At 36.4% G+C, this 51,550-nt stretch overlaps 1 protein-coding gene across 2 annotated transcripts; it reads left to right on the top strand.

Annotated features, from left to right (window-relative positions):
* Positions 1 to 244: 244 nt before the first annotated feature.
* On the top strand, positions 245 to 49,670 carry TMEM156 (transmembrane protein 156; the record flags this gene model as incomplete). 2 transcript variants are annotated; one of them, XM_082838846.1, is made up of 6 exons in its annotated part: positions 245 to 332; positions 23,360 to 23,629; positions 24,589 to 24,849; positions 28,055 to 28,174; positions 30,438 to 30,521; positions 49,564 to 49,670. In XM_082838846.1, the coding sequence occupies 6 exons, from the start codon at positions 245 to 247 to the stop codon at positions 49,668 to 49,670; spliced, it is 930 nt and encodes a 309-aa protein (XP_082694972.1). The 2 variants fall into 2 exon arrangements, with proteins under 2 accessions (XP_082694972.1, XP_082694971.1); XM_082838845.1 differs by having other exon boundaries at positions 49,561 to 49,670.
* Between the last annotated feature and the right edge of the window lie 1,880 nt (positions 49,671 to 51,550).

The raw sequence follows: 51,550 nt of genomic DNA, 5'->3' as shown, positions 1-51,550 counted from the left end.
TCCTGAGATCATTTCTTTATTCTTTCTTGTTTAGAAGATAGTTTGAAAGTGCTTGTTAGAAGATAGTTTTCTTAGTGGAAAGTGACTCAAAAATGAAGTCTCAGTTCAAGGCCTCCTTTTTATAAAAAAGGAAGTGAGTATGAGGTAAGCTGTATAAACAAAGTACCGCAGAGATGAAACTTAAACCAGGAAGAAACATGCCATCAATGTACTTGATGAGAACACATGTGTCATGTGAAGAGACATGACAAATACAGCCCTCCTTAAATTACTTTTGGCCATGGTAATCACGTTCATTTTAATTTTGCCAGAATATTTCAAGACACCAAACAGTGAGTATTTAATTACAATCTATTTTTTCTTTTTTAATTTTTAAAACTTATGTCAGCTAATGGTTACAGGAAAGGCCTTTGTTTTTGAGTACATGTTGTGTGGGCTGAAGTTCTATGCCTGAAAAGCTAATAAAATGAGATTGCAATTTTAGTTGACTGTTATATAGTACAGTATAGTACAGTACTTAAGTATTGTAGCATACAACAATGAAATGAAAAAATGAAAAGAAATACTTGAAATCTGTAGTCTAGCTTTCAAACATTGAGTTTACAATAATCTCATAATATGATTTTGCTCTTTGAAAGTTTCCTTCAAAACAGTTTTAATTATGCTTTTACATTCTGGAATTATTTTATAAAGAAAGTAACATTTACTATGTTAAAAATGCTTGAATTCCCTCTATCACAACTATTTCACACACATCACTTACTGTCACTTTATGGAAATGTATTTAGATTTTTTTCAAAATAAGATGGGTGTAAATTTAAGCACGTGTATGCCTGTGCATATTTGCAACTAGAGAAAAATGGAACAAAATTAGCTTTGTGTGTATTTCAGAAAATTGTGATATTGCTGAAACCTAGGGTAGGAAAATAAATAGATGTAAATTTAAACTATGTTTATGTGTCAGTAAAAGATTTGAAAATATATTAGTGTGATTGTTTGAATGGTAATTGTGCTCCCTAGCATTTTATAAGAAGAAAAAGTAAAAAGAAAATGTTGTGTTCTATCATTAAAAAGTTATCATATGAATTTGATTAAAATCAGAGAAAAGCTTATATTTCATGACTTTTTGCAATGATTATTTATTATTGCATATACATAATACTAAGTGGCCAGATGAAAATACTTTTGCTAATAACATTTGGTGACATATTGCAATGATTATTTAATATTGTATATACATGATGTAGAGTAGCAGATAAAATTTTTTTGATAAATAAACACTATGAATGTCCATTTTGTGAATAATTGAAGTTTTTAAATTACTCTTGGTTTTCTGGCATTATGTTGCTTAGATTAAGCAATCATAGCATATATTTTAATTCTTGATTTCACTGAGTGAAAATATAAAAGGAATAGTTAGAATTGGAATGGAGATAACCTATTTCAATTTTTAAGCTATTGTGGGCTGAGGGGTAGCTCATTTAATAGCTGTCTAAGGTAGATCAGATAGATGTATCTAGCACCTCTAAAGAAAATCAGGTTGGATCTAATGAAAACCAGGTAATCAGTCTAAAAGATTTAATGATCTATTTGCTAAGTATTGGTTAGTGTTTTGTGAGAACTGGTGACTACAAGAGCATGTTAAAAGTTTTTCTTTTGGGGGCAGATGTCTCGACAATAATCAACCATCATTGATAATGATTTTGTACTCTTAGTTTCTTAACTGATTACAATAGCTTCCAATACTACCTTTACTGCCTCCTAAAATTTAAAATACCCATTTCTCTTTTCCTTGTCCGAGAGCAACGTAGATATTTCCTCCAACTCTTTTTAGAGTGATGGATTTATCTGAGAATTTTGTTTCAAAGGAACTCTCCTTGGAACCAACAAACAAAACTGTTTGAAAAGCACAATTTTGTCCTAATATCATTTTGTGGTAGAAGGAATTTTGCACAGAGCTGCCATAAATGAAAAGTTGATTCTTAGGCAAAATATTTTACACATGCAATAGTGTAATAATAATGCTTTATATTTTATAATGGTTTATGGATCACCAGGAGCAAGTTTATGTATCTTCATTTTATACAGTTCTATATTGATTAAACTAAGGGCACATAATTGTTTTGTCTTTTTAAAAAATAATATTTTTTTTTTCTTTTTTTTGCGGTATGTGGGCCTCTCACTGTAGTGGCCTCTCCCGTTGTGGAGCACAGGCTCCGGACGCACAGGTTCAGTGGCCATGGCTCACGGGCCCAGCCGCTTCACGGCATGTGGGATCTTCCCAGACCGGGGCACGAACCCGTGTCCCCTGCATCAGCAGGCGGACTCTCAACCACTGCACTAGCAGAGAAGGCCTAAAATAATTTTTAATCACAATAAGTTGCCTATGAAATGAGTTGACTTGTTAACTGATGTATTTCATAAAATAAAATATCTAGTAAGATTATTTAGATGATAAGATAAAAGAGTTCCAGAAGTGCTAAAATTAACCTTGAGAGTTTCCCATGTAGTCTTACCCTTCCTATCAGTTACTTGTGTCTTTTTTCCATTCTTATATTCTATTCACTTTAATTTCTAAGATAAATATTATAAAATGATTTTTACTTGCAAATTATTTATTGATACACTGTCTTTAACATGTCGAATGAATTCAAAAGGAATCTTAATGAGGAATAATGTATTCACCAGGTTTAATAGATTTGATTTCAAAATAATAAATCCTCTGAAGGCCTAAGTTAAAAATAGAACACTGTGTTTGATCATTTTTCATCAAGAATGTATCTGAATAATCATTACACAGAATATTCAATTATTATAATTACATAGTATAAGCTATTTAGTCTAACTTTAGCAAAGATGGGGAACTTCTTTAATGGTGTTTGGGACTTCTAATGACTTTACAATGGTTTGCACTGGCAAGATAGCTTATTCTAGTTTTCAGTTTATTGGAAAGGCAGCTTATACTAAGACACAGTAGTTAATATAACGGTTTCATACTCTTATATTGCATTAGATAATAGAGATATAAAAGGGTATGGATATATTTTTATTCAGAGTTCTTGAAATTAAGGGAGCTGGGTTGTTCCAAATAAAAGATGTTTTACCAACCTGCTTTAGGTGGACTTACAGTGTTTAAGAGAGAGAGAGAGACCTGGTTAACTCATATAAATCTCAGTGATCTTTATTTATTCTTTCACTTATGAATAGTGTCTAACTGTACGAGGAACCCAAGGCTACAAAAATGAAGGCAATTCTTCCTTCAAAAAGTTTTCAGTCAAGGGGAGGACTGACTGGTAAATAATTAAATACAATACTGTAATCATGAAAATAGCAACGTTAAAAAGATGCAATGGGAACATAAAAGTTGCTTCCAGTCCTGTCTGGGGGAGGATGTTTCTTCCATTTTCATTCACAAAGAGAAATAATTGTCAGAGTTCTAATGATCACCCAATATTTCTCCTTCGCTACTTGCAGGAGCACTTTCTAAAAGAAGCAATTGTTATTGATTTTCAAATAAAATATATTCGTATTTATATCTCAGAAATTCTTGAAGCCAGAAATTTTAGTGAGTTATGTGAGTATATCCCTGACTGTGGTGACGAGGACCAGGAATAGCACAGATGAAAACACCTCATACCTAATTTCATCTAGCTGTTTTGACTTCCTCTCTTACTTTTTTTTTTTTTTTGCGGTACGCGGGCCTTTCACTGCTGTGGCCTCTCCCGTTGCGGAGCACAGGCTCCGGACGCACAGGCTCAGCGGCCATGGCTCACGGGTCCAGCCGCTCCACAGCATGTGGGATCCTCCCGGACCGGGGCACGAAGCCGTGTCCCCCGCATCGGCAGGCGGACTCCCAACCACTGCGCCACCAGGGAAGCCCGCCTCTCTTACTTTTAAGAGCCAAACTGACATACACTATGTTTACCAGCTTTCATTTCCCTTCCACTTCACACTTTCTGATGGAAATGGCTGTATAGTGAGCAGTGAAATGGAAGAAGACAAAGGATAAAGGAACCTCAAACACTTACAAACTATAGGCTAAACCCTGAAGTATATGAGCGTATGTACATATTACTTATGTCTATATTATAAAGACCAGTGTAATCAGGGTAACTGCAATTAATTTGAGAAATTCTCATCTTAGTTCTCAAAAAATGGGCACTTTATTTTCTTATTGGCTGATGCATTAATAATTTAATCAGTAATCCCCAATCAGGTCTGGGATATAGTCATGACTATTAAAAAAAGTTTTTTAAAAATTTAACAAATATTTATACATACATCTGCAGGTATTATACACCAAGTACTTTTACACATAATAACTCATTTTAACTCATTAAAGATTTCAACTCATTAATGGTGAAGCATCATTCTCAAGGGAGACTATTCTGAAAACCTACAGGAAGAAGGAAAAAGCCTAGATGGATAAATTTGCTTTTTTTAAAGATTTTATTTCTTACTGATTTTTCTGAATCATTATAGTTTTAAAATGGCTACTAATGGACATGGTATTTTTACATATATATCTTAGACATACGTACTGGCAAAAAAATTACTGCTGAAAATAATGCTTTTCACTGCTTTGGCAGAATTGGCCTTATTCTCTCATAGGTGAGGTTACAATACCAATAACCCTTGCTTGAGAAGCTTTCTCATTACATGTCTCATTCATCTGCATCGGTAGATAAATGTTCTCTCGGAATATCTTTTTTGTTTTTATAGAAAAAACGGCTTTCTCTAAAACATTAATATGGTAATGTATATTCCCCTTATACCGCTCTGTTTCTTTTCTCCATATTATTTACTTATTTATTGTTTATATTTTTTGTTGCCCGATTTCTCCAAATAGAACGTAAGCTCAATGAAAATGAGGGTTTTTTGTCTGTTTTGTTCACATTTCAAGCACTTAGGACGTACCCGCCACATTAGAAGGCACTCAGTTTGTGCTTAAGTGAAATTTCTGAGTCATATTGTAAAGGAAATTAAAAATATTATAAAGGAAATAAAAAAGAAAATGCTTTCTGGAAGAAAGTATTTCCCATCAGACCCTCACAACCATCTTTTAATTTAGGTAGGTCAGGCATTTTTATCCTCATCTTACATTTCTGAAACATAAAATTTCACCACAAACCTAGAACTTTTAGGTTGTGCACCCTCTGAAATTTATTTCACAGAATCTTTTACTTAAAAGATATGCATCACTTTACCCTGAATCATTTACCTACCATTTTTTTCCCCAATGGAGAATTTCACAGTGTGCATTTACTTCCCTTGTTTTGACAAATAAAACCAGTAGTCTCTTTCTTATGTCCCAAATCTGCCATTCATATACTGCGACCATAGGTTAAAAGTAATCTCAAACCTTGCCCCTTCCTCCTAGGAAATATTTTATATTGTCTTCCCCAAGTGATCTCTGAATAAATCCATATTCTCTCTAGACTGCCCTTTTCCTCATCTGGTTAACACCATGGATATATCATCCATACACAACATGATATTTTTTCACCCTTTCCCGCTCAATATTGCTAGAGAAGCTTCAACTATTGTACTCAAATGGAAATATAATTGAGTTTTTGCTATTGAAATTGATACTCTTTTGAGTCTATGCCAGTTGTTAAAGAAGCAGACCTGTGACCAAAGGAAAGCAATATATATTAACTAACGTCTCTGTAAATTAGGCAGGTAAGCCATGAACTTCTATCCTGGCAACCAATATGCATATTTTAATTCTTGTGGAATAGAAATTTATCATGGCATATCTTTTATGCAGTTTATGTGGTTAGAGACAAGAATTTTTTAATTAAAAATTTTAAATTTAAGTATAATTGACTTACCATATTCTATTAGTTTCAGGTGTACAACATAGTGATTTGATATCTTTATATATTACAAAATGATTGCCACAATAAGTCTAGTTACCATCTGTCACCATACAAAGTTTTTACAATATTATTGATTATATTCCCTATGCTGGACATTACATCCCTGAGAGTTAATCTCGCTCATCTATTTCACTCTTCCCCTCACCCCTCTCCCCTCTAACAACTACCAGTTTGCTCTGTATGAGGCTGTTTCTGTTTTGATATGTTTATTTTGTTTTTAGATTCCACATATAAGTGAAACAATACAGTATTGGTCTTTCTCTGTCTGACTGATTTTACTTACATAATACCCTCTAGGTCCATCCATGTTGTCACAACTGTCAAGATTTCGTTATTTTCTATGGCTGAGCAATATTCCATTGTATATACAATTGACCCTTAAACAACACAGTTGTTAGGGGTGCTGACCCTCCTTAAAGTAAAAAATCCATGCATAACTTATAATTGGCCCTCCAAACACGCAGTTCCTCCACACCCACCCACTGTTCTGCATCTGCAGATTCAACCAACTGTGGATCTTGTAGTACTGTAGTATTTACTATTGAAAAAAATCCATGTAAAGTTTGGACCCATGCAGTTCCAAACCTGTGTTGTTCAAGGGTCAACTGTGTATACCACATATTGTTCATCTATTCATCTGTCAATGGATACTTAGGTTGCTTCCATATCTTGGCTATTGTAAATAATGCTGCAATGAATATAGGGATGCATATATCTTTTCAAATTAGTATTTTTGTTTTCTTTGGAAAAATACCCAGAAATGGAATTGCTGGATCATATGGTAGTTCTGTTTTTATTTTTTGAGTAACCTCCATACTATTTTCCATAGTGGCTGCACCAGTTTACATTCCCACCAGTAGTGCACAAGGGTATCCTTTTCTTCACATTCTTGCCAACACTTATTTGTTGTATTTTTATAACAGCCATTCTGACAGGTGGTATCTTATTGTGGTTTTGATTTGCATTTACCTGATGATTAGTGATGTTGAGCATCTTTTCATGTGACTGTTGGCCATCTGTATGTCTTCTTTGGAAAATGTTATTTGGGTCCTTGGCCCATTTTTAATTTAGTTGTTGGATTTTTTGCTGTTGGATTGTATGAGCTCTTTGTGATATTAATCCCTTATCAGATACACTGTTTGCAAGTATCTTCTCTCATTCAGTAGGCAGCCTTTTCATTTTGCTGGTATTTTCCTTCACTGTGCAAAAGCTTTTTAGTTTGACATAGTCCTGTTTGTTTATTTTTGCTTTGGCTTCCCTTGCCTGAGGAGATAGATCCAAAAATATTAATAAGACCAATATCAAAGAACTTACTGCCTATGTTTTCTTCTGAAGATTTATGGTTTTAAGTCTTACATTGAAGTCTTTAATCCATTTTCAGTTCATTTTTGTATACGGTGTGAGAAAGTACTCCAGTTCGATTCTTTTGCATGTATCTGTCCAGTTTTTCCAACACTGTTTATTGAAGAGGCTGTCTTTTCCTCACTGCATATTCTTGCCTCCTTTGTCATAGATTAATTGACCATTTAAGTGTGGGTTTATTTCTGGGCTCTCTATTCTGTTCCATTGATCTATGTATCTGTTTTGTGCCAGTAATACTCTTTGATTACTGTAGCTTTGTAGTATAATTTGAAATCAGGGAGTGTGATACCTCAAGCTTTTCTTTTTTAAGATTTTTTTTTTTTAAACTATCCGGGGTCTTTGTGGTTCCATACAAATTTTAGAATTATTTGTTCTAGTTCTGTGAAAAATGCCATCCTTGCATCTCTGGGATAAATCCCACTTGATCATGGTGTATGATCCTTTTAATGTATTGTTGACTTTGGTTTGCTAATATTTTCAGTGATATTGGCCTATAATTTTCTTTTTGTTTTTGGTGGTGTCTTTATCTGGTTTTGGTATCAGAGTGATGCCATCCTTGTAGAATGAGTTTGGAGGCACTCCTTCCCTTTAAATTATCTGAAATAGTTTAAGTAGGATAGGTATTAACTCTTTTTAAATGTTGGGTGGACTTTACCTGCAAAGCTCTCTGGTCCTGGACTATCGTTTGTTGGGAGTTTTAAAATTATTGATTCAATTTCATTATTGCTAATCAGTCTGTTCATACTTTCTATTTCTTCCTGATTTGGTCCTGGGAGATTGAACGTTTCTAGGAATTTATCCATTTCTCTAGGTTGTCCTTTTTATTGGTATATAATTGTTTGTACTAATCTCTTATGATCCCTTTGTATTACTGTGATGTTGGTTGTAACTATTCTGATTTTATTTATTTGGGCTCTCTCTCCTTTTCTCTCTCTCTCTTTTAAAAATTTTATTTATTTATTTAATTTATGGCTGCGTTGGGTCTTCGTTGCTGTGTACAGGCTTTCTCTAGTTGCAGTGAGCAGGGGCTGCTTTTCGTTGCAGTGTGAGGGCTTCTTATTGCGGTGGCTTCTCTTGTCGCAGAGCATGGGCTCTAGGCACGCAGTCTCAGTAGTTGTGGCTCACGGGCTTAGCTGCTCTGCGGCATGTGGGATCTTCCCGGACCAGGGCTCGAACCCATGTCTCCTGCATTGGCAGATGGATTCTTAACCACTGTGCCACCAGGGAAGCCCTCCTTTTCTCTTGATAGTCTGGTGAAAGGGCCATCAATTTTATTTATCTCTTCCAAGAACCAGCTCTTAGTTTCATTGATCTTTTCTTTTCTTTTCTTTTTTTCAGTCTCAATTTCATTTATTTCTGCTCTGATCTTTATGAGTTTTTTCCTTCTGCTAACTTTGTCTTCCTTTTCTGGTTCCTTTAGGTGTAAGGTTAGATTGTTTACTCATTTTTCTTGTTTCCTGAGGTAAGCTTATATTGCTATAAACTTTCCTTTTAGAACTGCTTTTGCTGCACCCCATAGATTTTGGATTGCTGTGTTTCCATTTTCATTTGTCCAGGTATTTTTTTATTTCCTCTTTAATTTCTTCAGTGACCCATTGGTCACTTAGCGGCATATTCTTTGGCCTCCATGTGTTTGTGTTTTTTCCAGTTTTTTTCTTGTAGTTGATTTCTAGTCTCATACTGTTGTAGTCAGAAAAGGTGCTTGATAAGATTTCAATCTTCTTAAATTTACTGAGACTTGTGTTGTGGAGTAGCATGAGATCTATCTTGGAGAACATTTTATGTTCACTTGAAGAGAATGTGTATTCTGCTGCTTTTCTATGGAATGTTTTATGTATATCTATTAAGTCTGTCTGCTCTAATCTGTTGGCCAGTGTTTCCTTATTGATATTATGACTGTATGATCTGTCCATTGATGTAAGTGCGGTGTTAAAAGTCCCTCACTGTTGTTGTGTTACTGTCAATTTCTCTCTTTACATTTGTTAACATGTGCTTTATGTACTTAGGTGCTCTTATGTTGGGTGCATATATGTTTACAGTTGTCTTACCTTCTTGGATTGATCCCATTATCATTACATAATGTTCTTCCTTGGCTCTTGTTATAGTCTTTGTTTTGAAGTCTATTTTGTCTTATATAATTATTGCTACCTCAGTTTTTTTTTTCATTTGCATGGAGCATTCTTTTCCATCCCCTCACTTTCAGTCTGTGTGTGTCTGTAGATCTGAAGTCAGTTTCTTGTAGGCAGCATGTATATGTGTTTTGCTTTTGTATGCATTCAACCCTGCTATATCTTTTTTTTTTTTTTTGTGGAACGCAGGCCTCTCACTGTTGTGGCCTCTCCCGTTGTGGAGCACAGGCTCCGGACACGCAGGCCCAGTGGCCATGGCTCATGGGCCTAGCTGCTCTGCGGCATGTGGGATCTTCCCAGACCGGGGCACGAACCCGTGTCCCCTGCATCGGCAGGCAGACTCTCAACCACTGCACCACCAGGGAAGCCCATGCTATATCTTTTGATTGGAGCATTTAGTCCACTTAAATTTAAAGTAATTATTGATAGGTATGTACTTACTGACATTTTGTTGATTGTTTTGGGGTTGTTTTGCAGTCCTTATTTGTTCCTTTCCTCTTCTTTTGCTCTCTTGTGATTTGATGATTATCTTTAGTGTTATGTTTGGGTTCCTTTTCTATTTTTTGTATGAGAATCTATTATAGATTTTTGGTTAGTAGTTACCAAGAGGTATATATGACAACCTATAATATATGTAATTGTTTTAAGTTGATGATCTCTTATGTTTGCATGTATTATAATAACCCTGCATTTTTACTATCCCCCAAATGTTTAATGCCTTTGACATCATATTTTACATTTTTTTGTTTTGTGTATCCCTTAACTACTTATTGTAGATATAGATGATTTTACTGCTTTTGTTTTTTAACCATCATAATATAAGTGGTTGATCTACTGTTTGCTTTCACCAATGGGATTTTTCCCTTTGTAACTTCATATTTCTAGTTGTGGTCTTTTTTTTCCACTTAGAGAAGTCTGTTTAATATTTCTTGTAAAGCCAGTTTAGTGGTTCTGAACTCTTAGCTTCTGCTTATCTGTAAAACTCTTTATATTTCCTACAAATCTGAATGATAGCCTTGCAGGATAGAGTGTTCTTGGTTGTAGGTTTTTTTCCTTTCATCATTTTGAATATATCCCTTCTGGCCTGCAAAGTTTCTGCTGAAAAGTCAGCTGAGAGTTTTATGGGAGTTTCCTTATACGTAACTAGTTGCTTTTCCCTTGCTGATTTTAAGATGCTCTTTAACTTTAATTTTTGCCATTTTAATTAGAATGTGTCTTGGTGTGGACCACTTTGGGTTCATCTTATTTGGGACTTTCTGTACTTCTTGAACCTGGATGTTTATTTCCTTTCCCAGGTTAGGAAATTTTTTAGCTATTATGTCTTCAAATAAATTATCTGCACATTTCTCTCTTTCTCTTCTCCTGGGATCCCTATAATGCAAATATTAGTATGCTTGAAGTTGAAAAAAATTCCTTTTTCTGTTCAACTTGGATGATTTCCACTACTTTGTCTCCTAGTTTGCTAATCTTTTTCTCCGTATCATCTAATCTATTGTTGATTCCTTCTAGTGTGTTTTTTATTTCAGTTATTGTATTCTTTAGCTTTGGGGTTCTTCTTTATATTATCTCTTTGTTAAACCTCTCACTGTATTCATTTATTCTTCTGAGTTCATTGAGCATCTTTATGATCATTGCCCTGAATTCTTTATTGGGTAGATTGCTTATCTCAACTTCACTTAGTTCTTCTGGGATTTTGTCTTTTTCCTTTGTTTGGAACATATTCCTCTGTCTCCGGATTTTGCCCAGTTCTCTGTGTTTATTTATATGTATTTTTTAGGCCATTTACATTTCCCAGTCTTGGAGAAGTGGCCTTATGTAGGAGAAGTCTCATGGGGCCCAACAGAACACTCCTTCATGGTCACTGGAGCTATATGCTCTAGGGGTACTTCCTACTTGGCTGTAGGAAGTAGGGGTACTTCCTACTTGGCCCTTCCGTTGTTTTGGGGCCAACTACTGTTTGCACTCTGGTAGGTGGGGCTGGCCCCTGGCTGGTTGGCTGCCAGGCTCTGCTTGTGTGGTGGCTGCTGGCCAGCTGGTGGAGCCAGGTCCTGGTGCAGCTGGCTGTGGGGCCTGCGGGGGCCTGGTGCTAGTGGCTGGCCTGCTAGTGGGTGGGTAAGCCCCTGATGCTAATAGGCTGGAGGGAGGACTCCAAAACAGCACTTTCCAGCACCTGTGTCCTTGTGGTAGAATGAGCTCCCAAGAATGGCTGCCACCAGCATCTACGTCCACAAGCAAGAATCTCAGGTGCTTCCCACGTCGCTGGGAGGCTCTCCAGGATCAGTCTGACCCAGGCTTCTTTCAAGCCTACTTCTGTGCTGAGACTTGGGGGGTGTGAAATTTTCAGTGGAGTCCCTGTTTCCTACAGCCCTCTGACTCTCCCATATGTAAGCCTCTCTGGCCTTCAAAACCAAGTGTTCTGGGGGCTCATGTTTCTGGTGCAGAACCCCTGGGCTAGGGAGCCCAAAGTGGGGCTCAAACCCCTTGCTCCTTGGAGAGAACCTTTGCAGTTGTGATTATGCTCCCATTTGTGGGCCACCTACCTGGAGGCCTGGTCTTGACTGTGCCACGTCTCTGCTCCTCCTTCCCATCTAATTGTGCTTTCTTCTCTGTATCTTTAGTTGTGAAAAATCTTTTCTGCTAGTCTTCAGGTTGTTCTCATTGATAGTTGACCTATAAATATCTGTAATTTTCGTGTGCCCATGGAAGGATGTGAGCTCAAGATCCTCCTACTCTGCCATCTTGTCTACACCTCTGGCAGCTAATATTTTTAAATTGCTGAATTTAGCTACAGAATATCCAGTAATGATGAAAGATCTTTAGAAACAATTAGCTACGTTTTGTTTGGTTTGACTTTTTTTTTAAAGACATAATTTACATATAATAAAATGGAAAGGTCTTAAGTGTTCAGTTTCATGGATTTTCACAGTTGTATGCACCTATCTATCACCCTATACAAGGTACAGATTGTCATCACTCTCAGGAAGATTCCTTCTGCTCTTTCCGATCAACTCTCCTTCCAACCCCAAGGCAACTTTCTGGCCTAGCTCACCATAGTTTAGTTTTGTCCCTTCTTATACTTCGTATTTTTTTAAAAATATATTTATTTATTTATTTACTTGGCTGCACCAGGTCTTAGTTGCGGCATGCGGGATCTACTGCCCTGACCAGAGGATTGAACCCAGGCCCCCTACACTGGGAGCATGGAGTCTTAACCACTGGATCACCAGTGAAGTCCCTTATACTTTGTATAAATGGAATAATCACAAAGTATCTACTTTTGGTCTGGCTTCTTCAGCTTAGTATAATGTTTCTGAGATTAATCCATGTTATTGAGTGTATCAGTAGTTCCCTTCTGTTTATTGCCAAGTAGCCCATTGTCCAAATACACTACAATTGTCCTTTCAACCACTGGGTTGTTTCCAGTTTTTGGCTATTATAAAAATGCGGTTATGAACATTCTTCTACAGATCTTTGAATAAATATATATCTTCATTTCATTGGATAACCATCTAGTAGTGAAATAACTGAGTATACTTAATTTTATAAGAAATCACCAAATGCTTCTCCAGAGGAGTTGTACTCACTATAACTCATGGTAAAATTTATCTTCTCTGGTTTATATCTAATATATTGGACCAATAACACTTAGAATATATATATTGTCTGAAATAATCCATGCTTCCTTAGAGTTCCCTGACAACTGATTAACAGAGGAATAACCTAGGTATTGGGAAAATATGACATAAAGTAGTTTCTGGAGTTCCTGTTGTGGGCCAAACAATGAAGATTTTATTATAAATTATCACTTACTTTTGAAGTTCAACAGATAGATGAGACTTCTGTTCTTGCAGTCATACTTTAAAAAACACTTCTGGCACAAAATATCTAAAAATACGAGATTAAACATATTAAAAACTTTAAAAATACATAGTTGAACTGATAAGAAAATTAAAAAACTCCTTAAAGTTGGAAAATGACTAGAAATTACAAATCTAGGTGGATAAGCAAGAGTGAAGAAATTGGTCACCTCAGGAGCATCTACCAATTCCTGGTGGCTAGAGTCTCAGTTTCATTGGGCCATGCATGGGCAGGACATGTAACTCTGGGACCCAAAAGATGATATGCTCCATGAAAGAGTAATCAAGGAAAATAACCTGTTGGTTTGTAAGTAAATTTTGTAAGGAAAAAATTCCTTTGAGAGTCTGTGAACACAAGATGGTCATAATTTGGATACTGAGGGTCATTGTCTATGAGGTGTGAAAAACCCAATCCAAAAATTTAATTTAAAGTGATTTTGGATTAATGGTGTCATTAGACATCAAGTAGAGGCAAACACAATCCTCTCTGGAGGAAAATACCTTCAAACCAGATCTCAGATATTCCTGAATAAAATTCTAAGGAACATGTGCTACTATCAAAAATCGTGAAACATATTAAGACTCCAGTTGACAAGAGTCAACAGAAACAACAAATATAATCGGATCTTTAAAGAATTCAGATATCAGAATTATGAGATATAAAATATAAAATAAGTATTTAATTTGTTTCAATACATTAAAAATGGTACCAAAATGTATGATTAAGAAACAAGATTATTAAATATAACCAGGCAGATTTGAAAAAGAACCCTACTAGAAATTCTAATTATGAAAATATAATAATTTGAAGTAGAAACACAAGGAATGCAATAAATAGATTAGATGCAACTGAATAATGAATTAATGAAGTGGATTGTAGATGTAAGGAAATTACTTAGAACACATTTCAGAGAACCAAAGAAGTAGAAAATGTGAAACAGAGTTGAATTAGAAATAGCTCTCCATGGGAGAACAAAGGGAGATATTTCTAATTAAACCTATGAAAGGAGAGAAGAGACAGAATGGGGAAAATGTTTGTAGAGATGTGGCTGATAATTTTACAGAAGCAATGAAGGACTCAAATCCTCAGATTCAGGAAACCCAATAAATTCTAGACAGAATAAATAAAAAGAAATTCTGTAGAACATGAAACCTAAAGAGATCTTAAAAATAACCAGAGATAAAGGCAGATTGTCTTCAAAGGAACAATAGTTAGGCTGAGAACTCACTTCTTGAAAGCAACAATGAAAATCAGAAGGCAATGGAATAATGTCTGCTAAGTGCTGGGGAAAATTATTGTCAATCTAGAATTGGTGAGATATATATCTTCAGATGAACAAAAACAGGGAGTGTATAATCAGCAGATCCTCAGTAAAGGAACTGCTAGAGAATTAATTTCAGGAGAAAGAATATAATCACAAGAGAAAAGACAGAGATGAAAGAAGAAGTGGCAGGAAAAGAACCCTCAACAACAATTATAAACATATGAGTAAATCCAAATAAATCTTGAAAATATTACTGTATAAAACAAAATTAACTACTAATTTGTGTGTTAATGAAAAAACAAGGTAGAACTAAAATGTTGTACAAAAATAGCATTTAAGTCAGGAAGGATGTGATCAGAGTTAAAGTATTCTAAGATCCTTATATTGTTTGAAAGAGGGTAACATTATTGATTGGCTTTAGACTTGTTAAGGATGCCTGTTAAAAATTACTAAAATAATAGAAATATAGTGTCTAACCTGCAAATAACTAAAGGGAAAAACAATGAAATTTTAAAAATCATTAAATCAATAGATAGCAAGAAAGGTAATAGGGAAAGTGGTAAAAATAGAAAGCACTAAATAATATGATGGAGTTAAATCCAAACATATCAATGATCTCAGTAAATGTAAGTAGGTAAATCTATCCAGGTAAACACACAAAAAATTATCAGGTTAAATTTTAAAAATTTCAGCAATATGACATTTAAACGAGACGCATCTAAAGCATTAGAATATGAGAAAGATAAAAATAAAAGGATGAGGCTTCCCTGGTGGCGCAGTGGTTGAGAGTCCGCTTGCCGATGCAAGGGACACGGGTTCGTGCCCCAGTCCGGGAAGATCCCACATGCCGCGGAGCGACTGGGCCCGTGAGCCATGGCTGCTGAGCCTGCGCGTCTGGAGCCTGTGCTCTGCAATGGGAGAGGCCACAACAGTGAAAGGCCCATGTTTCTCAAAAAAAATAATAATAATAAAATAAAATAAAATAAAAGGATGAGAAAAATATAAGGTGCAAATAGTAACTGAAGAAAGCATGTATCACTGTCTTAATATAAGATTTTAAGATCAAAGTCATTATTAGCAATAAAGAAGATCAGTATGTATAGAAAAGAGTTCACTTCACAAAAATATCTATCAGTTCTAAATTTGTATGCACCTAATGAGATAGCTTAAAAGAGACATTTATAAATTCATTATTAGAGTGGGAGATTTTAAACATGATCCTCCAGTATAAAATATAATCAGACAGATAATAAGAATACAGATGATTCAAATAATTTATATAACTTGTTTAATCTAATGACATATTTAGAATACTTAACTCAACATCTGGAAATACATATTATTTTGGCACACTTATGAAACATTAATACAAATTCACCACATACTAGGTTATGAAAGTAAGCCTCAATAAATTTCAAACAATCTTTAATATATATCTGACTAAATGCAATTAAGCTAGAATCTAGTAACAAAAAGCAAACTAAAAACAAACACTGTATTTGGAAATGTAAAAATAAGCCATGGATGAGAACAAATCATAATGGAAATTAGAAAATGGTAAAAATTAATGATAATAAAATAACATCTATTAAAACTTGTGGGATATTATAAAAATGGCAGATATTTAGAAGAAAATTTATAGCTTTAAGTACTTATATGTAAGATGTCAGAAGAAAGACAGTGAGATAAACCCAAGGAAAGTAGAAGGCAGGAAATAATAAAGACGAAAGCAAAAGTCAATGAAATTAAAAGATACAATAGAAAGGATCAATAAAGTCAAAAGTTGGTTCTTTGGAAAGACTAATTAAATGGACACACTTCTGGAATGACTGATGTATTAGTTTCTTATGGCCACTGTACAAATGACCGCAAACAGTAGCTTCAAACAGCACAAATATATTATCTTACAGCCTGTAAGAAGTCCCACAGAGTTTTCACTGAGCTAAAATCAAGGTGTTAGTAGGGTTACATTCATTTCAGAGGCTCTAGGAAAGAATACATTTATTTTCTTGTCTTTTCCAGCTTCTGGAAGCTGCCTGCTTTCCTTGGCTTGTGGCTTCCTTCCATCTTCAAAGCCTGTTGAGTTTTTCTCCCATCTGACACATGTATGATTACATTATGCCCACCCAGATAATCCAGGATAATTTCCTTATTTTAAGAACAGTTCATTAGCAACTTGAATTCCATCTTTTGCCTTCATTCCTCTTTGCCATATAATATAACATATTCACAGGTTCTGGGAATTAGGATACGGACATCTTAGGGAGGCCATTATTCTGCCTACTAAAACTGAATAATCAAAAGAGAGAAGGCACAAGTAACAAATGTTAGGAATGAAAAAGGGACATAGAAATTTAAAATATAATGAGATTATTATGAATAACTTTAAGTCAATAAAGTTAAAATATAAAGACACATTTCTAGAAAAATATAACTTACCAAAACTTACTTGGGAAGAAATGGAAAACCCAAGAATCATACAGCAATAAAGAAAATTGAACCAGTGGTTTAATTTTCCTGAAAAAGCACTAGGTTCAGATGGTTTTATATGCAAGTTCTGTCAAACTTTCAAGAAATGGATTGAACAGATAAATGCAATTTTATTTTTATTTTATTTATTTATTTATTTTAACATCTTTATTGGAGTATAATTGCTTTACATTGTTGTGTTAGCTTTTGCTGTATAACAAAGTGAATCAGCTATACGTATACATATATCCCCACATCCCCTCCCTCTTGCATCTCCCTCCCACTGTCCCTATCCCACCCCTCTAGGTGGTCACAAAGCACCGAGCTGATCTCCCCGTGCAATGCATAAATGCAATTTTATAATAAACCTTTTTAGAAAATAGAAAAAGGGGAACATTTTCCAATTTATTTTTAAGGCTAGTATATCTTAGTATCCAAACCCAATAAAGACAAAAAGGAAAACTTTACAGGCCAATCTCATTTATAAATATAGGTAAAAAGCATTTAAACATAACATTAAGAATCTGATTGCAGCAATGTATAAAAATGATCAAATTAGATTTATTCCTGGAATGCAAGATTGAGTTAGCATTAGAAAATCTAATAATGTAATTCACTGTATTAACTGATTAAAGAAGAAAGACTATATAATCACCTCAATAGTTGTTGAAAGAGCATTCAATTACATTCAACAGCCCTTATAATTAAAAACTCTTAGCAAACTAGGAATAGAAGAGACCTTCCTTAAAGTGAAACGGGATATCTAAAAATGATTATACATCACTCTCAGCGTTGAACATCATAAGCATGCAGGAGCAAGCAAGGATGTCTGCTCTCAACACCTCTATTTATCATGGTGCTGGAAGTCCTAGTCAGTGCATTAAGACAAGCAAAAGAAATAAAAGGTATAAGAATTGAAAAGCAAGCTATAAAGGTGTCATTATCTGCAGTCAACATGCATATCTGCATAGAAAACTCAAAAGATTTATAGGAAAAATTAAAATTAATAAGGAAGTTTACAAGTGGTAAAAATAAAATTGATATCCAAGAGTCAACTGTATTTCCATGTACCAACAGAAAACATATTTCTTGAAAGATACTATTGGCAATAGCAACAAAAAATTGGCAGTAGCAACAAAAATAGCAACAAAATAGCAAAAAAAATTGGCAATAGCAACAAAAAATAAGGTAGCCAGGAGGAAATCTAACAAAAGATATATGGGACCATAATGGTGAAAATTTGGAAGATTTATTAAAAGATATCAAAGAATACCTATATAAATAGAGAGAAAAAAAGGAGTGATAGGAGAAACTCAGTAGCATATCTTTTTTCTCCAACTGATTTTGAGATTCAAGTCAGAATCACAACTGGGTTCTTCACTGAACTTAGTAAGCTGATTCTAAAATGTATTGGAAAGAGCAAAGGGTCAAGAATCGCTAAGATGTTCCTAAAGAAAATGAACAAGGTGAGGGGATTTTTCCTGTCAGATATAAGAGCTTTACAGAACAAAAGTAATTAAGTCAGTAAGATATCTTTGCCAAGATAGAAAAATGGACTGATGGAACAAAATTGAGAACCTGGAAACACAGTCATACATACATGGATACTTTGATAGATTATAGAGATGTCATTACAGATAGTGGGGACTACTTAATAATTGGTAGTACAATTGATTATCACATGTGGGAGAAATTAATCTGGTTTCCTACTTCATACTGTACACAGTATCAGAGAGATTAAGAACTTAAACATAAAAGGCAACACTTCAAAACTTTTAGAAGACCATGTGGGTGAAGATCTTTTTAAAGGAGAAGGATTCTTTTTTTTTATAAATTTATTTACTTATTTATTTTTGGCTGCGTTGGGTCTTCGTTGCTTCGCGTGGGTTTTTCTCTAGTTGTGGCGAGTGGGGGATACTCTTTGTTGTGGTGTGCAGACTTCTTACCTCAGTGGCTTCTCTAGTTGCAGAGCACGGGCTCTAGATGCGCGGGCTTCTGTAGTTGTGGCACGCAGGCTCAGTACCTGTGGCTCATGGGCTCTAGAGTGCAGGCTCAATAGTTGTGGCGCATGGGCTTAGCTCCTCTGCGGCATGTGGGATCTTCCCGGACCAGGGCTGGAACCCATCTCCCCTGCATTAGCAGGCGATTCCTAACCACTGTGCCACCAGGGAAGTCCAGGAGAAGGATTTCTTAAACAAGACACTAAGCACAAATTGTAAAGAAAATGATTGATAAATTCAATACATTCAAGTTAAGAGCTTCCTTTAACTAAAAGATCATAAAGAAAATGAATGGACAAGGTACAAACTGTGAGAAGATATCTTAATAAAAAATGTAAAGAACTTCTTAAAAGTTTTAAAAGGAAAGTTAAAAACTCCTAAACATTAATAAGAAAAAGACAAACAACCTACCAGAAAAATGGAAAAATAGAAAAAGTAGGGAAAACCAGGAAAATACACTTTTAAACCATGATGAGGTTCTATTTAACATTCACTGAATTGTCAAAACTTGAAAAGTGCTGGCCAAGATATGCGTCAATGGGAAACCTTTATACACTGCAGGTGGGAGATTAAATTGGTCCAACTGCTTTGTACAATGATCTGGCATTTTCTAGTAAAATCAAAGGTGTGCATACTGAATACCCAGCAATTTCATTCAATATGTATGCTAGAGAAACTTCTGTATTTGTGTACCAGGAGACATGTTCATGAATATTCATAGTAGCGCTATTTTAAAATAAGTTTTATTGAGATATAATTTATATATAATAAAATGCTGCCATTTTTAAGTATAAAGTTTGAGGTTTGACAAATGTTTGCAGCAATGTAACTATCAACACAATCAAGATATACAACTTTCCAATACCTCCAAAATGTCCCTCTTTCTCCTTTGCAGAAGAACCCTTCTCCCACTACCAATATAGTTTTCCATTTTCTAGAACTTCATATGAATGGAATCACATTAGTATATAGTCACTTGTGTTTGGCTTCTTTCCTTTGGGATAATGCATTTGAGATTCATCCGTGTTGTTGTTTGTATCAGCATTTTCTTCCTTTTTGTTGCTGAGTAGCATTTCATTCTATGGATATGTCAGGAATAGTTTATATATTCACTAGTTGTTGGACTTTTGGATTGTTTCCAGTTCTTAGCTATTATAAATTTTAAAGGTGCCATGAAAATTCATGTACAGGTATTTGTGTGGACATATGTTTTTATTTCTCTTTTGTAAACTCCTAGGAGTAGAATTGTTGGGTCACGTGCTAAGTATATGTTTAACTTAAAGAAAATAAAGATGTTTTCCAAAGTGGTTGTACTATTTTACATTCCTACCAACAATGTATGAGAGTTATGGTACACAGCAATATTATCCAGAACAGCAAAAATAGAAACAACCCAAATGCTCACTGTCAGAAGAATAGATACATAAATTGTAGTATATTCGTTCAAAACGTACCGCAAATAATTAACTGCAGCCATGTGTAGCAACACGACTAAAACATATTCTGCAAAAAAATCAAGTCATAGATGAATACCTACAATATAGTCCATATATATGTATACAGTATGCTAATGCAACAAAATTCAATGTGGTGCTTAACCTCTGTGAAAGAAGGAGTATGTAGGGGCAGGGAGGGATAGGGTGCTTCAGAGATGTTGCTAATATTCTATTTCTTAACCTGTGTGATAGATACATGGGTGTTCGTTTATTTTTATTATTCTTTAACTGGAACAATAAATTTTATATAGGCTTGTATATGATATATGTTTACAATAAAAGTTAAAAAAGAAAATAAAGACAGTTTAACCTTACTCTTTGCTTTTCTTTAAAAAGAAAAAATCATTGACTTGGGCATTTGTCCTATACTGTAACTTACTTTCCTAATTCTAGTTAGTATTCTATATCCTTATCTTGAAAGATTGCAGTCTTAGTACGGGAGTAATTCTGGAATGCATTTCTATCTCTGGGAGTGAGAATTTAGATGTCTGACTCTCAGCAATATTAATGGCAGTAGTTAAATTCATATATCCTTGTTTATGAAGATGAGAATACAGCCCACCTGATAACAAAAATGATTGAGTAGAATTCATTTATTTCTTAAAATTATACTGGGGAAGGATATGTCCTGTATTTCTTTCTTTCCTAATTGAATTATTTAAAACTAAGATTTAAAAACCATCATAAAATGACCTCATAGCCAAATACAACAGATAGATCTCAACAATTCTAGAAAGCCAAGTTTGTCACTTATTGGATAAGAAGACTGCAATATTGACAGTAAACATTTCTCTATGACAGTAAAAATTTCTCTATCTCCCTTCTAGGTCATAACATAAGAATATAAATTCAAGAAGTTGAAAATTTCATAAGATGAAAAATGCCAGTGAGGAAAATGGAAAGATGGCAAGAAATAATTTTTTCATGTGTTTAGTAATACAAAAAATCTACAGATTATAGATTTCTATCAAATGATACATTCCTATCTTCTCTTTGAGACATTATTATTGAAGACAATTTTTAAAAAAATAGTTTTAATTTGATTACAACTTTGTTTACAAATATATTGAGACATTGCAAAATTGTGTATTTGACTAAAATACAATCTCTACCTCCCAAAACTTTTATAGCAACTCAAGTATGAAATGTGTTTATAGCTGGAAATTACATGTGAATTATTACAGAAGCAATTTCAAATGTAGAGGGCTGGTAAATGAACCTTTAATTTGTTAAGTAATAAAAATATCATCAGTAACGAAACAATTATGAAATTACTATCAAAGTACAAATTCAACAAGTAAAAAATGTGCTTTAATATAAATCAATAGCTTGATTTTCTTTTACGTTTGAATCAAGATGTATGACTAGGAGTAGTCATTCTTAAAAATGAAGAAATTCTTTCATTGTGCTCCACATTATTTAGAAAATTTTAAAAATATATTTTGCCCCATGTGATTATGAGAAATGGTAAAGAAAGCCACATAAATGTGGAACTGAGCATGTCAGCTATTTTCTCATGCTAGTAAATGACTGTCAAATTGAGAATATCTGAAAGAGAGGTTACCTATTCCTTAGTTTATCATTACTGCTACATAGGGATTCCCAATTTTCATATAGTGAGCTTTAATTACTCATGTGGATTAAATCTTACATAATCTCATCTTAAATAAAGGATGAATTTAAAATTTTTACTTTGGAATATGGGTTTGCATTTTAATAATATACATTTGAACAATTTTCAAAAATATTTTCATATATATCACTTGATGCTACTATAACCCCACAAGGTTAGCAGGATCTTGTTATTATCTCTATTTTGCTAATGAGAAAATGAGACTTGTGGAGACAAAGTAAATTATTCAGGTATCTTGGCTAATAACAGCTTTAGCACTAAAGTCTCTGTCTTTTGCTTTGAACTCAGTCTTCCTTCTATTATGCCATTATTTCCAAATCTGATACTTGTCTTCACACCAAAATAAAAATTATGATGTTATCCTATTAAATTTCAAGTAGGTTGAATAATGGTCACCCAAATATATCAGGTGTTAATCCCTGGGAACCTATAAATGTTACCTTATAGGGAAAAAGGGTCTCTATACATGTGATTAAGTTAAGAATCTTGAGATGGGGAGATTATCCTGAGCCTTATCCCAGTGGAACCTAAATCTAATCACAAGTGTCCTTATAAGAGAGAGGCAGAGGGAGATTTGACACAGACAGAAGAGTAGAAGATGGAGATACAGAGGAGAAAGTAATGTGACCATGGAAGCAGAGATTGGAGTGATGTGGTCACAAGCCAAGGAATGCCAACAGTCCCCAAAATTTGGAAGAGGTGCAAGGTCTTCAGAGGGAGTGTGGTGTTGGGAATGCTTCGATTTCAGACCAGTAACACTGGCATTGAACTTCTGGCCTTCAGGACTGTAAAAGAATAAATTTCTCTTGTTTTAAGCCACCAAGATTGTAGCAGTTTGTTACAGCAGCCCTCAGAAACTAATACAGAGATACTGTTCAAGTTTTCCATTCCCTGTTCAACTCCATGCAATTCACTTAAACCTCTATTTGGGAACAGATGGATTCAGAGGAAACTAAGGTTTGTCCATTAAAATTTTCCTAGAAAAGAGAATGGTTACAATGCTAGGGTTTCAAAGAACTTCTCAGCAGGACTTCTCTTCTCTGAAAATTAATAGGGAATGTTGACAAATTTTTTAAAAAAATATTTAAATGGACTAGATATTGTTAATTCATGTGAAAACAAAGTCTTGTCAGTGATAAACTGAAATGTACTGAATCTGCCTAAGAAAAACTGGGAGCTTATTGTGTATTCATTTGAATGCCAAAAAGTCAAAATTTTACAGTAAAGAAAGTTGTTTTTTGTTTTGTTTTGTTTTTTCCTTTATAGGAAACACGTTGGAGCTATCATGCCTGGAAGTATGTTTACAACCTAATTTCACCTATTCATTCTCCTCTTTAAATTTTTCTTTCGTGACTTTTCTGCAACCAATAAAAGAAACTCAGACTATTATGGGAATCTTTCTAAATCACTCCAGTTTTCAAAACTTCACCAGGATTTGCCAAGACATCACAAGTGAATTTAAAATGTGCTCCTCATGTTTGGCTTGTGAGTCCAAAGGAAACATGGATTTTATTTCTCAGGAACAAACATCAAAAGGTAAATGCAAAAGAAAAGTGAGAATTAAAATTATCAAGGATAAATAACCTCATTCTGTTAAAAAAGTATTAATAATACATCTCAATGTTAAGTCTAGTGGCCCTGGAACACTCAGCCGTGTGGTGCTTAATGAGTGACTTACAGGCTTTGAGATAGGATAATAACTTGTTCTTGGTTTACTTTATCAAAATATCTATGCTTAAAATACATCAAAATGCCACTAATCCATGTACATTTAATGGTTAAAGTATTATTTAGCAAGCTCTCTTCAAAAGCACTGAAAAAATTCTAAGTAAACTTGCAGGTTCTCATATAAAATCACACTTTGATTCCCCAAGGAGTCATTGAATCCTTGATACATCCTTATAAATAAAAAAAATTTGGATATAGACATGCACACATAGGGAGAATGCCATGTGAAGATGAAAGCAGAGATCAGGGTGATGCTTCTATAAGACAAGGAACACTAAAGACTGCCAGCAAACCACCAGAAGCTAGAAGGGAAGCATGGGAGACATTGTTCCTCACAGCCCTCAGAAGGAAGGAACCTTGTCAACACCTTAATCTTGAATGTGTAGCCTCCAGAACTGTGAGACAATAAATTTCTGTTGTTTAAGCCACCCATTTTGTGGTACTTTGTTATGACAACCCTAGCAAACTAGTATAATGTGGGATGGGAAATACTGTTGTGGCCATTTTGGAAAATAAAATCTGTCCCACAAGTCATCAGGAAAATGTTTGCTTTTTCTTTGAGATGCTCCAATTTTATTTCAAACTCACCTAGTTTTCACTCTCTTAAAAAATGTGAGCACTGTAATTGTTATTTTTAGTGTTGGTAACTTCTTGTTTCTACTCTTTTTTGTTGTATAGGAAGGAGGGGATTTAGTTTTGAGTTGTATGTGTTTTCTTACTATGTACTACTATTTTTTGTGAATAACATTTTCTTAATCTCTTTCTAGTTCTTATCATGAGAGGATCACCGGAAGTGAAGGCAAATGATTTTCATTCACCTTGTCAACATTTTAACTTCACTGTAACTCCTGTGGTTGACCACTTGGAGCAATGTAACATTACCTGTAATCTAAAAACACACACTAGAAGGTCAGCAATCGATGAGGAAGATCCAACCAAGGAAACAGATATAAACCATACTTGTAGAATTATGGAACACCCGACTAATTGTATAAATATTTCTTTGCACCTAGAAATGGATGTAAAATGTAAGTTTTTAAGGAAATTGGAGGGAAAAGGAGAATGGAATATAGACACAAAGTTAAGTAAGGACTATCACGTTAACTGCATTGAAAGTTGAATAGTTGAAGAATTTTGTTGATGAAATAGCAACACTGGAAAGAACGTTAGCCCTTTATCTGTTTATTTTTCTTTCAAAATGTGCTTTTTGTGGAACCCAGCTGTACTCAGAGGTGAAGGAGACGTCTATGGGTTGTGATCTGAGGGGCATTAGAAAGACCCTCTGCCCCAGAATAACTTCTGGGAATGCCTATTAGCTGTGCTTGCGGTAACACTATCACATTTGTGTATTAAAGGATGATATTTCTTTTTAAATGTAAATATACATATACATTGTGATGTGCTATTAAATTTTGAATTGATTTAACATGTCCTCTCTTAGAGCTGAGAAACAGACCTGAATTAAAGGGATTTTTGATATATTGCTGTGAAGTTAGGTGGGGTACAGAGTAAGCATTTTGAGGCACTGGATGACTCTGAGGGAAAGGTAGGAGTCTGGAATATAAAACTTACATATATCTTAATTCTGCTTAAGGTTGATTAACACTCTAGTCACCCTATTCTAAATTAACACAGTTGATCCTCACTACTAAGCAGGGTACCCTCACTTGACCCATCAATTCTACTCTTGAAGAGCATTTTATGATATAACCATTTAATGAGTGCCTGCTGTATGCCAATCAGTGTGCCAGGCACTGGAGACACAGAGATAGATGTATGTAAAACAATGCAGTCAGTGCAATCAGTGGGACAGGTGCTATGGCAGAGTAACTTGCTGTGTTTTCTGAGGTTCCAGACATAGGGAAGCCTTTCAGATTGCCTTAGAATGAGTTTCTAAAGCTTTAATTCTATTAGAGGTAATTATTTTAAAATGTTATATTTATTTTAAAGCAAATGCAAATATATAATATGCATGTATTTTTAAAGTGAAATATAAGACTTCAAATAAATTTCTCCTGTGAGTTAGTTTGCCCAAGGCCCTACAGTCTCTGCAGTTAGGGGGGTATTTCAAGGTGTGTGTATGTGTAGGGGGTATGGGAGAGGAAGGATCTGAGAAGCTGAACAGAGGGGTTAATTCCCTCTGGCTCAGGAATGAGGTTGGAGGTTTTGAAAAGACCACATAGAGAAGGAGACTATGATGAAATCCGAAAGATAAAGAGGTTTGGATTATAGATATTTAAAACTTATATTTGTTTCAATGTCCATTTATGTATCCATCTAATTGCTTTTTATGTTTTCTAAAACATGAAGGAAAAATAAGCATTACCATATTCCTTATTTTGAGAATTAATTTTTGTGTTAATGGAAAAAATCATAAATTCCAAAGTGAAGTAGTAATTGACAGCTTTTATGGGTCCATAAATCAGAAAGATAACAGAGGTGTACAAATATGTAGTCTTTTTTAACCTAATTTTTATTGGAGTATGGTTGCTTTATAATGTTGTGCTAGTTTCTGCTGTACAGCAAAATGAATCAGCTATACATGTACACATATCCCCTCTTTTTTGGATTTCCTTCCCATTTACGTTACCACAGAGTACTGAGTAGAGTTCCCTGTGCTATACAGTAGGTTCTAATTAGTTATCTATTTTATACATAGTAGTGCAAATATATAGTCTTGTATTTGGGGAAAAGTATACCTATTTTGCCATGTGTAGAAGATTAAAAATTTATTCATATTTTACTCTGCTGTCCAAAGACTAATTTGATCTCCCTTAAAAGTCCTATCTACTGGAGAGCGGCGGAGGGGGACTAAATTTAGTCCAGTCTGGTAAATTTACTCAGAAAAAATAATTTAATCTACCTCTTTAGATTTTTTTCAGACTCCTGTCCATTTCCCCTTGTTCCTCTCCAAGACGGCTACAGGGACAGGGAGTAAGGGGACAGCATAGGATGTAGGGAGATACGCTCATCTGTGTTCTCACTGGTGCTTTGGTGGGTGTTCTGGCTGGCTTGGCCCGAGCTGTGTACATTCTGCTATTGTAATATAAAGTTGGTGAATGCATGGTCCTTTTTTCATAGCTTGATCAGTGCCCCATGATACCTTGGTATTGGGTCCACCTTGACTCTTGCTGGCACTGCACATTCTCTATGCCAGTTAACTGCATGCTTTTATTTTGCTGAGTGAGGTATGCAAGTCTAAATAGTATGGAATGATGTTAGGAAGGCCGAGTGCTGCCATTCCAGTCAAGCTCTACCTTCTCCATTCAGTGTCTTCTCTAAATAAATGTTCACTGCCTATTTAATGTACATCTGCTTATGGAGTGGGGGACCTGTAAAAGGGGTACCCAGATCATGAGCCCCCAAACAGCAGTCATCTAAGGGTATTAAGAAGTTATATATCCTGCTAAGTTGAATAAGTACTAGCTGTGTTTTGCATACAAGGGAGAGAGTACACAGGGTGGCTTAGAAATTGGCTTAGACAATTGTGTTTTGGACATAATGAAGTCAACCTCCTTTAAGTCACTGATTCCTGGGTCTGCTGGCCAGTGTGTGTTTATGGGACGAAAGAATATCGTGCTAAGCTATTGCTGATGGTGACTCTACTTCCATATTGCCTCACTGTCATTTGAATGAGCGATTTTTTACCTGTATCCTTATTAAATTCAGACGAGAGTAACTGTATGTTTAACTAATGCATGCACTTGATCTGATCATTGCCATGCGAGCCCCTGTGGAAAGAACGTATGATTAATCATCTACCCTGGTCTCTTATATGCCTCAATCCAACCTCTTTCTTTGCCTTTCCCTTTCTTCCCCATCCTCATCTTACACACTGTATCTTTGTTGATTTGAGGATACAGTTTTTGGCTGCTTGGTCCAGGGCCAAATTGTTAATCACAAATGGCTCTGATTCTGGCACTCTGCTTGTTGTGGTCTTAACCTAGTGATAGCAATGATAGCAAAACTAACATCAATATAACTTGGAAGTGAAATTAATCCTAGAATTATGAAACTAAATGGATCCCTGGAAACCACTTGGTCATGTTTCTTCATTTAATACATTAGGAAAGAACTCAGGAAAGCAAGTGACCTTGTAACAGTGATGGTTATATATTCAACTTTTCAGTTATGGGCCGAATATATAGTAGAAGCCAGCTACATCACCATATTGCCTCTTATCTGCTGCATCATTTTACCGTATTTTTATAGTACTTTTTTTTTTTTTTGCAGATTTTATTTGTTCCATGAAGATCACTTGGTATGTTCTGGTTCTATTAGTTTTTATATTTTTGCTCATCTTCATTATCCACAAAATACTTGAAGCCCACAGGAGAGTGCAGAAGTGGCAGGGTAAGTATTGAAAAATAAATCCATCTTTTGGGAGAATTCATCTAGTATCAAGGTACTCCTAATCTTATCTGTAGGTTCCATTTCTTTTTCTAGTTCAATTTACCACTAACTGAGCACCTACTGTATGTAAGTGGTGATTCTAGGTAACCCAAGGAACATAAGCATAAGTAAGACATAGTGCCAGCACTCAGGGATTTTCATGTATCTTTCTCCAGCCCAGACAAGTGAATAGAAGGGGAAGATAGGCTGCGTGAACTGGAAGGAGTTGGTGGACTGGAGGTTGAGCAGAGCTTGGTGGAAGTGAAGGCAGAAGAGGGGTAGAAGAATAGGGAGTGGTGATAAAGAATTCCGGAGTTGGAGTTCTTGAGCTCTAGGCTCTAGGTGATGAGCAGGAGTCAATCTTTAATAAGTGTGGGGGGACAGTAGATTTTTGACTGTGAAGCACTAAAATGTGTAGTTGGAAATCAGGAAGTAGGGATGATATTAAAAAAGAATTAACTAGCATAACACGGGCATCCACCTGTCAGAATGGACATTGACTGTCAACTACTATCGTGGTCTTATGGTGTGTACCCATGTATATACTGGCCCTACTGGTGTGTGAGCATGTATACATGACCCTTCTGGTGTGCACCCATGCACATACTGGCTGAATATCAGACCCGATGGACAGTTTATAATATGAGTAGTTGGTCTCTTAAAGACAGGATAAAATGTGTCATTATAAGACTAGGCTTTGGGGCTTCCCTGGTGGTGCAGTGGTTGAGAGTCCGCCTGCCGAAGCAGAGGACACAGGTTCGTGCCCCGGTCCAGGAAGATCCCACATGCCGTGGAGCGGCTGGGCCCGTGAGCCATGGCCGCTGAGCCTGTGTGTCTGGAGCCTGTGCTCCACAACGGGAGAGGCCACAACAGTGAGAGGCCTGCATACCGCAAAAAAACAAACAAACAAAAAAACCAAAAAACTAGGCTTTGGAGTCAGGTGGACTTAGGTTAGAATCCTAGTGCTACCACTTACTAGTTATGTGACTTTGTGCAAGTTACTTGCCATATTTGAGTGTCCCTTTCCTCCTCTGTAAAACAAGAATAATCACCATTCCCACAGGGCTGAGGTAAGGATTGAACTAAAGAGATTACATAGGAAGTGTAACAAAGTGCCCTGTGCCTAGCAGTTCTCAATAAAGGATAGTAGCATTGTGCTGGTGTAGTATTTCCCAAGGCTCTTGTGTTCTTTACCAGGCAAGGCTGTGTTAGTCCTTTCAGTAGGCAGAAAGAGTGGTTGCCTGTAGGGCTGAGTGAAAGTTTCATTAATTTTTTTGGCTAAGTGTTTGTTGGAGATATTTCTGAGAGCAGTTTCATATCAAGTCTTGTCATTGGTACCTTAGTATATACGGTCCTAAATGCATTGGTTAATAACATCATCAGTATTTTATATTTGTAGAATAAACATTTTCAGAACATTTTCATGAGATTTTTACTAGATTCTCAAAGTTTATAAACAGGGTTTATAAACAAAGTTTATTTATTTATAAACAAAGTTTATAAACAGTTTATAAACAGGGTATGTGCTATTCCTTTCATTTTTTATATATGAAAAAAACCCTGAGCCTCAGAGAGATTAAGTGTTTTGTCCAAAGTAATACAGCTAATAAAATGACAGAATTAAGACCCAGGGTCTTTCTAGTTTTGAAAATTATATTATTTTAAATAAATGTGTGTCATTTGCAATTAGTGCATAGTTTTGAGTTTCTTGATCTGTTTTTCTATAAATGATTACATTAGGAAAGAGAGAATAGAAGCCAGATAGAAAAAAATGCCTAGAAAGAGACCAATAGTGGGGAGTGACATTAAGTTTTTATGAATATCTACCTAAATGACAGGCTTACCGGCTTTCAAAAGCTGCCTTGCAAATCGAAGCATATGAAGTAGTGAAAAATACCACGCCATTTATGACATTAAATATTATTAAATATTAAATATACATCAAATATTCTGTATATATCTATTGTATGTAATAATGTAAATAATATTCTGCATTTAAGAAGAGATGCATAATGGCATTTATGGCAGTGAAGAAGCCACTGGTTTTAGAAAGTACCTATTTGTTAATGGAAAATAATAAGAAAAGGCTGTTAATGTCTTGTTACTCCAGGCTCTGCTGTGAATGGCCCATTTTCCTTGGTAATCCTTGGAACCAACATGGGGAATATATATTAAGAATGTGCTTGCTTATCATCTAAATATTTAATTTCTTTTCTTGGAATAGGTCATAAATACAAACCTACATCTGTCCTCTTAAGAGGAAGTGATTCTGAGAAACTGCGAACATTGAACGTGCAGGTCATTTCAGGTGAGTTCTGCAACATACAGAGTACCACTTATGAAATTCCAACACTTCACCACTCACTATTGAGTAAACATAAGATCGAGTGATCTGAGCTCATTTAAATTAGTCTTGTAGCTGGAAGAAAGGAGCTGTGAGCAAATGAAACCTAGTTTAATATGTCTTATTATCAGGCGACAGTTATGATCAAAACTACCTCCTTAAATAATGGAAAGTTGGTTTAATTGGCAAGAAGAAATTCATGTGAGTAGGCAGAGGAGAGAAAGCAATAAGGAATAAGCCTCAGGTTTATTTTTAAATGAGACAAGATACCATTATTCCTCGGAATTGCAAGAAGTAACTGCAGAGTGGGCATGGCTTTTGCTGGAGCCTTCGCTTAGCAGAGGGTGTCATTGTACAAAGAGAACGTCTAATAGCCCCAATTAAAAAGTCCCCTGTCCTTTCCTGAGAACTAGAAATGGAATAAGGGAATCCTAATTAGAGCAGCTAAGGGGGCTGTGAGCACAGATACTGTGGTTCGATCTCGTTCTTCTAATTGTGAAACCTTCTGAATTCAAGTTGTCAAACCGCATTAAAAAGAAAGAGAGAGAGAATGCAATGTGGGCAAAGGCCTCTTTTTCTTCAGGGAGAAATAATGTCCTTGACTCTTTGAAAACCACAGAATTATGACTAATGTTACCACAGCTCCTTGCACACAGCCAGGGAGCGGGCTCCTTCGTACTCTGTGACAAGTTAGATAAGGAGCTTCAAGTCTGGTATGTAAATGGTTTTCAAAAATGTAAGGAAACCGAACAAAGCCCGAGCGCCCACCATAGCTGCATCTGTAACCACGTGGAGATTTGCACAGCATTTCACTGGGAACAGTGCTGAGACTTTCCTTAGTTATTTAAACTAGGAGGTACTCACACCCCTAGCGTGAGGAAAAATTGGGTTGGGTGCACCTAAAGAGCTCAATTAAAAAAAAATTAGACTTTCTAGTCTCATAATTAGCAGTAAAATTATTAACCTATGGCTAGTAATAAGCATTAGCTAAGTAGTCATTTGACACTAGCTAAATGTGAAGAAAGTTGATGAAAATTTTGTGGGGTCAGTGACAATCTTGTTTGATGAATGACATAAATATCATAGGGCGGTTTCAAATGGCAAAACTAACTTTTATGGGGAGAAAATTGCATTTACTCTGTTCTCCCCTCTTATCAGTACTCTGACGTTCATGTACCAGGCGTGTTTTAACCTGGTGCTGCTGGGCTTTTGGTTGCCTTAGGAATTCTGGTACTTTCTCTTTTTAAGTCATAATTTTGAGCATCACAGCCTCGTCTGAGAAAAGGTCAGCAGTTCCCATCAACCAATATAATCGGGGGAATCGCAAATTTAAAGTACTAGCTAACCACAAGACTAACCTCACAGGTTCTATTTATGAGCCTGTGATTTTCATTCACCAGAGAAATCTGTCTCGGCCATCCTCTCCCTTTAATGGCTCTCACAAAAAAATCCTCTGGCTTTATTACCAGGCATATAATATTAATGTTTAGAGCAGGCCAAGGGGTGATGGCCTTTTTTAAAACCAAGAGGCCTTTTGAAGCTTAGCATCTTAAAGAGGGGTAGAAGCAGATGCTTTCTTGTTATATATATTCCTTTAACCTAAATGCAATTTTCCCCTCCCATTATAAGTTGCTGTTTCTGAGAGCGAAATGGGAAGGAAACAATGTCTCCCCCGAGTGCTGTTTTTAAGGCCTCTCTTTGTAATGATGGATTATAGGCAGCAGTGAGAATCTAAGGGAAAAAAATGTGCCAGCGTGGTTCTCGGGAGAAGCAGTAACACGAGCGAAAAAAAAAAAATGTATTTCAAAGAGAGCAGTGAATATAGTCACATTCAGCCGAGCAGCTTGCTGTCAGCTCTGGCTGTACATTGCAGAATGTCTCTCTAGTTGTTCATGTATTGCAAAGTAAGTATTGTGACACACATACACACAGAGCTATAGATAACTCACACCCTCAAAAAGATAAGAGAGAAATAAGGAGAGATTACCAACACCCTGGCACTGCACGGGGCTTGGCATGTACTGGCGCAGGTTAAACACCGATAGAGTAAATGAGCCTTATTGCTGTAGAAAGAGATATCATACAGAATCAAATCCCAAGCTTTTATGTGTCTCTGATATTTTCTTCCTTGCTTGGGGAAGTGTGATACCTTCTGTTGATTGCCTTGGTGTTAATCTATTTTACATTTTATTCACTCAACTGTTCTCTTCACACAGGTGATAACTCTGTCTTATTCATCTTTGGATCCCTGTCCCTAGCATAATATCTGGCATGTAGTTCATGCACAATAAAAGCTTAGTCGCACAAACCTTAAGGGGAAATGAGTAAAAAGAGAAGATGAACGAGAAATGAATCTTGGGGGTTGGGAAATGTGAAAACAAATGGAGAAACAAAGAGTGTTCAGAGGGAACATAATTCCATTTCACTGAAGAACATAAAATTCACTTTGTAGAACTGCTAAGGATATCAAAGAATAATAAAAAAAGTCTTGAAGAAGAGATTTTGAGAACGATGCAAAAGTAACTTTGAAATGCACCCCTAGAAACAGTGCTTAATGAGTTGACCACATTGGGAGACCAAGGCCAGGGGCAGGAGCAGTGTACTAGGACTCGAATTATTGGATGCAGACAATAGAAACCAACTTGGCTGACTTGGCAGAAAGGAAATTTATTGGAAAACCAGTAGGTAACCCATGCAAGCAACAGGAACATTAGGCAAGCTGAGCTTATGCAGGAGTCAAGAGAGGCCAAGCAGCCAAAAATACAGCCCCATAGGAATGGTCTGATGAGAAGGCCTCTGCTGGTGTCACCACCACCGAATGCTCCCTCTGGGCTGCTAGAGCTTCCCTTTGACCACCTTGCAACTTTGCAGCACTGTCCAGGATTGCAAACCCTAAGGAGGGGTATCTGATTGACTGAATGCAGGCCACAGATTGGTACTCTGGGTACCAGGAGGCAGGGAGAGGAGATATATGCCCCTCTGGCTTCCTGCATACTTGAGAGTACCCCTGAGATGGCCACATGCTGGTCAGCCAACAAATAAATATCTACAAGCACGACACTAGGTTCCTAGGATTCGAGCCTCCACTGCATGGGTCAGCCAAGGGAGTCCTGTCATCTCTCTACTTTGTCCATCAAAAATGGCGAGATCTTTAAAACTTGAAGTTCTTCACCTTCGAATATTCAACCGAAATCTGTTGAACACTGACTATGGGCCAGAAATTGTGCTAAGCATTGCCGATGCAGTGGCTGTACCACAGCGCAGTCCCCGCCTCCATGGAGCTGACACCACCCTTCAGGAGATTCAATTCCTAGTTCCTTAGGAGAAGGGAAGCTAATTAAGTTATACAAACTCATTCAGCACCTTCCACGTGCACAGTACTTCCACACACATCATTTGATTTCATTTCATAAGAGCCTCACTTTTTTTCCTGGTGAGAAAACTGAAGCTAAGGGAGTTTAAAGTAACTGACCCACTGCCAGATCCCAGCAGGGTTAGGGTTCAAACTCAGTTCTGTCCAAAGGCTGCACTTTCCAGCGCATCACTTAATGGCAAGATGAACTGGGGAGTTTACTCCTGCTGGTTCAAGCCACAGATCAAAACTTTTCTCGCTACTTTACATTTAGTGCTGGGAACTGAGATGAGACATTTTCTCTGTAAGGTATCAGAAGCTTGTGTGAGACAATGTGAGTCATCCTCAAAGTAATATTTCAGCATTGGCACTTAATGTGGGTGGGCTCTTACGGACCACAAAGCAAAGAAAACGGAAATTCATTGTGAAAGAGAATTGCTAAATGCCAAAGGGAAGTGGATGACCCAGTAATATATATTACCCCAAAATAAAACTAGTGGAAATGTAAAATTATAATTTGCAACATGTTTAAGACCAACATAATAAAGACTAAGCAGGTTTCAATTTTCTGCCAAAGAGAAGATAAATTACTGGTGCCAGATGTCTAGCAACCAAGCAAGATAACATGAAAATTTAATTTTTACTTGCTTAACTATAATATTTAAGACTCAAAATACAGATTGGGGTCCATAAAACAGTAAAGGTTATAGCCATCTGCTTGGTTACAGAATAGATCAAGATTCAGAGGGTGACTCTACATGCAGGAGGAAATTCATAAAGTGTGAAGAATCTATAGGCAAAATAGGATGATTTATTCTATTCATTCATTGAATGACTTTATGTGACAGCCATTTGTGCCAGGTCTGAAAAAACTGATGATAAAACATGCAGATAAACATCTTCTCCATCTTCGCACAGACTCCCCCTGCCTGAACCATCTGGCCTCACTCGCCACCTCCCTTGCAATCCTCCCCTTTTCCCACCCTGCCTTTATCTAGTTAAGTCCAGCCCTGTCCTCTGATTTTGGCTTAACTAACACTTCCTCAGGGAAGTTGGCTCAGAGCTGGTGGACCAGGTAAATTACACCCTCGTAACATCACACTTCTCTCTTTGTGGCAATTATCACTGTTGCTCTTTTACATTTCTGTTATTATTTGATTGATGTCTCTCCTATGAGCCAGTTAGCTCCTTGAGATCCGGGACACTACCTGATAATACTTATCACTGCATCCCCAGCTCATGGCACAGTGCATATGAGTTCATAATAGGTACCCAATAAATATTTGTTAAATAAATACAACTCTACACTGTCTATGGTGAAAGAATGACTGCTGCTGTCTTACAAAGACCTTTCAAATGCTTTCCCCCACCCCCAGAGTATAACTTTTGATAATGCCTACCCAAAATAATGAAAGGAGAATGGTTAAACACTTCATCAGTTTTATTCCTTGGAGTATTTAGGATACCTGAAGTGTGAGTGAATTGGAAACTGAGTCAATGGCTCAGAATATTGGCAGCTGTCTGTTCAAGGAGGGTTTTTTTCCCTCTTTAATTGCTATTTCTAGATAATTCTGCAGTCATTTATTTTTCCATCCTCATTTGATTTTCACACTGGCCAGATTTGGAATAGCTGAGTAGTTTTAGGATCACTGTTAAAAATAACAGATGGATCTTTGAACATAGTAGGGAGTTGGCCTCTTGAATAATGGAAATCTATTTTAAGCCACCATGATTGGTTCTATTAACCCTAAAAGGCTACTAGCTATCTTGGACTTGCACAAAAGTGCCTGTGTTTTTATGTGATGGAAAGGTCAGAATGATGCATAGCAATACTGAAATTCTGCATTCCTATGACAGTAAGAAGAAATAATTAAGACTGAAAAGTTTTTTTGAAGCCTGATTAGAGAACTGAATAAGAATCACCAAACTATCTGAAAATGTCCACATCTGTCTTGACCGAAGAAATCTGTGACGATTAACTTGAATTCCTTCCTTTTTGGAGAGGCTCTTATGAGGAAACCAAGTACTTTGTGGGTAACAGCTTAGACATTTATTGCCATTGTCTCCACAAAGAGTCATGGCTGAATCTCCACAAAGAGTCATTGTCTCCACAAAGAGTCATGGCTGAAGTATGAAGGAGAGAAGGAAGCGCCCAAGGTCATCGCTTCCGAGTTTAGCTATCCATAGTCCTTCTCTGCTGAGTTCACACACAGGTCCTACTAAATTCTGAGCAGGGCCCTCCAGTGGGCTTAAAAAGATGCCAGTAAAAATACTTTGTTTTGCACTTGGTGGTGCTTTCTCACAGGGCACTCTTATTTTCTTTATCTCCAAATTCCTGGGTGGTACCCCAGAGTTGACTTTTTGTTCTGCTTGAACCCACACCATTTTATTAAGAAACATGAGGCACAAAGAAGTTAAATAACATTCTTCAGTCATTCAACATGTATTTATTGAGTACCTATTATGTGTCATGCTCCAAGGTGGGTTCTGGGGAGTAAAACCATGCATAAAAATACAATCTCTGGGGCTTTCCTGGTGGCGCAGTGGTTGAGAGTCCGCCTGCCGATGCAGGGGACGCGGGTTTGTGCCCCGGTCCGAGAGGATACCACATGCCGCGGTGCGGTGGGCCCATGAGCCATGGCCGCTGAGCCTGCGCGTCCGGAGCCTGTGCTCCGCAACGCGAGAGGCTACAACAGTGAGAGGCCCGCGTACCGCAAAACAAAACAAAACAAAACAAAACAATCTCTGTACACAAGTGGGCAGACAAATAAGGATAAATTATGCAAATTTATGCAAAATTGGATAAATCCACTATTGGGAAAGTAGAGGTCACAGAGTGTCACAGATAGGATGGATACATAAATCTGTTTTGTTCTTCTTTTGTTTTTTGGCTTTCCAATTTAATAACCAAGTAAAATTTAGCTGAACAAGTATTTTTGGAGATAACGAATATCAAACATTGATGGGGCAAATTCCCTTAGCAGCCAAGACAGACTGACTAGGATGGGGAAGTTTTAGATGTGTCTTCAGTGTGGGAGATGTACCTTGTCTTTGACATGAAAATCATCAGGAACAAAGTGAAGAAAATACCTCGTAAGTTTCCATTACTAAGTGGGAATCAAGAATTACTTTGGAAAGATGAATTGAGGTTAGATACCAGATGACATAGATATAAAGCATTTTGAAAAGTGATAACCTTTTTTAAAAAGGAGAGAAATATCAGAGGTCAGCTTGGACACTGTCATAGATGGAATGATAGGGGCTTTATTCAAGAACCTAAGGCATGGAGTTTTATTTTTAATCAAAGTTTCTACTGTTGGAAATCCATTTTGTTCACTAGACTCAACCAGGTCAAAACTCAGACCGGGGTTCTTTTTAATTTTTTAGGCTCTGCTAAGGTTCTTGGAAAAAGTCAAAGAAATATTTGGTTTAGAGATTTGACAAATTCATGAAAAGACTTCTGTGAGGTTTTAAAATACTTCTGACTGCTTCTGCTGACTTAACTAGTGTTGCTGAATTAATATGATTTGAAAGAAACCCTATTTCTCAGTGTAAAACTAGAAAAAAATTCCACCTGTTTTAGCTATTCTAAAGAAGGTATAAAAATGACAGGATATCCTACCTTTTTGTCTTTTTATCAATTTTTCAGAAGTTTTCCTATTACCATGTTACATTACCATGTAACTTACATGACTTTGGATACTAGGAGAAATAGAAGATAACGTACCACTGGAGAGTTACTTCGGACTAGCTGCCATTTTGACAGATAATGGCTTTCTGAATTATGGTTATACCATACTATAAAACGTCAGCAAACCTAATGAATAAGCAAATGATGAGCAGTTTGGCTTTCCAACCAAAAGAGCTCTGTTAATTTTCTTTGATAATTATTTGGTTTCATGAATAGGCTCTTTTGAGATTTTAACCTTTAAAAAGAATTATCTCCAAATCTCAAATTCTGGAAGGTTATAAGATGTTTTGTCAGGGAGGAGGGGTTGTGGGAAGGGATAGTTAGGGAGTTTGGGATTGACATGTACACACTGCTATATTTAAAATAGATAACCAACAAGGACCTACTGTATAGCACAGGGAACTCTGCTCAATATTTGGTAACAACCTAAATGGGAAAAGAATTTGAAAAAGAATAGATACATGTATATGTATAACAGAATCACTTTGCTGTACACCCAAAACTAACAACATTGTTAATCAACTATACTCCAATATAAGATAAAAAGTTTAAAAAAAGATGCTTTGTCAAGGATGTCTAAACAATTATTTGCAATGGTAAATTCATTCTGAAGCTTTAATGTGCATCAGAATTAACCATCAAAGGCTCCTGGGCCTTTATGAAATGAGACTATAATTCAGTAGATCTGGGGCAGGGTCCTAGAACCTGCATTTTAAATTACTACCTCTGGGGATTTTCAAGCCAAGGCTCTGTTGATCACTTTATTCATTTTCTATTGTTGTGTAACAAATTACCACAACCTTAGGGGCTTAAAACAACACATGTTCATTACCTCACAGTTTCTTTGGGTGAGAAATTTGGGAACAACTTTGCTGGATCTCAGGGACTCAAAAGCTTGAAATCAAGATGTGAGCTGGCCTGTGTTCTCATCTGGAGGCTCTCCTTCCAAGCTGGTTCAGGTTGTTGGCAGAATTCCTTCCTTTGAGGCTGTAGACTGAAGGCCCTGGTTTCTTAACCGGCTCTCAGTCAGAGGCCACTCTCAGGTCCTAGAGGCCAGCTGCAGACCCCTGCTACATGACCCTTTCCATAGACAGTGCAGACATGGCGGCATGCTTCCTGAGCCCAGGGAGGGATGCTCTCTGACCCCAGGGAAGGCCCAGTCTCTATTAAAAGCTTTCACCTCTTTAAGTCAGACCCACCCAGGATAGTCTCTCTCAAAATCAACTGATTTGGGATGTTAATTACGCCTGCAACAGCTCTTCATCTTAGTGTAACCTAGTCACCGGAATGAGATGCTATTTACCGCCCTGCCCATGCTCAAGGGAAGGGAGTCACGAGGGTGGCCATGTACACCAGGGGTGGGAATCTGGGGGCTGTTTGAGATCCTGCTTGCTACAGCCACCCTTGAGAAGCACAGATTTCAGAGGACAAAAATCACAGACGCCTGGGAACTTTCAGTGTGACACAGATAAGGCTGATAGATCTAGTCTCATAGGTGCGGTTGGTCCTTACTGAAAATAAAATAAAAATGGAAAGACTGGTCTTGTTTTCCCACCTTTGCTCTAATCAGTCGGGAAAGCTTTGTCATTTACTCTTTACAGCTAAAGGCTCCATAGGAAAAAATGTGGACTTTGGTGGTGATTTTAGCATTTCTATAGGAATGAAAGGGCCCTCTGTGTCTGCTGGACATGGCCTCAAAAAGGCATCTAATTCCCTTAAAGAGTAGTTGCTACCTTAATTTTTAAAATGTCTAGTTAAGACGGATACTTTTCTGAGAAAACTTACAAAACCTCATATCAGAAGAACAGAAAATCTAAACAAAACTATTGTCATAGAAGAAATAGAAAATTTGTCAGTTATCTCTCAAAGAATAACAGGAAGAGCAGTACACAGCGGAATTTTAACAATTTCTAAACAACAGATATTTCCAGTGGTATTTTAACTTTTATAGACCATAGAAAAAAAGGATGTTTCCTACGTCTATTTATGAAATAAACATTTATATTCAAGCCCAAGGAAGATTGTCTAAAATGAAAGTAGCAATCTTACTTATGTCTATCTATGCAAAAATCCTCAACAAATATTAGCAAAAGAATCCAGTAGCACAGTTTAAAAAAATATGTATACATACATACACACACTCCTATGATCAAGTGGGGCTTATTCCACGAATACAAGAACAATTCAGCATTAGGAGATCTATTAATATTACTCATCATATTAACAGATCTAAGGGAACGATTGTTGGATCATTTCTATAGATGATAAAAATGTATTTGATTATATGCACAAAAGAAGAAGACTTAGAAGACCTACTTTTTTCATTATTTATTCTACAAATTTACTTCTAATTTTTAAAAGACAAATATAGCTGTTAAGCTATATTCAATTGATTTAAAACATTTCAGCATAGATAATATGATGTTACAGTTAAATATTAAGCACACCACAAGGGTCTGAGCTATCAACCAGAGACTTTGCTAAGTAGAATGATGAATATTAGAAATGAGTTTTCATTAGTAAAATTAGTGGTAATCAAAGTCCGAATTGTATGTTCATTGTTGAAATTAGAGGCATTCAAGACTTGTTAGCTGGATAAAATACTGTAGAAAAATGCTCCATGGCTGCACTAATGGGGTATGAGAACCCAGCCAACACTGCAACCTCTACTTTAGGAATCGTCCAACTCCTTGCACAGGTCCCTGGCTGCATGATGCCAACTGCAAGCCTAACCAAGTCCTACCTCTGGAGCATGTCCTGTCCTCCCCAAGTGAGCTGTGAAGCCCAAGTGACAGGGAGCATGGACTCCCATCAAGTCTATACAGCAGGTTTTCCAAGCTGTGTCCTTGCCCTCTCTCTACTGGCTAACAAATACCTAATAAATGCCTCTATGTGAGGAAAAATTTCTCCTGGTGAGACTACCCATGCTCAAACTTTTTGGTAGTTGATTTTATCTACTGATAAGAACCTAAGGGTTGTGCATGGTTAGATTGGCTTAGGTCATTTCACAGCAATAGCTGTAGGGATTTTGTAAACCTTTAGTAAAACTAGTAAAATTAAAAACAATTTACCGAACGATCAAAACACCTAAGACTAAATTACAGAAAGCATAATTCATATAGTAAAATCTAAATTAAAAATCCAGAAACCACACACAAAAAGCAAAATGTATAAAAGTTAGACAAAGTAAGGAAGATATAATGCTAAGTATAAACAATTGGGTATTTTGTATAAGTGTTATTTAATCTGTATTGTATACTTGAAATCTGCTAAAAGGATAGATTTTAAATTAAATTTTCTCAACACACACACACACAATGGTAACTATGTGGAGGTGACGGATAAGTTATTTAGCTTTATCGAGGTGATCTTTTCACAATGTATGCATATCAGAATATCAAGTTGTACGTATACCTTATATAACTACTATTTTTATATGTCAAAGATATCAATAAAGTGGTTAAAAATGAAAAAAATGTATTTGACAAAATACAATACCCATTCTTCATAAAAATACCTAATAAAAATAAGATAAATAGGTACTTCCATAATATCATAAAATATATCTGTCTCAAACAAAAACTCAGAATCATGCTTAGTAGGGAAATACTGAAAGCATGCTTAGCTAAAGCCAGAAATGTTCAAGAATGTTCACTATTGCCACTTTATCTACAGTTATCCTAGAAGTACTAGTCAACACAATTAGATAAGAGGCAAAACCACAAGGTTCACAAGTTGGAAAGGATAAGTAAAATGATCACTTATTTTGCAGATGATATGTACCCAAAAAATCTAATTCCCTAAAAACATCTTTGAAAAGTTCAGTAAGGGGCAGGGTACAAAATTAATATAAAAAGTCAAACAACATTTATATATTTAAACAACAACCAGTTAGAAGATATACTGCATTTAAAACAGCTGCAGAAAATAAAGTAATTAGGAATAAACTTCATAAGAAATGTGCATGATCTTTCTGAAGAAAACTTCAGAAAAATGCTCCTGAGAGACATAAAAATGACTTGAAGAAAAGGAATAGTACATAATGTTCTTGAAAGTAAGATGAATATAAAAAGATGCCAATTTTCCCTAAGTCAATAAATAAACAAGTTCATTTCCATATCCCAATGAAAAATAAACTGTCAATAGTAGACAGGAAAAAAATGGACATAGAAGAATAAACAGAAGCATCCATTCCATTATGGTACTGGTACAGACTAGATAAAAATATCCAATGAAACATTAGAAAGTTCAGGACTTTAGTAAATGATGAAAATGGCATATCAAACCAGTAGGAAAACAAAGAAATACTGAATGAATGATGTTGGAACAATTGAATAATCATCTAGGAAAAAAAATTTACTTAATCCAGAGCCCACACTAATACTGGAGTAAATTCCATTCAGATCAGTGATTTTAATGAAAACATGAAACCACAAAAGTAATAGAGGAAACAATGGTAGAATTCATTTACAATTAACGCAGAACTAATCATGACACAAAACTCAGCTAAAACACTAATAAATTTGACCCTATGAAAAAGAATGTACCCAGCAAAAGCAATTGGGGGAAGGTTATTTGTAGTTCATCACAGATAAGCAACCTTTCCTAGTATATAAGGAGCTTCTAATAATTGATGAAGAAAAGACCATAACCTAGTAGGCAAATGGGTAAAGGACAAGAATGGACTGTTTACAGAAAAAGGAAATACAAATAGTTCTTAAACATATGAAAGGTTGCTTGGTCTCACTCAGACCAAATTCTTTAATATTTTTGTTGTTGTTGTTTACTATGTGCCAATAATATTGGTCACTTAGGTATAGGAGACACAGTAGTGAACCAAACAAAATAAAGATTTCTGCTCTCATGGAGCTTCAGCCAGGTGGGAAAGCAAGTTGAAGCTACACTGAGATGCCACTTTCATCTATCAGATTGGCAAAAATCCTGAAGTTTGACGTTACACTCTATGGCAAGGGGCAAGAGGTACTCTCATATTTTACTAAGGTAAACTGAGAGGCAAAATTGGTGCAACTTCCATGATAGGTAATTTGGCAATAACTATCAAAGTTACAAATGTATAAGCCCTTTGAGCCAGCAATTCTATTTCTAGGAATTTATCCTATAGATTTACTCACATAGGAGAGAAATGGCATCTATACAATGTTTATTGCTTGTGTATTTATAAGATCAAAAATGATTAGACACCATCTAAGCAGACACCATCTAGGCTGTTCAAAGACATGGTGTTACATCCATACTGTGGAATACCAGGAAGTTGTAAAAAGGAAAGAGGAAGCACTTATGTGGAAAGATCCCTAAGATATATCATTCATGATATATATGTATGGTATTCTACCAATTGTGTAAAGAAGAACAAAAACAAAATTTTAATAACACATATATTAAAGTATAAATTTATCATCTATCAATCTGTCTATCTATCTAACTATCTAGAAGGGAAAGAACTATGTGATATGGTGGGAAGTGATTGCCTGGGAGATGGGGTAAAAAGGAATATTCACTGAATATCCCTTCATAGTTTAAAAATTTTTAATCAGGTGAATGTATTCCTTATACAGAAAATTAAGTCCAGAAAATAAGTTTTTCTTATCAAAAATTTTTTTCTAATTAAAGGAATAACATTCTGACAGAAGCTTTGACAGGATTTCCCTTTTGGTAAACTACACCAGTGTTTAATAATCTTCTAGGAAAAAAAGCATCATATTCTTGATTATACTTAAATCTTCCTTTCTGATATCTATTCTTAAGAAGCAACTACACAAATTTCTCTTTAAATTAGAGGTCACCTCATTTCCATCCATGTTCAGGGTTTTGTATAAAAAGTAGAGACATCTGTGAAGCAAAAAACCACGTGTATTATGTAGAACTCAAGTTTCAATATAAAGACTAGAAAAGCAAGACCCAGGACCCCAGTGGAATAAAAGAGATACCATTGAGCCATGGACATCAAGTTTTACCTTCTATTTGAAGTCAGTTGAAGATAATATTAGAAGAGTTTTATAAAGTCACAGAGTCATAGCAAAGGAAGACAGGTTAGAGTTCATCTAATTTGTAACCTTGCTTTTTGGTAAAATTGTCCCTGAAATCAAAGGTGTTATTTATTAATATTATTCTTAGGGACATATTTCAACAATATGCAAAGAAGGAAAAGTTTGTACTTTCCAAACTAAAATTCTTTTCTTGCTACTTGACATTGTACCTTAAATTTTTTCTTGACTTTGCTCCACCTTAACTATACTGCAGGTCTTGTGCTCAGAAGGAGATGGGAGAGGAGGAATTGAAAGGATAGATACAGAGTTGAGAGAAATGGGTCAAAAGTTTCAGAGTTGAGAGGGCACACAGCAGAAGCAAGAAGAACTACAATCCTGCAGCCTGTGAAACAAAAACCACATTCACAGAAAGATAGACAAGATGAAAAGGCAGAGGGCTATGTACCAGATGAAGGAACAAGATAAAACCCCAGAAAAACAACTGAAGGATAGATACAGAGTTGAGAGAAATGGGTCAAAAGTTTCAGAGTTGAGAGGGCAGACAGCAGAAGCAAGAAGAACTACAATCCTGCAGCCTGTGAAACAAAAACCACATTCACAGAAAGATAGACAAGATGAAAAGGCAGAGGGCTATGTACCAGATGAAGGAACTAGATAAAACCCCAGAAAAACAACTAAATGACGTGGAGATAGGCAACCTTCCAGAAAAAGAATTCAGAATAATGATAGTGAAGATGATACAGGACCTCATAAAGAATGGAGGCAAAGATTGAGAAGATGCAAGAAATGTTTAACAAAGACCTAGAAGAATTAAAAAAAAAACAGAGATGAACAATACAATAACTGAAATGAAAACTACACTAGAAGGAATCAATAGCAGAATAACTGAGGCAGAAGGATGGATAAGTGACCTGGAAGACAGAATGGTGGAATTCACAGCTGCAGAACAGAATAAAGACAAAAGAATAAAAAGAAATGAAGACAGCCTAAGAGACCTCTGGGAAAACATTAAACATAACAACATTCACATTATAGGGGTCCCAGAAGGAGAAGAGAGAGAGAAAGGACCAGAGAAAATATTTGAAGTGATTATAGTTGAAAACTTCCCTAACATGGGAAACGAAATAGCCACCCAAGTCCAGGAAGCACAGCGAGTCCCATACAGGATAAACCCAAGGAGAAACACGCCAAGACACACAGTAATCAAACTGGCAAAAATTAAAGACAAAGAAAAATTATTTAAAGCAGCAAGGGAAAAACGACAAATAACATACAAGGGAAGTCCCGTAAGGTTAACAGCTGATTTCTCAGCAGAAACTCTATAAGCCAGAAGGGAGTGGCATGATATACTTAAAGTGATGAAAGGGAAGAACCTACAACCTAGATTACTCTACCTGGCAAGGATCTCATTCAGATTCGATGGAGAAATCAAAAGCTTTACAGATAAGCAAAAGCTAGGAGAATTCAGCACCACCAAACCAGCTCTACAACAAATGCTAAAGGAACTTCTCTAAGTGGGAAACACAAGAGAAGAAAAGGACTTACAAAAACAAACCCAAAACAATTAAGAATATGGTCATAGGCACATACATATCGATAATTACCTTAAAAGTGAATGGATTAAATGCTCCAACCAAAAGACACAGGCTTGCTGAATGGATACAAAAACAAGACCCATATATGTGCTGTCTACAAGAGACCCACTCCAGACCTAGGGACACATACAGACTGAAAATGAGGGGATGGGAAAAGATATTCCATGCCAATGGAAATCAAAAGAAAGCTGGAGTAGCAATACTTATATCAGATAAAATAGACTTTAAAATAAAGAATGTTACAAGAGACAAGGAAGGACACTACATAATGATCACGGGATCAATCCAAGAAGATATAACAATTATAAATATATATGCACCCAACATAGGAGCACCTCAATACATAACGCAACTGCTAACAGCTATAAAAGAGGAAATCAACAGTAACACAATAATACTGGGGGACTTTAACACCTCACTTACACCAATGGACAGATCATCCAAAATGAAAATAAATAAGGAAAAAGAAGCTGTAAATGACACAATGGACCAGATAGGTTTAATTGATATTTATAGGACATTCCATCCAAACACAGCAGATTACACTTTCTTCTCAAGTGTGCATAGAACATTTTACAGGATAGATCACATCTTGGGTCACAAATCAAGCCTCAGCAAATCTAAGAAAACTGAAATCATATCAAGCATCTTTTCTGACCACAACATTATGAGATTAGAAATGAATTACAGGGAAAAAAATGTAAAAAACACAAACACATGGAGGCTAAACAATATGTTACTAAACAACCAAGAGATCACTGAAGAAATCAAAGAGGAAATCAAAAAATACCTAGAGACAAATGACAATGAAAACACGACGATCCAAAACCTATGGGATGCAGCAAAAGCAATTCTAAGAGGGAAGTTTATAGCTATACAAGCCTACCTTAAGAAACAAGAAAAATCTCAAGTAAACAATTTAACTTTAAACCTAAAGGAACTAGAGAAGAACAAACAAAACCCAAAGTTAGTAGAAGTAAAGAAATCATAAAGATCAGAGCAGAAATAAATGAAATAGAAACAAAGAAAACAATAGCAAAGTTGGTTCTTTGAGAAGATAAACAAAATTGATAAACCATTAGCCAGACTCATCCAGAAAAGGAGGGAGAGGACTCAAATCAATAAAATTAGAAATGAAAAAGGAGAAGTTACAAGACACCACAGAAATACAAAGCATCCTAAGAGACTACTACAAGCAACTCTATGCCAATAAAATGGACAACCTGGAAGAAATGGACAAATTGTTAGAAAGGTATAACCTTCCAAGACTGAACCAGGAAGAAATAGAAAATATGAACAGAGCAATCACAAGTAATGAAATTGAAACTGTGATTAAAAAATCTTCCAACAAACAAAAGTCCAGGACCAGATGGCTTCAGAGGGGAATTCTATCAAACATTTAGAGAAGAGCTAACACCCATCCTTCTCAAACTCTTCCAAAAACTGCAGAGGAAGGAACACTCCCAAACTCATTCTACAAGGCCACCATCGCCCTGATACCAAAACCAGACAAAGATACTACAAAAAAAGAAAATTACAGACCAATATCACTGATGAATATAGATGCAAAAATCCTCAACAAAATACTAGCAAACAGAATCCAACAACACATTAAAAGGATCATACACCATGATCAAGTGGGATTTATCCCAGGGATGCAAGGATTCTTCAATATACGCAAATCAATCAATGTGATATACCATATTAACAAATTAAAGAATAAAAACCATATGATCATCTCAATAGATGCAGAAAAAGCTTTTGACAAAATTCAACACCCATTTATGATAAAAACTCTCCAGAAAGTGGCACAGAGGGAACCTACCTCAACATAATAAAAACCATAAATGACAAACCCACAGCAAACATCATTCTCAACGGTGAAAAACTGAAAGCATTTCCTCTAAGATCAGGAACAAACAAGGATGTCCACTCTCACTGCTATTATTCAACAGAGTTTTGGAAGTCCTAGCCACGGCAGTCAGAGAAGAAAAAGAAATAAAAGGAATACAAATTGGAAAAGAAGAAGTAAAACTGTCACTGTTTGCAGATGGCATAATACTATACATAGAGAATCCTAAAAATGCCTCCAGAAAACTACTAGAGCTAATCAATGAATTTGGTAAATTTGTAGTATACAAAATTAATGCACAGAAATCTCTTGCATTCCTATACACTAAGGATGAAAAATATGAAAGAGAAATTATGGAAACACTCCCATTTACCATTGCAACAAAAAGAATAAAATACCTAGGAATAAATCTACCTAGGGAGACAAAAGACCTGTATGCAGAAAACTATAGGACACTGATAAAAGAAATTAAAGGTCACACCAACAGATGGAGAGATATACCATGTTTTTGGATTGGAAGAATCAATATTGTGAAAATAACTATACTACCCAAAGCAATCTACAGATTCAATCCAATCCCTATCAAATTACCAATGGCATTTTTTACAGAACTAGAACAAAAAATCTTAAAATTTGTATGGAGACACAAACAACCCCGAATAGCAAAGCAGTCTTGAGGGAAAAAAATGGAGCTGGAGGAATCAGACTCCCTGACTCAGACTATACTATAAAGCTACAGTAATCAAGAAAGTATGGTACTGGCACAAAAACAGAAACATAGATCAATGGAACAAGATAGAAAGCCCAGAGATAAACCCACACACCTATGGTCAACTAATCTATGACAAAGGAGGCAAGGATATATAATGGAGAAAAGACAGTCTCTTCAATAAGTGGTGCTGGGAAAACTGGACAGCTACATGTAAAAAAATGAAATTAGAACACTCCCTAACACCATACACAAAAATGAACTGAAAATGGATTTGAGACCTAAATGTAAGACCAGACACTATAAAACTCTTAGAGGAAAACATAGGAAGAACACTCTTTGACATAAATCACAGCAAGATCTTTTTTGATCCACCTCCTAGAGTAATGGAAATAAGAACAAAAATAAACAAATGGGACTTCATCAAACTTAAAAGCTTTTGCACAGCAAAGGAAACTGTAAACAAGATGAAAAGACAACCCTCAGAATGGGAGAAAATATTTGCAAACGAATGAACAGACAAAGGATTAATCTCCAAAATATACAAACAGCTCATGCAGCTCAATATTAAAGAAACAAACAATCCAATCCAAAAATGGGCAGAAGACCTAAATAGACATTTCCCCAAAGAAGACATACAGATGGCCAAGAAGCACATGAAAAGCTGCTCAACATCACTAATTATTAGAGAAATGCAAATCAAATCTACAATGAGGGGGCTTCCCTGGTGGCACAGGGGTTGAGAGTCCGCCTGCCAATGCAGGGGACACGGGTTCATGTCCCGGTCCAGGAAGATCCCACATGTTGCGGAGTGTCTGGGCCCGTGAGCCATGGCCGCTGAGCCTGCGTGTCCGGAGCCTGTGTTCCACAACGGGAGAGGCCACAACAGTGAGAGGCCTGCGTACAGCAAAAAAACCAAAAAAACAAAAACAACAACAACAATAAAAAACTACAATGAGGTATCACCTCACACCAGTTAGAATGGGCATCATCAGAAAATCTACAAACAACAAATGCTGGAGAGGGTGTGGAGAAAAGGGAACACTCTTGCACTGTTGGTGGGAATGTAAATTGATACAGCCACTATGGAGAACAGTATGGAGGTTCCCTAAAGAACTAAAAATAGAATTACCATATGATCCAGCAATCCCACTACTGGGCATATACCCAGAGAAAAACATAATTCAAAAAGACACATGCACCCCAATGTTCATTGCAGCACTATTTACAATAGCCAGGTCATGGAGGCAAACTAAATGTCCATCGACAGATGAATCGATAAAGAAGATGTGGTACATATATACAATGGAATATTACTCAGCCATAAAAAGGAACAAAATTGGGTCATTTGTTGAGACATGGATGGATCTAGAGACTGTCATACATAGTGAAGTAAGTCAGAAAGAGAAAAACAAATATCGTATATTAATGCATGTATGTGGAACCTAGAAAAATGGTACAGATGAACCAGTTTGCTGGGCAGAAATGAGACACAGATATTGAGAACAAATGTATGGACATCAAGGGTGAAAGCCGCTGGGGGGTGGGGATGGTGGTGTGATGAATTGGGCGATTGGGATTGACATGTATACACTGATGTGTATAAAACTGATGACTAATGAAAAAAAAAAAAAGAGTGTCAGAGTTGCAGGCAGGAAATTTAGTAAGTCATGGAAACTGCCAAAGTCCTGTCTAGGTGGAAGGCATGGTTCTCTTACTACATTGGAATATACTGTGTCTACTTTCGCATTGCTCTTGACTAAATACAGACTAGAACAGCTCTCCTTCTTAAACAGCAGAGACCATGCAGAGGCTGCCTATGGCTCATGTCAAGGACGTGCTTCCTCCAATACCAGAACTAGAAGTTACTTCCACGGCGCATCAGCGAGATCAATATACACGGTGAGTGATGCTTCAGCTTTATTGACGATTTGACTATTCATTATAAACGTGAATAGATCCAAGGAGGTATAGTTTTCCCCAAACTGCATTTCTATCCAGGTGTAGGAGATAGAAAGTGATGAACTTGCAAAATCAGTTCATATGAATTAGATGGCATGAAATAAAATCACTGTTTCCTCCAAGGTCTAGGAAGGACCAGTGACCAGTAAACTAATTTCTTAGTTTGTTGAACAACATGTGCCCTGAGATGTCTGCTCATCTCTTGGTACTGTTTCCTGGGGTTGAGTCATAAGTCCAGTAGGCTAATCATTATTTCACTTGGAACATGAGAAAAGAGAGAATGTAAATTTGTAAAGCAGAACTACTCACTGACTTTCAACTACTGAAATAAAAACTTCTCTAAATTTAATACTTGATAACCTAGATTAATGCACATTGATTTCCATGTATTTGAATACAAAACTGTGATCAGAAGTGTCTTAGAAATCTTTTTCTTTCATTCAACAAATATTTATTAAATAGCTATTTTGTTAAAGGCACTACTGATAACCACTGCAGGGGGTATAAAAATTATAACAGGGACTAGAAGGGAAACTAGCATTTCTTAGTATTCTTTTATTGTGCTTGGTGGTAATAGACTAGATCATTTACTGTTTATAATATTTGGGTCCTGGCAGGAAACTGATGGCATACTCATATTGAATAATTTGGGGAGAGTTTCATAAAGGACCTATTAAGCCAGGATGTGGGAAAACCAAAAAAGGACAGTGTAGCATCCTAGGACTAGTAACTGGGGGCACTGCTACTGTCCCTAAGACGAAAGGGACAAGGAACTCAGAGAGACAAAGACAGAAGCACACACATACACACACAGAAGGAATATGTGGGGAGAGCTGCCTGATAGAAGCTGTGGCTTTTGGTCATGGACACAACAGCCTGTGGTTGCCCTGAGGATAGAGAATGAATATCCTAACTTGGCTGTTCTCCTTTTTTCCCAATGTCCAGTACTCCCCATTGGCCAAACCCAACCAGAGCCAGAGGACACTGGCGCTGATTGAGACAGTTCATATAGATTGGCCTCCCAGAGCACCAGGCAAAGTGGACAAAAGGGGAGGGCAGATCTGGAGAGACAACCAAAGGGATCCAGCATAGGTGGCCCAATACATCAAACTGGAAACTAAGTGCCAAGGAACACTTTTTCTTCAGGACTAGAGAGAGGCAGGTCTTCGTGCTTGGGTCTTTAGTGCAATCAGGGTCTGCTGTTGGCTCAGAAATTCCTAGGGAGAATATAATGTCATCATATAATTGTCTGAATGAAATGTTACTGGCTATTATGCTTGATATTTCTCATTCTGGTCCTCATTCTCGGATGCTCAAGCTTGCACGTGAAGAGCTCTCCTCTGTCCTTTTACCAAATGCTTTTGGAGCACCTACTGTGTGCCAAGAATTCTGCTACTCATTGGCAAAATAACATGCAGTCCATCAGTGGAGGAATCAGATTAGGGAATCCCTAATTCCAACTGAGTGTCAAGTACCATGATGGAGGTACCCACAAGGGACTTGGGGAGCATTATGGGGAGACCCCCTCATTCAGAGGACATGTTGCCTAGCATGTAATAGATGTCCAATAAATATTTAGTGGACATAAGTATTGAGTGAATGGATAAATCTCAACTTCTGTGTCTCTCTACTAGAATCATGGACTCCTGTAACCAAAAGAAACTTGCGTGAACACTTTCACTTTTATTTTATATAAGTGGAAAATAAGCCAAAAAAATATAGTGGCAGAGGTTGGAGGAGACCCCAGGTTTCCCGGGACCTAGGCTGAGAAGTTTATTACCACTAACCACACTATCTACTTGGGGATATAAAGGAGGCTCCATG

This window comes from Leucopleurus acutus (genome assembly GCF_964270905.1).
Source record: "Leucopleurus acutus genome assembly, chromosome: 4".
NCBI classification, from domain to species: Eukaryota; Metazoa; Chordata; class Mammalia; order Artiodactyla; family Delphinidae; genus Leucopleurus; species Leucopleurus acutus.
Note: the sequence above shows the minus strand (reverse complement) of the source record. Positions and strands in the feature narration are given on the sequence as shown.